Below are 53,474 nucleotides of genomic sequence, written 5' to 3' on the forward strand. Positions count from 1 at the left end.
AGCACCTTGGGCAGGAGGGGCGGTCAGTCTGCATTCCACCGGGCAGGTCGGCCCCGTGACCTACTTATTATCTTCTTCTCGCATATCTATTTGTGTGTGTGTGTGTAGTTGTAGGTACACATAAGTACCTGCAGCAGCAGCAGCAGCAGCAGAGGCTATATAATGTGTATATACCCGCGCGCGCGCATTATACGCGCTCCGGGCTTAATCGCCTCCCCTCTGTGTACTTTTTATATATTATTTCTCTGTGGCACACACACACACGCTCATAAGTCATCGTCGTAAGTGGAACCCCGTTTTATGGGAACTGGATAGAATTTTATACACACACACACACACGAGTATAACGCGCGTGTGAGTGTGAGCCGCCACTCGGAGTGGTGTCGGAAGCGAAAGGAAGCCACCGCCGACAGGGGCTAACCGAATAACTACTTCCTCCTCTTCCACCTGTATACGATCCGGTGTGTGTGTGTGGTGCGCGCGCGAGTATGTATAACAACACGCCATTTGCGTACGAAAAAATGTTATGGAAAGTAAAAGAAAAAAAAACCTAGTATTAATGATCCATTGATATTATTATACGCACACACACACACGCTGGTTCGGACCACACGTACTATATATATGTATGTGTGTTGTATATAAACAGGTAGGTACAAGTGTGTATATATGTATATATATAAGTAATACGCACTGGTTTAGTTCATCTTACGCGCGTACGTTATTAGCATGCCATTGATTATTAGCGTAGTTGTGCGTATTATACGTATAAAATATAATGTGCACAGATCAAACAAACGAGATCGCCGCTCGCACATTCGTGGTCCTAGCCTACTCCTCGGCACGAAATAATTACTATCATTATGTTATCCGTATTATATACCTAGGTACATCCGTCGTTTTTTGTCGATAAAATCGTCGACCAGATTTTTCATTATTCTATAATTTATATACAATACTGTTATTAATATCTGTGTATTTCGATCAGAAAAGTCGACAAAAGTCATTTCACCATATCATTATAATATTATCGCCTTCAAACAACGATATAATATAATATTATATCGTTAGAAGTTTATAACAACACTTATAACACGTATTATTATGTGTAATATGCGATTATAAACAATACGGTTATAAGTAAGTCAAAGTACTCTGATATGATAGAGAAAAGCGCAAGCAATTATTATTTTGTTCGTTGAGATTGTATTCGTAATAATGAAATATTATATTGTTTGTATTGCTGTGACAAGAGTCCATTGTTATTAAACGTGGATTAACAAAATGTATATATTAAATTTTAATATTCAAATAGTTTGTACTCGTGTATAATGTTTCAAACGGTCTAATTATTTTCATTACAATAAAAAGACGCGCGTCATAAATAATTCAAATTTTTGGGCTAGCGAGTGAAAACTAAAAGTAATAATGTGTTTGCATTTGAAAGAATGTATAATTGCACGTTGAGGTTAGCCTAACCTATATACCTACCTACCTCATATTATTAATGAAATATGCAACTATACTTATTATACAGCAGTATATTACTGAGGCCGTAAAAAAATATTCTCGTCGCAGAGAAACGAAGAGTTTGAAAAGTATAAGTTTTCTACCGCTGTAAATTATAATATTATTGTTATTATGCTGACGACGCGACGGTTAACTGTAAAAAAAAAACCGACAAAACGCAAGTTTTTAAGTATAATTAAATAACATGCAAATGTCTAGACATAATTTTGTGTACAACGCATCGATCACGTTTTATTCACCATTAATTTTACCAAAATATGTTGATAAGTAAATCGATAGTTTTATATAGTATCAGTAATATATTATTGGTTATTGGTATCGATTTCGGCCTGCTGCTTATTGCCCCGATCGTTGTGCAACATAGGGTGCTTGAATATGTTACTTCCGATCTTTTTGTCCACCTTTTTCGTACCGTAGTACAACGGAATGACGGCAGGACTGCAATCGTCCTGAACCATAGGGAATGTGTATTCAAGTTGGACACCGTACTTGGGCAATTTGTCGTGCACGTAACTGCGCACGTTTACCGGGACCGTCTTGTTCCTAGACAACAGGATGCTAGACAGGTACCTCGGACTGGACGGTTTCTCGGCGCAGTGCAAAAGTACGGCCCACGTGTCCTTACAGTCCAGCACGAACGTGTTGTAAACGCCTTCGTCTAGAAAATTACGAAATGGTCGTCTTTAAATTAATCTTTCTCACTACGATAACTTGATAAGTCTAAGATTGATATACATCAATAGTACTTTGATGTAGATATGTATAATAACAGTATAATAGTTTATTATTCAAGTTAATTATATCTAGCGTATTATAGGCACAAATACAGCGCGATTTGGATAACAATTCTTTCAAGAGAACTTTAGTCACCACAAAAGATGTATTATTTACTGTTGATAATTAAATACCCATACGAGATTTCACCTTTTACATTTGAAGTAACATTTTATGTTAATGTGTAATTAACAATTTATAGCGGATATGATAAAATTATACAATATTAAAAATCTAATATGAAAGAGTATAGTGAAAATATAAGTTATATAGTCTGTAGGAAGGTACCTACATATAAAATCGTATTAGAACGTGTTGAACGAAAAAAAATTTAAAATTGACGAAATATTACACGTAATGCGGGAGATTGCAGAGAATCAATTCGGTTCTAAAAAATATTATCAAGGAACTTAATTATGTTAAGTATACACCTACAGTCAGCAAGAGTTTTCAATCTGAAAGCTTCAGCTATTATGATAATAGTCATGAAGAGTTTAATATATTCTTTGACAGACCTTAAATATGTACGATGTAATTGCTCTGAGGAAAAAAACTATAGAACTTACATACAAAATAATTACAAATTTGAAATTTATATAAATTAATTATCATAATTATTGCTGCTCTTACCACATTTCTAATTAGAACCGTTTAAAATAATCAATACATTATAAATAATACCTGTTGGTCCTCAGTACCTATTATGTAACATAAGTTAAATTTTATATAACTTTAAGTTTTAACTAAATTTTACCTTTGTGAAGTTATGTAACTCAAGCTGTAGTATATATACTATTATTATGTAACACTATATATAATATGTTATAGACGGAAGCACGTATTTTAAAATAAACTATTATGATACAAAATATATTTTTATCACAATATGCCATACACGGTGTTTCCATGTGAACCCAATGACCGGGAAGTTCGAAACTTGGTATATTCCACGTGATGTTTCCGGTAAGCATCTCATTGTCCGGGTCGTCCGCATAGCTGTACGTAAAGTCCATGGAAATCTCCGGCGTGTCCGGCGATAGATTGAACGTCGACCTCATGCATCTATAGATCTCCACCTCTTCCGAACTCGCGTAGTACTCAATCACGTTCCATGTTCCTTTAATCTGAAAATCGAATTTCGTTTTACTTATATTATTATTAATTTATAGTACATATTTCGACATAATATGCGATATATCGATGTGCCGATGTATTTTTTATATTTCTTAATATAGTATGTACCGCCTATGCCCTATGACGTATAGTAGATACTCGCGGTACATTTACATTATAGACGTACAATAAAATCAATAATTGTATCACATATATCTATTGTTAGGTTAAGTTAGTTATATATCTAAGTTCTGAGATACGTCACAAAAACGTGAAACTTGGAATTTTTTCAGTACAAATATTGATGATAAAAAACATTAATAATGCATTGAGTGTCGTTATCGGCATATTCAAGTATATTACCTGTGTATATAATGTTACTGTTATTTAAGTACTCTGTATTTATGTGTTTTATTCTATTATTTAAACGTTTTTGATGTTTTTTATCAATGTAAAAAGTTTTAGATGATTAAAAAATATTAAAGAAAACAATATTACTCATGACTTTAGGGTAGAAAACTTCTAGCATTTGCATATTTGTTTTGTACAATCATGAAAAAGCCCGACCAAATACAAATTTACCTCATATTATATGACAAATCCAATTCTGTAATTGTATTTTACATATAGTTATGGTATTTATTAATTAGGCGTTTTTGCCTTTTAAGACATACTTATGTTTATTTTTGTTTTTTTTTCAGTCCTATTTCTTTATTTTCTGCTTTTTTACTCGTTTTTTTCTTATTATCAAAAAGATATAAAGATATTATACTACATTATTATATAATTTGAAGGCACTTACACATTGACCACGCGTACATGAGCATATCGCGTACAAAATTAATTAAGAAATCAATTAAATTCAACAATTCATCAATATAATTGACTATTATCTAATTGATAATAATATTAGTTATAGTTTTGTTTATAATAAAAAAATTCTTTTTCTTGGAAACACCTAATACGAAATAAATTTTAATTAGATAATTATATATAGTCTTATTTTAAATGATGTTATTTATTTTATTAATATTTTAATTAATTATTTATTTTACAGAAAAGCAAGTGCATATTTTAGGAATTTTAAGGACATGTATGCTTGCTCTACTTGTAAAGTTGTAACAAATGTATACGTAATGATAATAGTAGAATGATACATGTAGCTTGTTTTATATGCGGTAACCAAAGTGACAAAATATATAAAGTGTAGTCATTTGCGAAAAATATAAAGTCATTGATTAAGGCATAATTCTAAGCGAAATTCAAGTTTCCTGGATTGAAATACAAAGTATTACGACTATGGGCTATAAGTAGATGTTATAGAGGGGGATAATATTACAACTATATTTAGAAAACTCTTACATATCTCTACATATGGTTTTTAATCAACGTCGATTAAAAAATATTGCAGTTCTTACTTCTTATGAAAACTATAAACCAATAAATTACTCATCACATGAATATTTATTTGTAATATTGTTTAAAATAATTTTTTTTTTTTTTGAAGTGAATTGAGGAAAAAATTAGTAGAGGGTTGAAGGTAGTATACTAAAATATGTAGTGGTCAGTGGAATAATTTCCCACAATCCTATTTTGATCCGTGTGTACTATAAGTGGTATACGATGATAACATTTGACTGCACACGCCATAATCAGTAACGGCTGTATGAACATTTGAATATCGAATTACGTATTAAACTGGAACACACACGAAAAACAAACGTTTAACACAAACACAGGACATCCAATGTGTTACATATTTTGAATGCACGTACATAATATTATTATATACCTAGTACACAATTTGTGTTAAAAAATAATAGTCTAATACGATTTTATAATATAAAATATTCATACAGTTTTACTCAATATTAATATTATATTATAATGTTTGGTCTGTGACGCGTATACTTAGAATATATTATTTTAATCGATTTAATTCAAGATTTTTTTTATTTAATTATTATTATCATTTTTTTTTTTTTTTTTACAAGTACGGAATTAATATATTCAAAAAAATTCAAATTTAATTTAATATATTTTACTTCTTAATATCAAAAAGATACTTCGCGTGCAACAATAATCGAAAGTTTTTTTTTTAAATAACAGCTATCCTTATTATTAAACTGATTTAATCTCAGATGGAGCATAAATAATACCACATGTGCGGAAACATATTTAATATACATTTTTACCATATCATCATCTATTTTGTTTTGTTAATTACTCATAATAGTTTAAAAAATTAAAACTGATAAAGCGATAACTGATGACTGATAATTAAGGTTTGGATTTAAATACTTTGAAAAATTACTTTTCAACACTAGTATGATCTTAAAAAAATAATAGAAATTCTTTTCATAGGCATGCAACTACGTAAATAATATCGAAACTTATGGTTTATTTTTCGCATTTTAATTTTTATTTTAACTTAATTAACAATAAAATATTTCAAAAAAAATACCAAATTTATAGGCACTCCCAATAAATGAAAAGAATACTGGAAAAAATGCAATGGATCTTTAACAAAATAATTAGTTGTAATTTTGTTTGAATCTTAGAAAGAGCACATCTTATAATCGCTAGGGATAAATTATGACATTATATTATACACTTTGATGCATAGTACAATATTGAAATTAGTATGGACAAAAAATAATAAAACTTTTAAGGTAAATATACTATACAATATTTCTTGATATAGTATTTTGAATTTTCTATAATTTACATTAAACGTAGGTACAATATTTTAATATATGCTCTAAAAATATATAATGAAAATGCTAATTTAAAATGTTCCATTGGAAAGTCAAATGAATTTTTTATAGCTGTCTGATTTTAAAATATTTACTACAACAGATATTACTGTATAATAATTATTTCTTTCCAAAAAAATTTTATTATTATTTATTAAGTTTTATGCTGTAATTAAAAAATGAATGACTCAAAATATTTAAATATTTTATCAAATGCTTACCTATATTATTATTTTCTATAGGTACATGGTATAATTTTTAAAGTATGTTGACACTTTTTTAAGATATATAAAGAAATGAGTATTTATCGATTTTTTTAGTGTTTTTTTTTTTATAAATTTCAATAAAAAAATACTCGTTGGGTAAAAATTCTTGATACTTTTATACAATATACAATATCCTACAAAAATTATTCTTATATTTATATAAAATTATTAAAATGCACTCATATAATTTATTTTTACACATAAAAATAATATGTATTTGAAGTTTAAAATCATTAAAAATACTAATTGCAAGTATTTTGTTGTAAAGAATTTATAAAATCTTTAATTTTTATAGCTAATAGTTTTAAAAATGAAATATAATATTCTTCATTAATAAATATACTAGAACTAAAAAATCATTTTTATAGGTAATTGACGAGTTTAAATTTGAATAAAATTACATTTTATTATTTAACGATGTTCAATGATATTAATTATTTTTTAGTTATAAGCCGCCAAAAACATAATTCGGGAGGGTATACAACACTTACTTAATATTATATTATATATTATTACGAATTTTACTATACGCATAGAAATGTTCGATTTGTTTTAAAATATCATATATTTAATATTTATACTTTGAATTTATTTTTACTTTTATGGTATTTACAAAACGATTTTAATACATTTTGAGTTATATTAATTTATGTAATATCGTATAAATACAATATAAATACATATTATTGTAATATTAATATCAACAATACAATAAATGCAATATTTTCGGGAAAAATTATATCAACTTACTAAGAGCAAAATTAATAACTATAATAGTTATGTCAAAAAACATACCATAAAATATACTATAGTGATATAGGCTGACACTGAAAGACCAAATCTCCACTACTTTTCATATACAGTAATATACCATTGAATACAAATTTAATATACCCATAACAATGATCCGCTCGACACCTATTGTACAGAGCTGCACCTAATTGCTTACCTTTATTTATTTGTTTTTTATGCCGTAACAATAGTCTATAGTCTTTATTAAATAAAACATTTTAAAGTCCGTTTAATTATATCACTGATGTAATAATTTTAAATTTAATTAATACCGAATCAAAATCTCACGCATAATAACATACGATGCAAAATGAAGTGATTATTACAGTAAGAATATGAAAAAATGTTTTCATTTTTAATAAACACATACTATAAAACCCATTTACTCTATTAATCTTCAACGAATATCATTATTATTGAGTACTATTTGTTGTATACTGGAGTATATTTAGTTTAATATTATATTTATTAGTAACGAATAGATTAGTATTATCATAGATTATAAAGTTCTCACTGCGTCTAGATCACAATTGCTCCTGGCCCTGACTTCTGGACACTTCTCGTCATTTTTCGGCAGCTTATAACCCGACGTCGAGTGGCTTAAACCGATGATAATACAAAATAAAACTTTTACCAATTTAAAACACGCCATAATAATATTATACGGTATGAATAAAATGCATTTATTAAATTTTATAATTCGTGAATAAACTGGTTCAACAGCGTGGAACGTTTCGCTTTGGTGGTACATATATGTTATCAGTTATCTCCCGATATCCGGTATTCAAATGCGTACTACAATAATAGTAAATAATAACGTCGGGTCGATAAAAACAAATATTTATCACTATGTCCACATAAAAATGTCGACATTTCGTGTAGGTAAGCGATCAAAGTTTTCAGTCACACAGATTATAATATGTCATAACTTTTCGACAACAGTTCTGAAAATGTATAGGTTCGCGTTGACCTAGTTTTCGCGGTGCCTTAAAATAAGAACTGGAAACGAACAGGATGAAATTAATGGTATTTGTCTATGAATATTATTGGTGTGTATGTGTATGTTATTTTTTCGGGAGGCCTCTTTAAAAAAAAAAAAAAACTGGTTCTGCGTTGATCATTAATTGGAATACTCGTTTAGAGCACCGGCTGTGATATTTTTTTTTATTATTTAAAGTTTATTCCAGCTCATTGATATCGTATACAACGCTTAAATATTCATTAGTATTAATATCTTTTTATTATTTAGTATATTATTGATTTTTAATTAGCAGTAATGTACGCTGCATAACATAATATACATTTAGGTACCTAACACTGATTTAGGCTCAAAGAAGAATTGCAGTCAACGCATCAGCATGTGAGTGTGTGTGTGACTCGGAGAAAGCTCAGGAACGTTTTAAACGAGTATGTGTGAGTGTACATGAGAAGTTGTATTATGTGAAGGTAGTCCCCAAATAATATATATATATATATTATACATGTCATAGTATAGTGGACAAGAGGTCACCACAGAAATGTAGACAAGTATATAGTCTCATCAATTGGAGATTGTTACGGAATAATAAATGCGATAACATTATAATAATTGATGTAGGCGGTAACGACAACGAAGGTTCGATAATTTATAGAATATTACTAATTTATTAATATTATTATTTGTAAAATTCTAGTAATATTATTGCAATAATATTTTCATAATTATATTAATCATTTCATAGTTTTACGAATCATTAAAACGTTTGCTGATCTTTTTCGGAAACGTTTTTTAATAATTTCAAACTCATAATATTATGTTGATCGTCAATGTATAATTTATTTATTTTTTATCATCAAGGCAACAATAAGATAAATTAATCAATTGAAATTCAATTTTAGATATATAATTATTATCATATGATAAATTGTTTTACATTTTTAACAACTTCCAATTCCTACCTTGAAACAAAAACCAAAAAAAAAAAAAATAGTATTATTTGAAATAACGGGATTTATCGATGATTCTAAAATTCTAACTACAATAACTATGTTGATTTTTAAGAAACAAACCTAATTAAAATATGAAATATTTCTGTATACAATAACATTCTATAGCATAAAAATCCACATTAGTAGCGGTAATTATAGTATATTAGCATTGATTTTAGTTATATAGATGTAAATGTGAAATGACATCAATGAGATAAGCATAAACTATGGATTTTGTATCCTGAAGTAAGTTTCTAGTAAATAGTAAACCTACCTTCCTAATGTTATATCTAAAAAAATATGTAGGTAATTAATAATAATTAAATTAGTAGATACTAAGGTTGTCTCATGATATGTTTCAACAGTTTTTTTTAAATTTTATTAGGAAAATCAAAAGTAACAATGTTTGTATTAGCTTGTAAACCTTGTACATCATAAAATGTAATCAACATTAGCTAAATACAATAAATATGTTCCTCCTAAAAAAATTTTATTTTATGACTTACTAAATTTAAAATAATAACATATATCATACATACTATCTACTAATAATTGATATACAAGATTAAGTTTTTATATGGATATTATTAAATATTAATACGTTTTATTTATTAATATTTTTGATAGTATTTTAGCTTAAAATACTTTTCAATCTATAAACATATATAAAATATTTATTAATAGTATAAAATGTAATACTATACTAAAATTACTATTTAAAAAATCGATCAATATTTTTCTTCTATTATGACTTGTTAATATGGAAACTATATACAAGCAATCACCTAAAAATGGCTTTAATAAGACTTTATTTTTAACAATTTAGTAGCTTATTTTAGTGGATGGACTCGGTAATATCACACGTATTCGTTATTTTATTAAATATCTTAAAAAATTATTTTATTTTATTTTTTTAATTAATAAAAAAAAAGAATCCATACAAAAATACAATCATAATATAAGTTCAATATGCTTACTAAACAATTCTTGACATTTTCAATAATAATTAATACCTTGTTCTTTTATATATTCAGAAGACACTATTAAAATATCAACAAAGAAATTTTTCAAAGTATTACCCATAGAATCGTTAGGTACTAAACAATCAATAAAAATACAACATGCATTATTTCCATAAAAGATAACAATGTTCATTTTGTTTATATTAAACAAAAACATAAATAATCATAATATGTTGTAATTTATACAAAAATTAAATAAATATAAAAACTGCACAACTATTAATTTTTGTAATACACTAATAGTTATAATATATATTATTATATAAAATATACTTAATGTAAAAATATTTTTTCATTTAAGTTGCCTAGACGTATTTTAAGGGAAGTGGCCAAACTACTACAATTATGTCCCACTTTCTCAATGATTCTACTAAGGATGCAAGAATGTTTCGAGTAATTTGTCCTCTTTCTTTTTTACTAAAATTGTATTTAAACTAAATTGTATGTTAACAACAACTAGATTAAAACATTTTTTTGATAAAATCGGTTTAACTTACTATCATAGTTGTCTAATGTGTTTCACAATACTTCTTATTTTTTATTAAAATTATAGTGTTGCTTGACTTATTGCATTTTTTTAATTATTAAGTATAATAGCTTATAGTGTGTTATAATTGATCTAAAATTGCATTACCAGAAAATCATAGTTGTATTTTTACAAAAAAAAAAAAAATTATTATAGTATAAGGTTATCAAGAATATTTAGGTATTAATAAAAATGTTCTCATAATATAAATACGCATCGTAATTTATTATAATTGTATTTATATACTTAATAATGATTTAAATAATATAATAATATAGGTAGGTAATATTTAGAATAAAATAGTAAATAATATAAAATATGATATGTATAATAAAAACTGTAGAAAATATTCTTACACAGTTTTAATTTGAAATTCAAAAGAACTATTTTGATTTAGTATTTCACATGTAATTGCTAAGTGATGCTTAAAATGTACCAAATTTTTTCTAGTTCCTATAATCTTGTTTTATACACCTCATAAGAATAGAATTAGGATTATAAATAGTAAAAATATTATACATATAGTGGATTATATATGGATAGTTTAGATTTACGTGCGGTATAAAAATGTAATTAATTAATTAAAATTAATTTTCTAATAAAAATTGATCCAATATAGGTATCTACAAATAAGTCAGATATTTTATGAATTATTTATCAATATACAAGTAGTTATTATAACTAAAATAAATATTATTATAGTTGCTAGCTAAAACAGATGTAAAAATGACATAAGTCAAAGAAAAAACCTCATAACGTTAGGTTTTTCTTAATATTACTTCTTACAATAATTTCAAAATAACTTTATTTTACCTGGAGGTGTTCCACGATGATTAAAATTTGTACATAGCTAAGTCCCAACATATACTACACCTGTGATCACAAGTCAAGTTATCATATATTTTTTTATATATACCTATAATGTTATCGATATATAATTGATCAAAAAACATAATTTTACTATAAATATGTTCTAAAAGCAGCTAAAAATTAATGTATATATAATGATGTTTAAACATGTGTATCGTTTCGTTATTAGTTTACGGTTATAACTTAAGTAAGTAACTCCAAATACTCTTATTTTTATTGATTATAATATACATTATTTAGGTATTTTATTTTAGACTCATTATGTGTGTTAATGTGTACACCTACGTATAGAAACAGTGTGTAAGAATTTTCATATAAATATAGAGTGCTTTCCCTTAATTTTTCTTGTTTTTTATTATTATTATTATTATTATTCATAAAATATACGTCGATTCTAAAGTTAATGACTAATAGAAATATTAAAATATTATAACTACCTACATTTGATTTTAAAGTATTAAAATATTCTAAGAAAAAGTGAATTCTTTTTTAGTTCATCGTGATTATAGAAACATTTATAACACATATTTTTTATTCATGAATGTGGACCATAGGTAATAGTTATAATATAAACATATATAATAATATATACAGTGGCAACTGGCATGATTATCGAAGATAAACAACTTTGTTTAGTTAATATTCTCTTTCTCGATCGGTTTAAAATTGTTCATAATTTATAACTCCTCACTATATTTTTTCTAATTTAGGAGAACATATTTTACAATGAATAAATATAAAAAAACATCCACATAAAATATAACAAGATATACTATTATACTCATTATATAAATTCGAATTTGGCCATCGCGCGTACAGTTATTATTTTTTATCGTCGGTTGTAATTAAACACCATCTAAAAAGTGTATACTCTCGTCATTTAGGATTTAAATTAAACTAATAAATACATTTTTAATCCGATGCTATGCATTTCAAACACACCGGCACCGCACTGTTTTTCTAAACACAAATAAATTGATGTTATATCATGATAATTTGGCTGTTATGTATATTTTGTAAAGATTATGTAAGTTTGACGTACTCGCAAGAAAATAAAAATCACAAAAATTAACGATTTTAAAATGAAAAAAACAATAAAATTATATGAATTGTCGAGGTCAACGTACCTATCGTAACACGGTTACTTGATTTAGATAAGAGCACAAATACAATTATGTTAAATTCACACACAAATTTTAGAAGAGCCCATTAATGTATTTATGACCGTATGTCATAAAAATCACAGCCTCTAAGTAAATCTAATGCAGAGGGTCTTGTTAAGTTGTAAATTTGTCTACGGTCTAATATGTCTATTATAAACACCACATAATATATAAACTTGACATTTAAAAATATAAAATTCAAATACTCACATGCACCATGCCTAATATGTATAATTTATAAATAGGTATTCTATACTTTAAACAATTAATATACTTTTTTTATAAGCATTTGAGTTAAAACTTTGACGAAATCGGTCATTATCATGAAGATTTGAAAATTATTTAATAATTAAAAATTCATAATATCTGATTTGATTTGATTTTATCATAGAAGATTCCTCATATTCTTATTATTTTGTTATGATTAAAAATAAATTATCGTTAACTTAAAACACTACACTATTAGGTACTTATTTTTCATTTTCTAAAAAGAATGGTGTTTTAAAAATATATTAACTAATTTTAAGAAATTTAAATGTTGCTAAAATATTAGAATTTTTAGATTTTTTTCTATGTACATTTTGATAATGTTATGCCCAAAGAAAATGCCTTATAATATAATAGATAAAAATTCTTCAAATTAATTTTACTTAGTATAGTTATCTAAAAATATTGAAAATATATCAGCACAATTGTTTTTTATAAGCATTTAAAGTTAAAATGTAATAAATTGTCAAAATCATGAAAATTCGATAATTATTTTATTTATTTATTATGAGTAAACGGATAGCCTTTTGGATATAAATAAAAATGCACACGTCATTAGGAAGACATAATATAACAATAATATTAGGTAAAGTAATAGCACCTAGCATGGTACAGTGAAATTTAATTTAATACAATTTAAAAGGCGAAGGATTGACAATAAAAATATCAATACGCCAATTAGGTTATTTACTTGATATATAATTTATGGTAGACGGTAGATAATGGAGTGAAAAAATCATAACATGCCTGACTATCCACTAAGGAATTTTGAAGTTTTCGATATGTAAATGAATTGATTTTACGAGATAAGAAATTATTTAATAGTTTGAGATATTGTCATTTAAAAACTTTACGCTTTAAGGTTTGTACATTTTATATAAGGTTCTTCATAATATGCTGTTGTTTCCACTATAAAAATTATCGAAAATATATAGTTATTTTATAAAAATTTAACATTTAAACGAAGTATAACGATTAAATTTTACTTGCAACTTATATCCATCGCATATATATATATAATATATAATATATTATATATGTATTATTATTTTTATTACTTATACATAATAACTGTTTTAATATATTAGTGTAATCGCTATAACCTATTAAGTTAGTTAGAATTATAAAAAGAAAAATATATAACATATCTTTAAAAATGTATGATGACAGTTCGTTTACGATTAGAATCGTTTTTCATCTATAATAATACCTAATAATAATAATATATCATTTCATTAAAATTTAACATATCCCTTACCAAATTACGATGTATAAACCGAGTTTTTTTAATGAATAGGTACCTACGTTGTGATAATATCTACAAATTAATTACTATATTTTATTCAATACTTATAACTATCAATTTTCACGGAATATCAATGTAGGTAACTATTAGTAATAGGTAATTATCATATAAATATTACGAAAATTATAAAAAGATCAAAGTTTAACTATTATTGTAACCAATTGTATTATGTAAACAAGCGTGTAGCTTTAAGATTCAAAGATTTTTTACGGAATAAAACGAAATAATTATATGAATATTGTTTTTTACATAGTACGTCATTGCTCTCTAGCAGATAAATATCCAACTACAACATGAAACTTGTTATATTTTCACTTCTACATTACTAGGTTACAGCATGAATAGGACTTAGGAGAATATATATTTGATTTGGTACTTCGGTAGTATAATATCTGTATTGAATATGATATATTTAAATATTAAGGCAGTCAGCTATGAACTTAATAAAAGATTCCTGTTTAAGTTGTTATTTTTTTTTTTAATTTTTAGTTTACATATTTAATTTACAAATTAGAGAATAATTAATATATCGGTACTTCTACAAATATTAATTGTAGAAGTTTTATTGGAGTTTTCTAAATAATAATCGAATTAAGAAAAAAAAGTAGTGATTTGATTACGCCTTTGTCTTTGAGGACACATTTTTTACTACTAAAAAGCTCCAAAAGTTTCAAATTCAATTTCATTTCACTGGCACAATGTGGCACCTAATTAGGTACTTTCTTCTTACAATGAAATTAACACAAATACATGATCTTTGTAATTTTGTAATAAACAACAATAACTATATCACAATTAACAACTTAACTAAGGAATTATATTTTAACATTGTAAAAAAAATTACTTAGGTAGTTGTTTTAAGTTTTAATCATAATTGATGATTTATAATACACTCATACTTGTTGAAAATAAATTAAATTGTATATTTGATACATTAGGTATAGATTTTTTTTTGTGATTATTTCTAATTATGTAATCAAGTTTGATTGAATATATAAGTACACACCAGAAATACAAATTTATAACACTTGAAACATTATGATATAATTTTTTTTACAGCTAACACCTTCATAATTAATAATAAGGATGCTAAATTGCCAATAATTAGTATGTAAAATGTACGTATATCATATCATGTACCAATTTTATATTTTCCTAATCATAGCGTCGTAGGTGAAGTAAAATCTTATACTATCAAAAATTATATCTCACGTATTCCTTTAACAAAATGATCTAAAAAAAAAAAAAACAAGTTTAATCACTGTTGTAGTATAATATTTTATCATATAGATGTGATGACGATAGTATTTTAGTGTTTTGTAAAAAAAATAATATTGTGTAATGTTTCAAGGTATTTTTAAACAAATACCTATGAATCATTTTTATAATTTGTATTCAAATTTAAAATACATATTATTGCAATTGAGTAAAAATATTAACGATATTAGTAATAACTGTATATAATGTACATTATATAAAATATATTATTATATACAAGGTACACGTAAATATCTCGGTACAAAATACAAATACAATAAAGTAATTAATTAACTTATAAAAAAAAAACATAGTTGCATAATTACAAAAAATTTATTAAGTACAAAAAAAAAAAGTTAATGGAATATTGTCTTTGCAATACATTTAATCGGTAGGTATTTAGGCAATTATATATACGATCTTAGATTGTCAATATTCTCTGCTTTGTAGAACAAAATAAAATATGATTGAGTAACTTTATTATTATTTTGTGATTAGCAAAACACAAACATTGTGTCTGCCGAAAACATACATCATACATTTAAATTTTAAATAAAGAGTGGCATGCATTTAAGAATATTGTAGGTATTACATGAAATTGATTATTGACAGTCCCACGAGTTTAGTTTAGAGATAGTAGTAGGAACCTAAACGTTCATTTAAATACAAATGAATCTTAAATGTACTATTTTGAGTACTTATATACTATGTATTGATAATTTTATCAACTTTAAAATGACTATTCAATTTCAACAATTCAACATATTAAACTCATAGTTAAAAATAAAACAATAAATTAAACTGTAGGTACCTACTGTAGTAATAATAGTTACGATAGTCTTAAAAATTTTTAAATATAATGTCGTCAAAAACATTATTTATGATTATAATTTATAATATATATATATACCAGTTTTCACATGTCAAAATATTACTAATTCAATACTATTTATAATTTTCTTACTTTTCTAAAAAAGTATAAATATAGTAACATTTATATAAGTATTTCAATCTTCATAGCTTCGTTACAGTAGGTGTAAAATTCAAGGAACCCACGTATTTGGATCCATTAAATGTAGTTGAAACTATAATTAAATACTCGCATTGTGGTTTTAATGAAAATAAATCAAAGTACGGCACCTAAAACAATATTACACGAAAATTAATATTTAGAAGTATAGCTAACTAACATTTTATAATATTGTAATTGAAAAGAAAAAATAAGAATAAACATACACATGTATAAAATAAAAATATAATATATAGGTACTTCCACAAACTATTGTCTACTTTTTGTTACAGTCGAATCTCGATAACTCGAATTTAAGGGAAGTAAAAATTAATTCGGCTTCTATATTCTTAGTTACAAATATTGCCTTGAGTCTATAAGAATTCCCTAGGGACAAAAAAAAAAATGGAGTTATCGAAACTCGAATGTAGTATGATAATTTAGTTAATGGTAATAAATTAAACAATATTGTACCTACATTTATATATAAATATGTCTTATTTGCCATTATTATAAAGAAAATTAATTCTCTTTACAATACTTTAGATAATTATAATTCTACAGATTAAATAGATGTATTATATAAAAATACATATTTGATAATAGGTAGTATACTTATACTTACCTATATCTTTATAATATTTAATATCAATAGTGTCAAATATAAAAAAATAAATTACTTACCGGAGTTCTCACTCGTAATGGTTTACTCTCATCATTGCAATCTTTTGAAGACCACGACAATGTGTAGTGGAATTTTTTTAATGCCAAAGTAACTGGTCTCCAAGATAGTCTAGCATTAATTAAATTACGTTTATCAGGACTGCCAATAACCACAATTTTAAGTCCTGCGATTTGTTTAGAATTTAATATTTTTTTTCCTGAAACAATAAATCAAAAAATGTTTGTTTTATTCTTTAATTATAATACCACTTTTAAATTGTATTATATATGTATTAATGATTTAGTTTAACTGTAATCTAACTTTTTATTACGTGTATTGATAACTAAATATACATTTAAAATATTCATTTAGTTCTAAGAAATAAATAATGTAAAATCATTAGTTCTTAATTTTTAATTTGATTTCGAAAAATAATTACAAGCATTTAAAAAATTATATATTTTAAAAAATTGCATAAGAAAAATATCCTAGATCTAATAAAATGCCGTTCTGTTTTAAATAATTTATGGATATTCATAAATATTCTACCAATAGTTGCTCACTTGAACCATCACTAAAATATTGGTACACAACAAAGTTTAAGTAACTATTTTTAAAATAAACAAAATTTTTATTGTTACAATTAAATGAAAAAAAAAAATAATAGAAATTATAAAAACCATTAAAAATATTGTTTGGGAGATGACTAGTAAACTGAAAGTAATTGGTTTTAATGAAACTGGACAGTATTTCTGCTTTATAAATACGTTGTACTGTACTTAGCTTAGGAATAACGTAAGTTAAATGAATCCAACAAAAAAATACTTATATAATGTCATATTAATATTTTGAAAAATCATCACTTTAATGTTATTGCATTAAATGTAAGTACCTATTAACAAATGTGTCGGTACTCTAAAACAAAATTTAGTTACGAGTTCTAGAGAATAATAAATTATGTTTTAATAATAAAACTAACAATACATAGAATATACTATAGAAATTGATTGAAGTATTGAACAATAAAGAAATATCTATAATATATTACACCAATAAACCTTAAATATTATACAAATACGTTTTATACAAGTGTATATTATGGTTAAATAGGTACATATATTACGTTTTCATTCACCTTTGGTTTTCAGGGTTGTTGAAGCCTTTTGACCAGCGAATCTTTTTCTTCCGAATTCGCTAATGGCTTGCACTTGAAGAAAATATTCGGAATTTGAGTTCAGCTTTTTGATTGTAAACCTCAAAATATCCTAGCCAGAGGGGGAAAAAAGTATAAAATAATGTTCTTCATATACAGATAAATGACGTCATCGTGCGACAAAATAATAGTTGCGAAACACCTATCTTGTTACGTGGTCCATTAGGATAAGTCGAGGGTAGTTCTATTGTTATATATTGTTAAATGTAATACTGTTCTATTTATAGTGGAGGGATAGTTCGCAAGACCTCAGTACATCCATTTCATTCGAACGATGAATGTTGTCTTGGGCAGTATCTCGATTTGGACATTATACGTAAGTACTTAATTTTTTTTAGGTAAATTTATGTAAATTGGTTATTTAAATTTCATCAAATTCAAAACTAGATTTCAACAATAATTAAGCTCTAAGTAATAAAAATTAATCTCGAATAGAACATATATTACAATATAAAAAAGTTCCGCATGTTAGATTTTAAAGTTATCTTAAATTTTCAAAATTTAATTATTTTAAAATAATAATTTAAAACAAAATCTAAATATATAGGTACATTATTAATAGGGAACATAATATTATATGAATTTTCTGAATTGAAAAATATATTGTATATAATAGCATAGACTGAATATTGGTCCATACTCTATATAAATGATATGTTTAATATGTATTTGAATATTTTAGAAAATTTTTAATGTTTTCGTGTATATTTTCTTTTTTCTTATTCATAATTTATTATTAGGCATTGAGTTTTCAGTAACAATTAATAATATTTATACTATTATTTTTTTAAATTTTTAAATAAGAATATATACACATATAAATATATTATTTCCATTTATCTGCTATGCTATTCTCTGTAATAGATAAAAAATTAAATGATACTATAATTTAAAAAAAACGTATTTAGATCATACAAATTTCTTGATAAAGACTATTTATTTTTTTCCTCCATTAATTCTTAGCTATTCTAACGTCAATTATTACAATCAAATCTCTATGCTTTTTGGTATGGCTAGCACTCTAGCGATAAACTTATATTATGTTTAAATATTTTGAAAAAAAATCATATTACGCCTTTCTCATGCGATAAACGCAAAAAATCAGTTCTGAATTTAATTTTACATCGAAACTATCCTAACAAACAAAATGAAAATTCATACCGTACAAAAGCCGGTAATTGAAATAATTAATAATTATACTTATACATTCTAATCAATTATTATCCATAACATCAATAAATTATGTTTTGAATAAAAGTAGCTAATAAAACTAAATATAATGCAATACCAAAAGTTTCCAAAAAGCTCCTCGTTCTTTAATGAACAAACTTTATTTTTTTACAAATAAATATGCAAACTACCTTAAAAGAAATAAATATCGATAAAAGTTATAATGTGTTTTAATGATTAATGTTCTACTTTTTATTTAAGAGGAAGGTATAACTACATACTAATCTAAAATAAAATACTACACTTTCCACTCATTTGATCTTCTATTGTTTATTTCTAATCTTAACATTCTACTGAAAATGTGTTCAATTGTTTGTGTAATTCAGACAGAAAATATAAAATATAAAAGTCAACGAGATAGAGATTTTATTATTTATTTAGATAATTAAGATAAATCAGCTTAATATACTTTTGAGAGTTTCGATTTATTATTTATAGATTAATACGATTATTTTTTTATAGTTTTATTACCTACTATACCTATCACATCATTCACATCAACAATTTATCAACAAGCGAACAAAAAAATAAGTTTATTTATTTTCCATTTCTTGAATGAGATTTTTTTCAGTAACACTAAAGACTAGTAGAGCGTTATATTAATACAATGTGTAGGATTATATAAATATATAAAATAAGACGGTAGATGTCTGTGGGTGGTAACGTCCTAATAAGACCCATCACGATTTAATGATCGTATTTTCGGTAATACTACCGAATACTCGTTTGTAGTCAGGCATTAAATTCAATACGGTGAGATATCCTCTAAATCATTTATAATAGTTCCATGTATCTTATAATTTATAGTGTTGAAAACAATTTAAAAAACAGGACTTATATTTAGCCCTTTTCGCACCCGGCTAGGTTAGGTTCACACCCATTTAAGAAATTTTCTATTTAGGAACTTGGAACATAATGTGTACATTCAAATATCATCATAATATAAGAACGTTTCATATTGTGCGTTTGATGGAAATAATTGAAAACCATAATAACATTAAACACAATAAATAATTAAAAACAATAATAATGCCTATAACACAAAAATGAGAAATACTAACTATTTTCATTGATATTTTAATTTTAAAGATCAGACATTATTATAGTTTCTGCAACGCATAATGTCTGGTGATCCGATAAAATTTTTTTAATTTACCGTGTGCAGTAATTAATTCATTAAATTATCTTTTTAAAAATACGTTGTGCCTCAACTAAATTCATATTGATACCTACTAAAATCTCTAGTTACCGTTGTGGTATAAAACACTAATAGTTGTCACTATGGTTTTCCTTATTTTTCATACGCCGAAGATTACTTAATCTCTAGTTGTTTGCATTGTTATAGCTATTATTCTAATATATTATTATTATGTGAATGCGAATGTGCAAAACGTTCGCCAAAATCACCATTGCCAGTCACAAATACTTCCATCCCACATTCCCACCGTGGTCACTATCTGATTTTCTTCTTTTCTTGTCGACCTTCGGATTTATAACATTCTTTTCACTTCCCAATTTGCAAAAATTTGTTATCGCAATAACTGAATTATAGGCTGTTGTCATAAAATCTTCTTTTCTAAATTTATCTGCATTTTCTCTCTCTCGCGTTCACGTTTTCCGTCCCTTTTTATTTCCTATTTTTTTCATATTACCAGCTGTTCTTCCATTTTCGATATGAAATCGATTACGCGATTTTCATTTCAACCATATGGCAGATGATTCCCAGGTAGTGAGCTTTTTTCAGGTCCTTTCCTAGCTCTGACTTATGTAATCCTTACCCACCTCTCGCTATCACAATATTGATATACAATAATATTATGTTTTTGCCAGGCGTTGGTGTCATGCGTGTCAGTCTCATGTCTGTCGATGGCCAAAAAAGTGAGATGGGAACTGGTGTACGACCCGATGCCGAACGAAGACACGTTCGATCGGTTCACCGCCGCCGACCACTACGCGGCCGTAAACATGATACAGCAACGGGACGAACAGCAACGGCAGCGGGACGAGCAGCAGCAGCAGCAGCAGCTGTGGCGGCACAGGGACAAGCAACAGAAACGGCACCACCACCGCCAGCTACAGCAACAGAAGCGGGACGAGTGGCAACAGCGCCGCAGCAGCAGCAATAGCGAGTCACGGTTCGTCGATAGCGTGTCAGTGCCCGCGTCCGAGATTTGCAACTGTACGCAAAAGACGACGATCCACCGGCTGACCCAAAACCACTACCCCAAGGAGCTACTGTCGGTAACGTGCAGCGGAAACTGGTGCAAGACGGCCTCGTACCTAGTGCCGGTGTTGTTGAAATCGAACACGCAGTCAGTGGATAACCAAGAAGACTTGCCGGACGAGCTGCAGCAGAACATCAATCACTGGATGTTTGACCCCGTAAGCATCCCGGTTGCCTGTTATTGTTCAATTAAATAAACGATATTTTTGCCTTTGACCTATATTATACGTACATTATAATAGACCAACACGTGTAATACGATATTTTCACCGTTTCGTTTTATCCTGCATCTCTCACCTCCTCCTACTACTTCAACCTCCACCCGGTGCTCTGTCTACATAATTCTACAATAGAAAAAGGTGGACGAGTAAATGAAAATAATAAATTTTCAAGTAACATATTGTTAAGTTAGAAGAAATTAATGTTAACAAATAAAAAATTTTACTTGAGTCAGTTTAAAAAAAGTTGTTTTATTTTTTTATGTAGGTTTGTGGATTATATAAAAATAGTACCCGGCATGTTTTATTTATAATTTTTAACTATAGTAATAAACAATTTTATTGAACTTTAATCGCCATCGTCTTTTATTAGATCATAAAGTACACTATAGCCCATAATCTATAGGTATGAACTATATATCATAACATTTTACGCGTTTATATATTATATGTGTAAATTTATTTTCAAGATTTTTTTCAAATTTTTAGAATATTGTCAATGGTTGTACCAACCACTGGAATTTCGACTTCGTAAGAATCCACGTAGCCGGCTTTTGTTTTATTAAATACACAATTTTTTTTTATTATTTGTTTTGACCTTTTATACTTTTCTTGGTTATAATAGGCTAACATGTATATAATACGATATTTACATCTTTTTGTTCTATCCTGCGTTTCAGATGGAGTGAACCAAGGCGGTGGTTCCAATATGCACACTGTAGTGCAAGTGGCAACCCTCTCCAAAAAATAACCCTAGTATGGTGGAAACGCCTATTTGGTTACAAAAAAAAATTGTCTATCAAACAGGCGACCAAACAAGGCCTTTGGGTGGTCTACTACCGCTAATAAAGTGCTATAGGAAAGAAAAAAACTGGAACCGTGTCGATAGGCTTACCATATTAATGAATATCTATAAACAATCACACTTGAGTATATTTACAAAAAAAAAAAAAAAAATGGGTAAATAGGTGACTCTACTGTTTAGTTTAAGTGTTGAGTCTTGAGTGTACCTATAGTCATTGAGTAGACGTACTGTAATGTCACTATAATATGGATCGTTAAATGTGAATTGATCAATAAACCATTGTATACTAAGAACGATTTTTCCGGAGATATTATTAACTGTATTTATTATTTTGTTAAACACTTATATACCTATTTATATTGCTATAATAGCAATTTATTTTACTATAGTTTATACGATCTAAATAAGAAATCGTTTAAAATTATTTAAATATTGTTCTGCACATGTACAAGTGCGTATAGTGAAATATAATAATATACGTAAATATATATGTTAAGTCGCCCACGTTATACAGACCGGCGGGTACAAACAATAATAGGCCGTGTGCCCGGTCTCGCGTAAATCTACGGATCAACAAATATTATAGATATGAGTGTATGTGTGAAGTTTGTAGTTAATTCAGTAGTGGACGGGTCTACCAGGTTTATTGAACAATATATACGTGTGTTATGGATGTATATGACATATGTACTTAAAACTTAAATGGGATAAAACAACTTGACTAATAAATAATACACTATAGGTAATATGGAATAAATAACAGCACCACAAGGAACGTAATATCATCTTTATGTAGTAAACAAGTAGAAGTCGAAAAATCTCACTCTGCGAGCGTTTTAAGTTTACTCTTACTAAACGCACCTTGTAAATACAAGGCAATAAATAATAATATTCCATGTACGGTTTTAAAAGAATTCGGTAACATTTATATTATACATATTCCAACCCCCTCAAACCTCCACCCCACCCACTCTATACAAGGCCACGCGACTGAGTTATAATCAAAACCTTAAAAGTATACCACGACAAGTAGGTATATACCGTATGCAATATCGCAATAATATTATATTTTGTGTATGTAAACTCACTGCCGGGACCACATTCCGTTTGTGGTAAACGTGCGGTCCGTCTCGTACGCTAATGAACACTTTGTACTTTCGCACAGGTAGAACGGACTCGGCGGGCGGCTTCCACGATAGTACACACTGCTGGTACTCCTTGTTGGTCCATTTCAACGACGACACCGTCAAGTCCTGGGGCGGTCCGGGCGGATCTACGTCTGCAGCAAAACGAATATAGCGTATTATAATATGTATATAATAACATCATATAAGAAAATAAGTGTACAACAGTACATCACAACAATATATGAATAGACAACATTGATAAAAATAGCACTGGTGGTCCATTGCCCTACCTGAAAATAACCTAGCTCATCCGGTGATCTACCCTGAAATTTTATGAACATTTTAAATTTTAAAATGTACATCAAAACCTAGTTATTATTATTCTTCATTCTCTTATATTAGTATGGGTACGAGGAGAAAATATAAATGTATAATATGAAAACACAATAAGTAATATTTTCAATGATTTACGTATAGTGATGTGATTGAAAGTGTTGTATGTTATACTTATAAGTCATGCTCATAAAAATAGGAAAATAAAATTAAAATAAATTAAATATTATATACTTCAATGTATAATTTCAGTTGTTCTATTCAAGTTAACATGTTCAAATGTATAACTTATAATAAGCAATATAGAACATGATTTATAATTATTCAATATCCAACCTAATCCTAGCCTTATCTTAATCCAGTATTTGTGTTGGAGTGACGCTGGATCAGTACTTTGCGAAGGAATCATGGAACTGATATATTTATTGTTTCATACTGTGAATTAAATAGAAAAATGTTAGTAATCTTGTTTTAGTTTATTTATAACCAGCATATTTCATCCATGAGTAAATTTAATAACTATCACTGTTGAAACCTTAACAGATAATTAAAAATAATTTAATGAATCGATCGTAAAACATTATAGAATAGATTTTAAAAATTGTATGTTACGACAAATCTATAGTATAATTATTATTTGTATGTGTCATTTTAAAAAGATAATAATTATTTATATCCAATAATATAGGTACGATAACACATTATGTAGGACATGAGTAGTATATTTTTTAATCATAAAAGACATCATTTGTTAATATATCATCCCGATACAAACCAGAAAAAAACTAAAAAAAACTAAATATGTCAATTCCAATTTTGCAACTCTTTATGATAATAATTAACAACATATAAATATATTATTTCAGTACACACGCATCAATAATTTATGTCAATATAAGCATAATGTGAGTGCCGCGCGTGTAAATGAAAAAAACTGTGCATTTTTTTCTCCGGTTTTTTTTTAGAAGGCGCACGTGTTTTCAATAAAGTCATATTATATAATATTTCGTGACTACAACACATATTATACAATCATTAGGTTCATCTGATTCGATGTAATAATTATTATTGTATAAGAACCGTGATACAAAACGACGATGTTCGAATATCGTGTTAAATATTGAATGAAATTAAAAGTGGGCGTAATACAGACTATATAGAATTCAATTGGGTCTAAAACTAAATGTTGGTCGGTTAAACAGATTTTAATTTTCAGTATAATATGTTATATAACTTGTTAACTTTTATATCATAACACTACATTAGTAGGTATACCTAATATAAATATATTATAATTATCTGTACACTGTAAGTACATACTTATTATTATTAGTAGTAGAAGATTCAACTTAACCATTTGAAAGTTTCAAAATGAACAACAAAAATATCAGTTTTAACCGTTTTTATCTCGAGCACAAACGTACTAAAATAAGTATGAATTTTGGAGACCTATATTAATATACAAACACACATTCCAGCGCACACCTGTTGATGCTATTCCCTAACAACACAAATACCTTTCTAGGCAGCTAAAAACAATTCCTGCAGTAGGTATTTTTAACTCAAATTGGAAGGTCCTTTATAGGTACTAAAAAATAAATATAAAAAAAAACTGTTTGAGCTTAAAATTGCAAGGTTCATTGATCTATAATAATATATATGGTGGTTATAGCTTCAATCAAACTTACGCGGTCCGAGATTGACAAAAAACTGCTCGGAAGGCGATGAGTAACCACTGGTGCCGTTCTCGTTGACAGCAGCCACGCGGAACTGAAACCATCGTCCTGGCAAGTTCAGCTGTCTAAACTGTTCCCGTGTCTTGTCGGTCCTGGTCACCATTGTCCATGGGGTCATACGCTCTGGTACGTACGCGACACCCACGTGATGCCGTTCCTGGACCAAATACGTAACGTGACCTGCGGATGTATCGGGAAACGGCGCAGACCACTCGACCATCAGCGCTTTACCGTAGTCCGACACTGCGATGACTTTCGGCACGTCTGGTAATCCTGCGGACCATATAAATAATGTATGGTTATGAAAGAGCATCAAGCTAATACGTATAGTTGCCTCCTAAAGTTTTCGAATTACTTCCCGCTTGTTTATTGTAAATAAAAAGGTTAATATATAAACTAGCTGCCTCCGATGATCATGCAGATAGTTCATAATTATATAGATACTCTTCAAAATGTGTCACATTAGTTGCTTCCAATATAGAATTAAGCAATGATTCGCAAACTTCACGAAAATATAACGAGTAAATCGATAAATGTATGTATAAATACTTTGAAAAATATTCTGCTTTAGAATATGGAATTAAAAATGTATATAGTCATTCAAAAAAGTAAAAACTTAAAAAATATTAGGAAATACAATTTAATTATTTATATTGCATAGTATTGAAATTTTAGAAATTACTTTTTTTAAACGATCTTCTTATTTTTTATTTATCACTCATCAAAATTGTTGCTAAAATGTTATTATTTAACTAATCATGATTTTGATTTTATATTTTTATGACGTGAATATTAAAGTATTTATTTACCAATATTTTAAAATATGGTTAATAGCTCTAAAAATAATGAAAATTAAACTAAATAGTATATATAATATAGTCAATCGTGAAACAATGTAAACTATTAGATGATAATATATTATTAATTTCTTTATTATTGATAAATATATTAAATATAATCAAGTTGCAATACGAGTATATTATAGTTAAACCAAATTCAAAAAATTAGATAACATTTTTTATAATTTTTAAATAACAAAATGTTAGAATAAAAATGTTATTCACCCATAAATTTACTCTAAAATAATATGTACTTCTCCAATAAGTGGAGACCAGTGCCCGTTAGATCATATTATATGTATATAGAAACCAGTCCTTTAAAATAGGTCCTTAAACATTGTAGTAAATCATTGTTAAATTGTTCGTGCAATACGCCCAAAAGTAATTTTCGATACAAAATTCATTATATTTATCACCGTCCCAAAATACAATAAATTATTATGTACCTAATAATGTCATAGGAGTGACCGGTTTTTTTTTTTTATTTTCGATGCACATACGACACATTAACTCGAATATAGAGGTAGATTATACATGTGCAAAATGCAAATATATTAAGACTATTCAAGACCGAAATCACCGTGTCTGTAACAAGACCGTAAAAATAGAAAACGAATAACCATATTGGTGCCAAAAAGACATAATATTTTACGATAAATTTTACGGCATATTATTTTACTATATACAGGGTGGTTCATATTTTTCCACATATGGATAGCACAAAGGAAAACGTAGGTGATCGTTTTGTGTACAACGATAATAGTAAAAATGAGAATAATAATAATACAGTTGACTATTAGTGTAAATCAAAAGTTCTTGCAGAGGGACTGAGTGAGCATAATTTTTAAATTATATTAAAATGGAAAATTGTCTGTGTTTTAGCATAACATGTGATATTTTAATTTTTAAGCAAGTTATAATTATGTAAAATATTAAGTACAATTTAATGTAAATTGGTAAAAAGTTCACGATAATGTGTGTATATTTTTAAAATGGTATTTAAGTCCCGTTCCTACCTTTAATTATTATATATATTACCATTATTACCATATTATTAAGAGAAAAGTACGCAAATCTAATCTTAATTTATTTATTAAATTTTTATCTGACTATAGTAATAAAAATTTATCTTTTAATTAATAAATTATACAATTTATACAATGATTATAAAATATACACCTCTTATTGATTTGACTTTTAATAAACATTAATAGATATTAATACACAATTGGTTTTTTTAGTAGGTACTCTACTTACCTATTACTTTATTTTTTTCAGGACCCACTTAACCGAAATAATGTCATACGGTTTCCAGTTTCCCAGTTTACGAATCCCTATACTTAAAAATTCCGATGACTTGCTTACAAATTAAAATATCTTAAAAACCCCATGTAAAATAATATAGATAATAGTTATAGTTTATACTTTCAATAATTTTGATAATAATCGGTCAATTCGCTCTGTTATTAAATCTTACTTTACAAAACTGGAAGTGCTGAACACAAATTCACTACGTCGTATGTTCGTAAGATGGAAGCAACACGTAAATGTGCGGCGTCCTCTTAATACTGTCAGTTTTCTTTTTCGAACTGTTGGAACGTATTTAACACTAAAGAATGTCACGCGGCACACGGATATACTATATAATATATTAAACAGAAGACTACAAACCAGACGACAAATTACTAAAATTACAGAAATTTACTGTAAGTGGGTTTAAGTTTAACGAATCGGATAACATTTAAGTCGTTTATGTTATGCGCGACAAAGTAAAATACATAATGTACTTAACTAGGAAAGTTCAAAACATCGAAAACTCAACCGATTGATTTTCGAATAAACGAGGTTTAGCGTTACGCGAAATATTATTTTAAAGGGAATTTTATTTAATCGAGATATCGATAATTTCGAACCATCGAGGTTCGAGTTACACGAGAGTCGACTTCACACAGTATAATAGCGTGTGGTGTATCATAAACATATACCTAATAAATATATATATAGGTAGGTAACGTACCCGGACGGTGGTCAGCTAAGCCGACGGGCGGCTGGCATGTTATTCCGCAACTGTGCCGGCAGCACTTGTACTCGGCGTGACAAAAGTCGTCGGAACTGCATTGCTCCAGACACGGTCGGTCCAGCGAGGCGACGCTGTCAAGGTCGCCGACCGGACACTCGCCCGGCTTATTAATCCATCGTTCGTTCAGACAACCGCTATAACACTGCGGACAAAATCAAAACAAAACAATAAAAACAAAATATTTTAAACCGCGATTATCATTAGGTACCATGCGTACCTATTGCAACACACACCATATGTTATATGATAGGTTAATATTATTATTATTAGGAAAAGGTAAGGATGTATTTTTTTATTACCTATAGATATACGGGGCGGCACAGTGCAGTGTCAGCAATGTGTTACGCTTTAAAATCGTATATAATATATTATATACAGAGTGGTCCACGCAGTCCACCTTGCAGTATATTTACGCACCAGTATAATACTTTTTTGTCTGACTTAAAATTTTAAAATGGATTATTTCATATTTGTTTATATCGTCTAGTCTTGAAAAAAAATTGGACACTATACTTCTTATTATTCTATGATTTTAACATTTTTTATTATTATTATTATTGTATGTAAACTATCTATTTATCACAATAATATATAATATTATACGTACAAATCGATACGAATTTATGAAAATTACGCATATTGGAGATAGTTTTAAAATCCTATACTAAATAGTATAGGAAGGTAGTAATTATTAAGTCATCTAATGATTTTATTCGTCTACTTTTGTTGGTTAGGTTCATAAAAAAACAAATAACCAGAATATAATATAATATTTATCAGTTTTGCTATCAGATAATGTAAATAGCTTCACCATTGCATCGACGCACTGATAGAGCAGAGGATTGAAGCTCCCCGCGATAGGGATATTAAAGAATCTGGTACCTATATAAACTCGTATATGGTAGAGTAGGTATGAACGCGGGGTATGTCACGGTAATTTGCATTTACTGGATCCAACCTCATATTTTGTAATTTATATTTTCATTATAAATCGTTTTAGACATTTTAAAGATTCTTATTTCTCTAAAAAAAAAATATATTTTTTTTTATAGATATTGAGAGTTATGAGTTGTGACGATAGTAAAGTTATTTTTATGTAACTTTATATATATATATTAAGCTATTTAAAAAATGCAAGCAATCTTCGCAAAAGCAGTATGTGAGCGGCGAGTGGAATTTTCTATTGACAGGACGAGAAGAATCGCATCACTTGATATTACTCAAACGGGCAAAACGAAAACCACAAAAAACAGGGTAAAAGGCGCAAAATAAAAATTAATAGTTATAATGGGCGTATCTATTATAAGCCATTGTAATTTTGTTTTATCGTTGTTATTTTTTTAAATATTAAATTTCTGAGACCCCCGTAACACTGTGTTTACAAGTCCCATCTACGCCTGCCCATATGTATAGTCCACGTTGAAATCTAAAAATCAATCACCCTGTATATAACCCTGTATATAAGCGCGTCATTACGGTACATACATTAACACACACCACCTATATATATACTTACACATATAAATATATACAATATTACAATATACATATTTTAATGGACACGACGGACGATGTAAAAACGACTCAGGGGCGGCGTCAGCGGCTAATAATGCGGTTGTGGCGAAGCCCGTCCCGTTTTTTATAACCCCGTCGTTGTAATCGCGAAGACTATTAACTATATATTATATACATATATTTATCGTTATTTATTCTTATACACTTTAATACACCAATAATACCAGACGCATATTTTACATGCCACCGCGATTTTTTTTTCGTTGTTATTTCTACTTTTATCCGCGTCGATATAATAACACGCGACAACATTATATACTGTTTCGTATATAAAAAAAATACCAATACATATAATGCCGAGTGCATAGACTAAAATGTACAATCAATCGATTTTATTTACTAAAAGATAGACACAAAAAAAAAATTATGAAAAAAAAATAACCACCGTGGAAGTGTGTGCGTATAACATGACATACGTGTTGTGCTAAGCATTATTATTTATTATACATGTGTACCTATATAATATAATAATCACATATTATACAAAGTAATATACAGGGTGATTTACCAAACATGTTAACCCCCTTGTTCTTCTTCAATAACACAGTTATTCAAATTCTAATTTTTAGATTTTTTGTATTGCTTAAGGAATGTCCTTTGGGGATTTCCCTCTTCTATAGAAATAATTCAGTAGATCTTTTTTTCGGAAAATTTGGACATATTAAAATCAAAATTTTCTTTATGATATCAAATCGGAACTGTGAAAGAACTACTTAACCACGATACTTTAGGATAATAATTCTATAGTAGTAGGTTTATTATTTTATATAAGATTAATAGAAATATGAAAAGTTTAGGAATTTATAATTTATAAAAAAATGGTCCATATATAATGAATACTATAGATCTGATATTACATTTTTTTGTATTTTGTTAAACCATTTTCGTGGAAATTTATTCATAATACAAGTGTTCCAATAACTGAAAAACATAAAATATTTTAAAATCTATCCACTAAATAGTTCATAGTAAAAAAAAAAGTCCTAATTTAAAAACCAGAAGTTTATACCACTATTTAAGACACTTTTAAAGTATATATAAAAAATCCAAAAAATGTAAGAAATTTATTATTAAATGAAAAAATGAGGATGAGCCTGTTTAGTGAATATTCCTATATTATTACATATATCGACGACGTGACGAATACTATATTATATCATAACGACAAACGTATTATGCTGACACAACATGTTGTATATTATATATATTAATACACAGGATAATTTTTTTATTATTATAAGCCAGCGATTTTGCTAAAGATTTTAATAGTGAATTGGTTTTTGATTTTTTTCAGCCTACATTATTACTTCATATCTATATAATATGCACATTAAATAGTTCAAGATTTCTGGTTATTCACCAAGGTTTCTCATTTGTTGTCACTGTGATTTTTTTAAACGGTAACCTACGATTTTCTATTGACATTCTGAATTCTTATTTATAAAAGTACCTACTCGTGCTATAAATATATATAATATATATTTTAAGCATAATTCAATACTTTAATAACAAAAGGTACCATATATGTTAATTTTAATTAAAATTATATTAACAGAACGATATAAATACATAGAAACATTTATGTGATTAAATATATACTAATTATACTTACAATATAGACGCATAAAATTATTCATTAAAAATTTAAACTAGGTACCATGAAAGAAAATTTATCACCTAATTTATATTACACGATATCACTTTAACAAAAATATGTTAACTCTAATTTCTAAATGAATTGTTATTAATGACTATTAATAAAATAAATAAATTTCACTATAAAAAAAATAAAACAATTGTCAACCACGATTATCATATATTATTTATTTTTACTATATTATATTGACCATATTATTAAAGACATTGAAAAAGTAATTTTGTTATAAAAATAATAACCTAACCTAAACTTTAACTAAATCATAAACATAATATTTGTATACTTAACCAAACAATAGCTATATTATTTTGTACCTATTTGATATGTATTTTTAAATTGTTGTGACCATTATCCATCAACGTAAACTTTCACCGACCACATAAAAACAAAAATAACTAATAAAAGTTATCTTATAAAAAACAGCAACAACAACTTTGTTATTCTCTACAACTAATATAATTTTAAAATAATTTCATATTTATAATAGACAATAGTTTAGTATAAACATTGATTTATCAATGGTACAATCCAATAAAATAATTACTTCTGAATATTTTAGATAGGTAAATCATAACTGCTTTATAATAATAAACTAGTTTATAACAGTAACTAAAACAGTACAAAGTCTACGAAATATACTTTTTTTACTAACATGAATAAGTGGTTTTTTTTCAATTTTAAATACTTTAAAACTTTAATACTTTTAAAATAATTTAAATTAGTTTTAAAATAAAAATATAATACATATAATTAATAAATATATAATAAATTTTAAATTATTTACATGTTACCTATAAATTATTTTTCTTACTACTACCTTTAGAACCAGAAATAGTGCAAAGTAGTGAAAATCTTCAACGGTACAATACATTTAGTTAATCCTTATTTAGGAAATATAATAATATGTATATAAGAAACATTTACAATATAAAACAAAATATTTTTTTTAATTTATGGGATTATAATAAAAATTAATAAAAAAATTAATTAACTCATAAATTACTGTATATCACGGGAAAAATATAATTCGTTAAAAGTAACTCTAAAAAAAAGTTATTTATTATCGAATTATTTTTCCTCTTAAATGAAAAGTGAACTCTAAAATTATAGATATCAACAAACATTGGACTCAAAAACCACAAATTACAATAATAATTTAACCTGACCAGATCAATTACCTTTAAAATATAAAAATGTAATTATATTTTTTAAATCAAATTCAAAAATAAATATTTATTATCGTTTTAGTTTATTTGCTTAGCAAGCAAATACGATTTTTATGTTAAAAATGTTATTTACAATTATTAGAAGTATAATTATAATAATATAGTAGGTTAGTAGGCCATTTAAAATTTGAAAATATAAGTATATTTGCATATTGTTTTTCAACTAACAATTAAATAACAATTTATACATTTATAATACCACTATAGTATATAATATATACTAAGGTTAGGTTAAGTTAGATTTCATTCAATAACACGATACAATATAAATACCTATGTGTGTTTTTTTACGTTGTGGTTTAATGCTAATGAACTGATTTCCAAATAAATTCTTTTATTATTCGAAATCTAAGAGCTATTGTATGTTCTTTCACAAAACTGGTAGATTCTCCCGAAATTCCACGCTATTATATTATGTTCGTACATTACTTTATAATTCAATGTTTTTGCTTATTTACCATGCGATGATATAGTCGATACAGATATCGGACTTCAGAGATAGAACGTATTGTAATAGTATATTTTATCATTTTTAGAATACTACAGTAGTGCAGTCTAGTTTGCAGGTATTACTTACATAGTCGCATAAAAAATTATGCATAAAAACCAAGTCAGCAATAATATTACGTAGTTACCTACCCTAAATTTTAACACCGTTTAACATCATATGACAATATAATGGGCATAGTATAATGTACCTATTATTATTATTTATTGCAGACTTATTAAGGTACAAATAATAGCCTAGATAGGATGTAATATTTCGAATCATTATGAAAAACAAGTAAACAACAGAACTAATACGATAGCAAGATAGACAATTTATAAATTATGTAAATGTATCAAACTACATTTATTACTCATTAGAAACACTATATTAATCGTTTTTATCATGTAGTATACAGTTAGTACCAGTAGTATAATTAGCTTATTTACTACATCAAATGAATGATATTAGTTTGAATAAAACATAATTTTATACCTTTTTTAGTGCCTGTCCAATTAAGATAATGTAATATAATGTAGAGAAGTTTAGGTAGGTATTTCCAGCGATCTTTTTGTTAATTTATATAATACGTATACTGTAGCCAATGAAACATTTTTGTTATGTCCAATTTATGTTGACCGATCAGCGATTACAATATTTGAAGACAGAAAAAGATTATTTATTTATTTTTGTTTACCTTTTACAAACACTTGCATCATGATACTATAATATATAGGCAGTTACCAAATATTAAATGAACACATGATAATATTATTATTGTTTTTAATAATTTTCTACATATTATTAGGAATAGGTACCGGTTAAATTTTCATAACTAAAACAAAACCCAAGAAGAACCAACACCCACTGCACACAAATTTCTTATTAAGTAAAATACAATAAAATCTCTTTTGTGAAAAAAACTTACTAAGGACAGCCCACAGCCATATAAGTATAAATATAAGTATCTATATCTTTATATTTACACCGAATTTAGTCTTTAAACCATATATTATAAAAAATATAATAATATTATAATAAATCGACGAGAAAGACTTTGAATACGTATAAGTGCAGTTGTGTCTTTTCGAGAAATTTCGATGTCCAATGAATAATATAACTATTATTTATCAAACATCGTTATGAATATGTGTATAAGCAGGAATACTAGGAATCGACCGCATTACTCGCAAGTCATTTCGATAATTGTTATTCTATGGCAAACCATGGGTGTTGGATGAAAAAGAGGTGCAAAAAAGAAATAATACATATTATCTAAAACAGTGCAGTGTTGGCCGTTGGGTAAATTAATTTTTTTTAGTAATTAAGTAACTTACTCGTTACCCAAATAAAATTTTTATGAAATTAATTTAATTTTCAATCAAAAAAATAACTACGTTAATTTCTCTTCGAACAAAAAAATAAAATTGACAATTATTATTCGACCACCGTTAGTAAAATTAGTATGTAAGTATATGAAAAAAAGAATTAAACATTAATAAAATGAGGTATAAATTTGATATGCCATAGACTATAGAGTATAATATTATCTAATCTTTAAAATTTATGACAAATCAATAAATTCACTCTAATTTTAAAAATAACAGATTAAAATGGATTGTGAACTAGTTAAATATTTAGTGTTGTACGTTTATAAGACGGAGACAACACGTTATGTGGGTACCCATAAGAGGATGCTACACCCGCATATATTGTCTCTGTCTTACTAGTGTACCTACATGACTAGTTTTCCTTCAGTATAGAACCGATTTTGTGTTGCGAATTAGCTTTATTTGAAAATATTATTTGTTATCTTGTGTATAAGTGAATAATGAGTATGTAAGTAGGTATACCTATTACTAAAATATAAAAATGCTCATAATTTGCTTAAAAATTAAAATATCGTAAAATACCAATAACAGATAATGTTCTTATTTTCTAAGTTTGTTAATACCTAGGTCAATCCGCTTTAATAATTAAATTAACAACACAAAATTGGTTCTACTAAGAGCAAATTTGCTATGTTGTACGTTTATAAGACGGATGCAACACATGAGGGTATATCATCCTTTAAGTATAATAAGTAATACTTATAAAAACACAATAATATCATGCGACACATAAAATAATTCTTTATATTTGAAGAAAAACCAATTAAACTATTTCTTTAATACTTTTTTCGTAATTTACAGCGCAAGTAACTATTTCTGACCGTCGGAAACTAAATTATGATAATAATATGCCAAAATTAAATAATATATTATTTATTTGTAATACAAGTATAATAAATCCAATACCTATATGATATTAAAATAAGTATGGTCGAATTAAGACATCCGGACGACAACCCGGATGGTGTAATAATAATAATATATTATGATAACCGTATTCGTGTAACCAACGGTCGATATACCTGCATTTGAATATTATTTATACTCAAAATTTTAAACAATCGATATAAGAAACGAATAGCAATACGTCTTGTGAACCCGGGTCCACGGCCATGTCGTCCGACGTGTCCTGTCGCGTCCAAAAGTCGAGTTTGACCCGACTCCGAAAAATTTTCCGGGAGACGACGGTCGACGAATAGTACGTAATAATAATGCGTAAAAGACCGATCGGAACGCAACGAAAGGCACACGACGTGACATCGACGACTTCGTCGCTCTTACAAAATTACAAATCTGACTTAGGTACGTACTTTGGGCTGTTCGGCGGCGATCTGACGGTAACATTTGGCGAAACAGCGTGCGTCGCGCATCGAATCGGACACAGCTATCGCATCGGTGCAGACGGCGAAGGCCAAGATCGCGGTGGACGAGACGACGAGGTACCACCGGAACGTGACGGAACGTGACGATCGTACGCTGCGCTTCATGACGGCTCTTAAAGTTCGGGCGCTGGTTCGATGCGTTTCTGTCGCGGTCCAAATCGATGATGATGTATGCGCGCATCGGCGGTGTGCGATACACGGCGGCTGCAGCCTATTACCATTCGCGACGGCGGCGACGGATGCGTTATAGCGTATGTCGTCGGCAGGTATTCCAGACAACAACACCACCACTACTACTACCACCGCCGTCACCGCCGCCACCGCCACCGCCAACGCCGCCAACGCCGCCGCCGCCGCCGGTGCCGAAGACGGCCGACCGATCATCCAACCCACCCACCCACCCACCAATCCGCATCGTTATTATGTATTTGCGTGCGTGTGCGAGTGCACTTGCTGAATACTGCTGCAAGCGCGGGTGGCGGTGTCGACTGCAGAGATTACGGCGACCAAACGGTATACAGGGTGAACCTCCGAACACGCTCAACACCCCATTTTCGTTCGTATGTTTTCACGACGAGTCTGTTCGAGTCCTTCTGTACGGCGGCCTCTGCCGTAAGTTATTCAGCGGATAATGTTTTAAAAACGTTTATGCACAAATTTGAATCTATAGAGGTCGTCATAATATTATAATATTGTAGATTATTTTTACAAAAAATTATCAATATTGATAGATTATTATTAATATTACTAACGTTTTTAAATTGCCGTAGCTACCTTCCTACACATAATGCACCTAATATCCTTAGTACACGAGTACTCAAAAACTTCTCGTTTGAATTTTGAATGAAATAGATAGGTAAATAGGTACATCAAAAGTTTCAAAAAAAAAAAATGATCCAATAAATAATTTACAATAAAAGGGGGGTACTCATTTAAAAAACAGATTAAGTTTGTATGACCACTAGGCACTCTTTAATAAGTACAAATAATCTTAAGAATTTCAAAATATGTAGTCTTTAAGATCGTTTAAAAATTTATGAATTCATTTTTAAATAAAAAATGGGGTTGAGCGTGCTTGGTAAATCACTCTGTATATTATTTTTATAGTTTACGGTACCGACAGTATATTACAGTCTCGTGCCTGTTATTTATGCGAACAAGCATTTTTTTTCAATATACCTCTTAATAATATTGTATATTTCGTGTATTATAATATTAAACATAAATTAATGTATTGTACACATAATACTATTATTACCCATGTATAAGACACCAACATCGATGCCGCCGCCGGCCGACCACATATTATTATTATCAAAATATTATAAGAGCACCGCTGCTCCACAAAGCAATTCTTCGTTTAAACGGCGTCGTTTGGTTTGATTTTTTTTTTTTAAGTATTGGTTACCTATTTTAATAATTATTAATTTAACTTCGCAGGACATCGTCCGTATTACTTCGTAAAACGACAGGAAACACGCAACCGCGGAGACACGACAAATGCGTAATAATAATGTGTTCGTGTTTTCTGTAATAATAACGACCGTATAATACATAGCGGCCGTGTTTTGTATTCGGTGCACAATAATTATTATTTATTATTATATATTTAAGTCCTACACGTTATTATTTTACTTATATACTATAGGTTTATAGAGAGGTATAAACACGTATTTTTATCTCTGACCGAATCTCATGTGTGTTTTCAATATATGTATAGGTTCGATTGCTGATGGCGAAAAAAAATTGAAAAATAAATAGAGCTGTGTCGAAAATTATGTACACGACGCGCCTGAAGAAAAACTCAACGATGTATGTATAACATATTATAAATATAGGAGGCACGCATCCATAACACATAAGTACGTAATTTTTGTAGATCCACAAATACCCAATATCAAAATAGGTATACGATACGTATAGAGAAAGTATAGACATATTATAATATACGGCAGGTTACAATAATTATGAATCGAGTAAGAAATTGGTATATAGGTTTACCAAAAAGTAAACGATTGAACATAACAATATGTATCATCGTCATAATTCAGTACAATATTTTAAGTATATAAAATAATATATATATATATACATTTATACACCGATACACTACCTACTACAACAGCGGCGCCTCAAGGTATTGCATATATATATATAATATATATCTAGTATATATTATATACTAGATATTGAACGCAGCCACTCCCTCGCAAACTATACAAAAACAAATTCGGAATTTTTTCAAACATACCTATAATACACACACACGCACAAAAAAGATACCACATTGTGTCCCGAGCAGGATATATGAACAGTTGCTCCATATTCGTATATAATAAATAATTTCTTTGTTTGCAATAACCTTAATTCACATCTGATATATTTCCGTCTTGAATGAATTGGATAAGAATCTAGTAGAACGAGATGGGTATATTTATCTAGACTTTTTATGTATACCCACGAAATATATTAAACTGTATATCTATTCAATACACCTCCTTAATATTATATTTATTTTACTACAATTAAAAGTGATTGACTAAGCATACACAGCCTTATATATTAATTAAATTATTTATTTATTCAAAATCTTCTTTTTGAAATTGTCAAATATCGTTTCATACAAAGACCATATTTTCAAACTTCTTAATGAGTGTCTAGTGTTGATACAAACTTTATTTTTCAAATGAAAACCCCTTTTTTACTATGAAATATTTATTTATTTATTATTATTATTATTTAATTAATATACTTAATTCAAACGAGTAGTTTTAAGTTCTTAAAAATAATTTTACAAAAATATAAAATAAAGATTTACTATTGAATTTAGTGCTTATTATAATTTACCTAACCATTTTTATAAATTACTGAAATTACTACAGTTTATTATGGCTCCATATCTTCTAAATCGAATATCATTTATCATTTATTAATATCTATTATTTTTAGTACACAAAGTTAAATAACTCTAAAAGTACTAGTTTAAATTTTGATTTTAATACTTAAACGTTTTCAGAAAAATTATCCTCTAAATATTCGCTGTAAAAAAAAGAGGGCTTTCATTTGAAAACAGATGTTTGTATCCCCACGGGGAACTTCTTAAGTAATATAAAAATCTTAAGAATGCGGTATTCCGATTTAGTTGAAAATTCCAAAAATCAGTTTTTAAATAACTGCATAAATAGGAAAAAAGGGTGAGCATGATTGGTGAACTAGTCTATACATTTTTATGAAATAATATTAAAAGCTACAATACTAAAAAGATCTTGTAAGAATGTCAAACGGAACATATTATGTACCTTATTAATCTAATAATAATAATCTTAAAATAAATATGTTTAATAGTAATATCAAAAAACGATTTATAAAATAAACTGGGTGATTATGCGATAGACCGCCTTCGCTCAGAATCGATTTTTGAATACAATGATATAACATTGAACTCAAATTTAACAAAGCAATTATAATTGCTAATTTTACTATATTAGTGATTCGCACTCAACATTTACAATACTTGTACTTTACTAATTCAATCCACTAGCCCAAATTTTTTAATTTTTTTGATCAATATATGATAATTATATCATTAAATGGTATACTTCATACTTAAGTTTGGGTTTGAAATTTGATAAAAATAAAAATAATAGATATAATACATTTAATAACTAATAGGCATTTGGTACTTTTTACAGCTCTACGTAATTTGGTCTTAAAATTGTAGAGAACTTGTATCTAATTTATTTTTATTTTTTATAAGGTTTTCTAGCATTTCACATATAGCTTCTATTTAATATTATCAGTATAATACTGTATATATAAATGTGAAAATGAAAACTATCACGATTTTTTTTTTCAATGGAAGAGTATATCACGAAGCCAGTTTTAAACAGCTATTTAATTCTATAAGTTAATAAAAAATAAAATTATTAATTGGTAAATAGGCACATGAAGATATTTTTTCATCTGCGTTACCAATTATAAGTAAATACTATAAATTAGTATTTTATTGAATAGTTGATGTAGTTAAACAGTACAAAACTTTTTCGTTGTTTTTGGTCCTATTGAAACTTCATAAGTTTTTGGTATTTGGTCCAAAATGAAAAGAAAAATAATTTAAAAAAAAAAATGCTTTTGTAAAGTTCCAGCTTTGTTAAGTTTATATTTTAGAAATATTATCTATACACCAAATCAAAAAACCAAAAATATCATTTATCCACACACGTTACACTAAATGTTAGTATTAGACAATTAAATTTAACACTAATGCATTTTGTACAGACATCGAATAAATGCACGAGAATAGCTAGTTATAGATAAGTACATAATATTTTAATTGAATTACTTTGTTTGAACACATAAAAAATGTAAACATCTGTGAAACATAATAATGTCCATTTTTGTTATAAACAAAATAAATTGTTTTCACACTAATATATATAGATAAAGTTAACTAATAATAATAAAATTATATGCTATAGTCGCAATTGTTGTCCCAGTCTTACAGTGCGTAAAGTAGCAAATCTATGTTCAGCAGTTCACGTTTAGCAACGTCAGCTTTAATATTAGAGTGAATTGGGTGATTATGAAACTTAATAATAAAAACTTAAGCTATGTTTATATTTTGATTTTTTACTATTCAATCTTGCCTAAGAAAAATAGTGCAATTTAAAAATTCTCATAACTTGCTTAAAAATTCAATTACCGTAAAAATCAACAAACGAACATATTGCGCAATTTATAAAGTTCTTACCATTAAGTTTCATAATAGGCCTATTCTCTATAAAAATTTTAAAGCTAACAAAGCTAAACGTGAACTGCTGAGAGTAGATTTGCTATGTTATGCACTTGTAAGAAGGCGATAATAAATACGGGTGTAGCGTCCTCAATGAACAATTCAAACATGAACAACTTGAATTATGTATTATTTAAACATTCTTTTTCTCCTGCATATGACAAGATAAACAAATCATTAACTATCTTGATAGGTATATTTTAATGTCTTATATAACCCAGACCAATAGGAAATAACTAATAAGTTATCTAAGATAAATAATTAAATCGTCTTGATAACATTTAACGTTTAAATATTTATATTATTAATGACGTAATGTGTGAAGTAAAAAGGATCAATTGTAAAAGTACTTAAAACCGGTACCTATAGTGGTATGAAAGAATAGTGATTTTCAGAATAACGTTAAAAATCGAATTGTGTGTGGAAGAATAAAGTTGAAAAGCATAAAGTATTTTTTGTGACAATAGAGGATGCATTCGACATTAAAAAGTAAATTATACAAAAGAGTTGTAAGGCCAGGCATGTTACATGAATAGGAATTTTGTTCATTGAACAATAAAACAGGTGATTGTAGTAGAGATGAGAATGCTATATGATGGATTTATGGAGTGACACTAAGGGTGGATGTGGCACAAACTGCAGACAAAATGAAAGAGAAAGTAGATTGAGATGATTCGGTAATTTTATAAGAAACACCTCTCTTCATAATTATATACATATAAGTGAAGTGAGAGAAAAACATAATAATATATACATTTTCAAACTAGATTTTTTCAAAAAAAAAAAAATTGTATTTATTATGTTGTTTGAATTCAAAAATCACTTGTTAATTATTTATGAGATTATGGCCGTTGTTTAATATACGTTCACTTGTTTTTCATTTATGAGTTATGACACAAGTGAAAAACAAACCTTAGTACGACGTCACTGTACAATATATTTTGTTTTAAACACAACGAAATTTAAACATATAGGATTAGTATATATGATTTTTATAAATGGAGTCACTCAATATTTCAAAAACCATTAATATTTTAAAAATAATTTTTTTTTAAGGATTTTAAGATATAAAATATAATAAAATAAATTTTACTTTTTTTGAATTACAGCACACATATTTTCTTATTTCATATTCCTATGACGTTTTTAGTGTAGGTTCTTAAATATACTTATAAAAATCATAATTCGAACAAGTTATCTTCATTAGATATTGTAACTTAAAAAAAAAAAAAAACTTAAAAATATATCAATTTAAATTATAACTGATTAACTACTACTTGTTCAAAATTCAGTTCCATATATTATATTGAGGTCCTCTACAAAAAAACTCTTCTTCAGAAATATTAAAATTGTATGATATCATTCAAAGGAATAAAAAGAAAAATAGGGTTTTTCTGTATGTACAGTAAATCTCGTCAGTTGAGTAAGTGACTGTAATATACAGTGGTTCCAGAGACTCTCGATTGGTGAAGGAGGCTAAGTTAAAATCACAATAATATAATACTATAATATATATTATTGCTTATTTATATTTCATAGTATAGATAATAAATATATACCTTATATACCCCCTACTACATACTTATATACATATCTATAATAGCCACATGATCGTATATATTGTATTTTTATTGTACACAATAGAACCTCGATTATCCGTACCCCCGTTATATGTTACCTTTATTATCCGAACGTTTGTCAAAAACAAATAATGATACATATTTACAATAAAATTAAAATAATATTCTACGTAATCAGTAATGACATAATACGTAATGTGTAATAATAAGTATAATAAGTCAATAATATTATAATTTCCAATAATAATTCTATATTCATTATACAAATTGTATATATTTTTTTTTTTTATTATCCGAACTTTGGCTTATCAGAACTCTGTGTGGTCCAATTAGTTCGGATAATCGAGATTCTATTGTATATATATATTTTTTTTTTTTATTAATAATACACAATTTTTTAGAAATACGGTCTTGGGGAGATGCAAGCGTGCTAGGCACACCTTAAATTGCACCATTGTGTTAAATATGAATAACATTAAAACAATGCTACGAAAAACAATTCTAAACGAAAACGGTCCATAATAGACTAATTAATGTATTTACATTGCTATTATATAGTAATTTATTTTAATATTATAGTGATACAGTAAGTTGAATTAATTTTGTCGAAAACATTACATTTATTACATTATTAATATTTTATTATTATAACAGTTCAGAAACAATTTCAGAACGAAGTTCTTTAATAAATTACCAATGTTATATTAAATTCCTATATTTTATTATTTCTTATCAATAATAAATATTATATTAGAGTGTTCATAAAGTTTGGAAACTCTTAATTATTGTGTGTATATTTTAATAGCTCAATAACAAAAAATAACCTTATTAATTAATAATGATATCAAATTATCCGGTCATTAGTCTCAATAAAACTAATGACAGTTTCCAAACTTATTTAAATGAATAAGCATCGAACGACTGTCCTATTCAGCGATCAATACACCTGACTCTAAAAATTGAACATTTTATAAATTTTTAACTTCGAAATAATTAAAAATAATTTTATTAAATTTTAAATTTTAAATGCTTATATAGAGAAAGTCGTATAAATTGTCTTTATGTAGGTATCTTAAATATTTTTAATTATGTTTACCCAGTTTACAAGAAATTTGAATACATTTTTAAGCTATTTTACCAAGTCCAAGATTCAACTTTTTGATGGATTATATTTATATTAGAAAAAAAATAAAAAGAATTGATAATATCAAATGTTTATAAATAGCTCAAAAATGTTTTGACCGCGTATATCATACATCAAAAATACTAGTAGGTATATACTAACATTTTGTGAATATTTCGAATATTTACAGTTATATGTTTTTAAATTACATCAAAATAGAAAAACATAGTTTATTTTACATAATTATTCCAATTTTTATTATATTTAGTTATTAGGAAAAATAAGTACCTATATACAATTTTTAATTTTGACAACCTAAAAATGTCTAGTTGAATCAATTAAAAACATCGTCTTGTATAATATATAAATGTATACATACGAGTATATGGAAACATAAATATTTTAAAATGATGAATTGCATTCAAAAATTCAAAGATATTTATAAGTATCTATATTACCTATGTTACGCATATATTAAATATATAGTTGAATATTATTGTTATTATAAAAACATTTATAAATGTTTTTTTTTTATCTACAATGCATTATGCATTTATACTATTATAAAAGCTAGGTATTTAACATTTGTTTCGTTTAATTTATGTGTATAATAAACCATCATGATGTTTCATTTCCTTCAAGTGCGTATATATATTATAACACATTAAACATACATATGACTACTTATACATGTATACAAACGATTAATAACAAATACATTTATAAACATAAAACATAATATACTTGTATACTCGTAAGCATCCAAATAAAAAGTATGAATGCATAATTACTTAATATAAAACTACTAAAATACGAACTAATACAAATTATTTCAATAATTTCAATTATAAATTATAATGTAAATAATCTGTATTTATTATATGTGTTGACTACTACCTATACCTACTATAAGAACTAACATATTATTATATAATACGTATTTAATTAAAAGTAATTGTTTAAAAAAAATTAAGAATGTAATGATTATATTATTTATTTATAACATTATTTTAATATAATAGACCCTACTACTTTATTTTTAACTATATCTTATTACTTATAATATTATTTAGTCATATTCATAATTTCCAAATCTTTCATAGAGTAATTCAAAAATAGATTAAAAACTTTGGTATTATTTTTAATTTTTATTAAATATATTTGGTACTATAGTTAAGATTTGAATTTAATGTTCCTAGCCATTCTTGATGCTTTTTATATTATTATGCATATTATGTATTAACTATACGTTTTTGTATATTGTTTATTGTATGTTAACATTAAGAAAGAAGTTAATAAATAATTAACAGCTCTAATAGTTGACTTGAAAAAAAATGTTTTTAAAAAATAATTTACCTTGCCTAATAAATTGAATAAATTTTAAAAAGAAAAATTCAGAAACTCATATTATTTTAATAAGGCCGTAGGTATTTTATATTATAGTATTATATTCACTTACATTACTCCTAAAAGTAATATAGTTATGTAACTTAATTTACACACATTTATTTCACTTTTAATCAGGCGTAATATACTTTTAATGAATAAATGAATGAGTTTAAATAATAATGCTATAAAATCTAAAATTTATTTTTAAATTGTATAATATTATAAAATATTACAACTATTATTTAAGTAGATTAATAATCCAAAAAAAAAAATAACTAAAGGTAAATCTATATATAAATAACATATTATATAATATTATGTTATATTACATAATTTTAAACATATCTAAGTACTAAAATTATTCAAAATTAAAAAAATATTACCAAAGTCAGTTTTAGATAAGGTATATTTAAAAAATTAGAATAATATTTACTGTATGCACTGTGACTATATAGTTAAAAATATAGGTACAGTTTAGCATATAACTATATGAGCGTGTATATTAAACTAATTAAGTATATTAAAAATTGTTATGAGTTCATTATAATTGTATATTGAGTAATTAATTGTTCAATGTCTTATTAGTGATCATCTATTATTAATAACATTATAATATTCATTTTTGGTGTGGTATTTTAACTCAAATATTCAATCCGCCACGACTATACTATCTATAGAGAACAATGAGTAATCTATTTTTTTATGTGGTTTTACTGAAAAACAAATCACTGTAAATACTTGAAATTTTCACCAAATGTTTATATTACTGTTATTTATACACATAAATATTCAAAATATTATGGCTTTTCCGAGTTATTTATAGACAACTAAAATTTTCAATTTTTCTAAATATTTTATTTGAAATGTCGATAAAAAAATGTTGGTGTAAAAAAAAATTGAACATTTAAAACAAGGTTTCTTGTAAGTTGCTCTTATTATAGTTTTTTAAGCATTTTAAGTTCAAATTTTTACGAAATATGTCAAAATTACGAAAATTTGCAAGTAATTTAATAGCTAAAAATTCATAAAAAATTTTGATTTATATCTAAAGTTAAAAAGTTTCAACACTTAGTTTTTCATAAATTTTCATTCAAATAGCTATAAAGAATACTCGAAACTTCATCATAATTTATAGGAAAAAATGTTATAAGCGTCTGAATTCAAAATTTTTACGAAATTGAGTAATGACAACGATTTATCCTCAAACGATTTTCAATATTTGTTATTGTTCAAAAAGTATAAGTCGTTGATACTTGATAATTTCACCAGTTATTTACGAGTAAATTGGCATTTTCTTTATATGGTTTAATTTTCAAAATATTATGCTTATTTCAAGACCATTTATAGGCATTTGAAATATTCGTTTTTGTTAAGTTTTTTTTTATAAATATCGATAAAATTATTTTGGCTAATAGCCGTCTACTATATTATGTAACTGATGCAAGGAAAACCTCACAATAAATTACATTTTTACCAAGTATTTGAAATACAATGTAGCAAAAAAAATCTTTACATATCTAGTCTTACTCCAACACAGACTAACAATGATAACACAGATGTAATACACTTTTGTTTCTATAGTATACATTATTTAGGAAAAAATTGTACATAATTTTATTTATTTATTATCTATATTCTATATTTTTATTCTTTATATTAAAATCTAAAAATAGACTAATAACCACCACTGTTGAAGCTTGAACAGATAATTAAAAATAAAATAATAATAATAAAATTTAATAGAATATAAACTCATAAATTAAACAAACATGATGTATTTAATACTTTAAAGTTCTTAAGTATCAAATATCAATATGGCCCAAATTTTAAAACATAATAAGCAACAATAAAAGAACACAATTGTTTTAAAAAAGTAAAGAGAAACATATTTATAAAAAAAAAAAAACATGATCAAAAATAAATATGAACTAATTATCAAAATAAATAAAAAAATTTGAAAAATTAATTTAAATTAAGAAAAAAAATTAACTACCATGTATGTATGTATGTATGTACCTTGATTTACAGTAGTGAAACTAACTCTATTGTCCGGCAGAATAATAATTGTATACATAGAGAACGAACTCTCTACATCCACTGGAGTGATTGGTGCATAGATATAAGAGGTTTCAAATTACAACACTAAATTTTAAATTTTGAAATGGACGATATCGATGTTTAGGCGTACTGACCGTATAGGTACTGAGAGCTATAAGTAGACCGATAATCTATACGTTTAATATATCAAGCCGATAACGAAAAAAATAATAATCATTATAATAACCGTTTAGTCCGTATTCTGGGTTTTTACATTACTTATTAATACATTTTTTATAATAAACATATAAAAAATCCACAGCTGGAATTATTTAAAAAAAAACCATTTACATAAAATAAGCAAAAATAAATTGGTTTATTTGGAATCAAAATGAAGTGAAACAAATTTATGTATAACAATTAGATTTTTATCTCATAAATGAAAAAATAAGCATATATTTTAAAATCTGAGCCCTAGCCCCTAGTAATCAATAATCATACTGTTCCGATTTAGAAAATGTAGTACCTATAATTTAAATGTTTAATAGTAATGAAAATTAATAGAAAATAATGCTATCCTTGCTTTGTGTCAATATGTGTTTTTTAACAAAGACAACCTACGGTTATTTATGGTAATACTATATTATTTAAATATATAAGCAGTATTCCATTTTTTCAATCATACACAAATATATTTAGTGTTAAAACACTTGTATTCAATATTTTTCTCATTAATAATAAAGATAATTTAACATTAACACCTTTTCATTTTTAAACGAAGAGCTCATACATTTTACTAATGATTATCATTTGAAACATTAAAATAATTAGTTAAACACAAATTATAGTAATTCTCTGTACATTATCGACATTCGCAGGTATGTCATAACTATGAATGCAAATATAAAAAAATGTTAAATTGTATTAAATAGAATATGTCTACCATTTAACAAATTTAGGTATAGTATACGCCATTAGTTAAATACCTATAAATATTTATATATTGGTAAATTAAATTTAGCATAAATAACTCAAATAACAGTTGTTACGACTTTTATAGATTCAGAATATCAATATAGTCGTAATGGTAGTCGTATTATACATTTGCATGTTAATTTTTAAAATTAAAAAACTTTAAGTATTACTCACTATTATAGTACTAGTGTGTAATAACTGTGTTTTAGTAATATAAGTCAAATAAAATTGTATAAACAAAAAAAATAACACAGACGCGTCTAAATCTGAACAAAAAATTGGTTACGCAGTAATTAAAGATGACACTAACTTCCAAAAATAAACATCATATTTTTTACCAAGATATACGCGATCTATAAAAGGATAAAACTTGCAGCTAATACTCTAGAAACAAACGATTTAATATTAATCATTGACTCCATGAGTACTTCATGAGTATTGAGTACTCTATTAACACTAAAAAACTTATCTTCAAAAACTAAAATAACCCTAAACATTTAAACAAAGTTAATTCAAACAAAAAAAACATTGAATTCGTATGGGTATCATCCCATATTCGTATCGTAGGAAACGAAAAAGCAGACAAATATGCCGTAATACTTATCGTAATTTTAAATAAATAACATATTCACTAAAGACATTAAAAATTTTCTTAATAAATAAATTCTGTCATCTTGAAAAAATCACTGGAATTCAATACTATCATACTCAAAACTATTAAAATAAAAATAAAAAAAATGGCACACTCCAAACAACTTTAACCGATGACATGACACACAACCATCCGCATCAGAATCAAAGACTACTTCCTCACTCATATTTAGTTAGTAAAATACCTCGACCAATACACTACATATGCCACAATGCATTAACCATCAAACGATCAAAAATATAATGGAGGAGTGTACGCAATATGTAGGTAATCCAACACGCACCGACCTAACTGTGCTATTAAACATAGCAGAAACGTTCAATGACAGCCAAACCCATAAAGTAACTGAATTTTTAAATGCTACAAAAATTATAAAAACGTAAATTAAAGAATCTTTAAAAAAGTTAATAATAAATCTTATAATTTGATGTAACATTTAGTTTTAAAAAACGAAATGCCTATGTTTAGTTTAATGACAAGCTAAAATAATCTATAACATCGAAACCTTATTAAAATTAAAAAAAAAAATAATGAATGATTTAGCTACATAGATATTGTTGAATACTATAAAAAGCATATTTATTCGTTTACTAGTATACCTAGCAGTAGCAGAAAACTATAAAAAATAAAAGAGAAAAACAAAAACAATAATAAATTAATGAAATAATACATGTATAGTAAACTAACAAACTAGATAGGTAGTTTTGTAAATAACAATTAAATAAGACGTAATGACATACTATAGAAGTCATACAATATTATTAAATACGTATATAATTATTAAAATAATTTTGTAACATTATTCAAATATTTCAAAAGCAAATATTTTAATTGTCAGACCTTAATTCCACAACTTTTATAATCAACAATTCTAATACCCTATTATGGCTTATCGCTTATACCTAGCATTACTACCAGCTATTTTTATCACAATTACTACATTAAATAATATATCTACTAAACATATACATTATACAGCCTTGGATTACAATTACTAAATTAACTATGACTAGCAAAAAACTACAATACTTACATGTACAAGCAAATTCTGAAATTACTCCTCTTTTATTCACAACTACTGTAATTAATTTATCAACAACTGTAACTAATTGTAAAAACATACATAAAACATAATATACATTTATGATACATATACATTGAATGTATGGAATAAATTCGCATGGATAAAAAAAACAACACAATTATATTGTAACTAATTTCGAATTCAATACTTAAATAATTATTGTTTTTAATAATTAAATTAAAGTGTATTAGTACTAGTATACTATATAAATTATATTCATAAATCATAGATGTATAACCCATATTTTTATACACGTATAAAATATTAGCATCAGCTCAGTTGTAACATGATTGCGTCCGTTTTCTGAAAACACGTAATACGATTACGTTCCATGAAATAAAGGTATTGTCCTATTAACGATTCTGCAATATTTTTATTTAAAAATTTTAATACATGGAAAAATAAACATTTGTACTTTCCAAATATGAATAAAATGAATATTTACAATTTTAAAAACTAATATGCTATAATATAATATTTGAGTACCTATTTAGGCGTGTGTACATTTTTATACATATATTAATATTTTTAAATAGATTATTGAATTTACTATAACTTTCAAAAATTGTCATACAAAATATATGTAACAAAAATGTTGTTTAATTTATAATTTTATTTATACACATTGTAAGTGAATAATAAATAAACAATTATTTATATACAGATTTTAATTGTTATCAAATCAATTTAAAATAAGTTAAAACAATGACAAATCTTAAAAATAATAAATACACAAATATAAATATAAAAATTACAAAAGATCAGTAATATAATACACGTAACACTAATTGTTTTTAAAAAAAAATCTATTTAACCATTTGAAGTAATTCAAAAAAAAAATAACCGAAATACATAAAATGTTCATTTATATGTTTAATTGAATCTCATAGACATAATGTAATTTTTAAAATATTTCATCTCTTTTAAGCTATGAATATAGCTATTTAAAAGTTCAAGTTTTTTTCTGTATGTAATCAAAAAAGATTTCTTTATAGGTTGACAAAAAATATTATGCTAGATTAAAAAGTTTTAAAATGTATTGCAAAATTTTTCGTATTTTGTACTTATAGCTATTTAAAACCTATTAAAAATATATTAAACATTATTTTTATAGATTTTAAGTTTAAATTTTTACGAAATTAGAAATTCAAATAAAAATTGTAGTTAATTTCTTGAAGTATGAATATTATTTGATTATTTTAGTAAATTTTCACCACCATATTATATGCTATTTTTACAATTTCCAAAACAATTTTTAGAATATTTGGATTTATTTTAAACTATTTTTATTATTATTCCATTTTTCCATGAATTTATTTACATCGTTATATTGGTATGTCTGATACTACTTTAATAATAACAACAACAAGGTAATTAAATAATTTTTATGAAATGATATTATAATTATTACTAGATAATACATTATAAATGATTTATTTTACCAAAAATTAGTTCAATATTAACAATAAAAAAAGTAGGTCAGCGCATTTCGGTGGTGGATATTTTTCCGTCGTCCTTTCGATCCTTGGACAAGATAGTGTAATTTTACTGTACGTATTCGATTTGAATGCAATGATTGCATTCGATAAAAAAAATTATTCTGAGCGGACGAGGCGATCTTTTTTATTTAATTTTATTCGTTTCTATGGTGATAAACAAAGCGTTTTAGGAACAGCTTAAGAACGATTTATACCCATAAGTAAGTAATTAATATAATTATAATTATAATTTATAATTAGGAAATATCATAAAAATGAAAAAAAATATAAAAGAAAATAAAAATTTCAAAAGCCGCTCAAATGTTTTCAAAATTTGACAATGTCTAGGTAAAGATAATATAAGTAAACAACACAAATTTCAAGTTTTTACGAATGTTTTTAACCGAATTACAACAAAAAACTCTCAAAATTAAAATGTCTATAAATAGCTCAAAAATGGCTAAAATGTTCCGAACTTTAAATCGTAAGAAACAAAATCTAAAATACAACAAAAAAGGTCTCTTGTCAATTTTTCATTTGAAACAATATTTCTAGTAGAAAACGTCGGCCGTAATTATTTAATATTACAAAACCGTGATATCTTACGTTTTTTCTCCTTTAACCGCTTTTATCCCGAGTACTGTTTCGAAAATCCAAAAATGACTTCTTTAAAGTACCAGCTCAAGAACATTACCTTTCAGAAAATATGCTACACTTGATTTTTTGAGCAAGTTTAGGGGGAGAAAAAGTGTTTACAGAATAAAAAAAAAAAAGAAATAAACATCATTGTAAAACCAATACATTCCTCACTCCGCTAAAAATCTAATATAATTCTTAGAAATGTAGGCCGACATAGACAGCCCGTCAACGCTCAACATTGTTTCACGTATAAAATTATTGAAATTTAATTTATAGGTACCTCCATCATAATGATGAGGAACACTGGACACCTATAAACAACAAACTTGCTTCACGATTCTTTTCTGTTTTTAAATATTGCATATTTAATAGGTAGGTATCTAAAATATTTTAATATGACATAGCTAATAGTTATATTTTTTTTAATAAATTACTTATTGTCAGATTAATTTAATTGATATATTATTAATGTTTAACCATTCAATATTTTATACGATATTATAATTTTTATTACCATATTCAATATTCTTATCCATTGGTTTATGGGCAATGGGCTATATATGCACATAGTCATATAATATATGTATTGTAATATTGCGGTTATGTGGTATAATATAAAAAATAATGAAAAATTAAAAATGTATTTACCTATATTGAATAGAATAGATAGCTGTTTACAGAATTATTATTTTTAATTCTACGGGAAAAAAAAATAAATGCTTAAATACCTTGTTAATATATCTAGAGTGATAATCATCGCATTATAACTTACGATAAGCTAGAGAAATCTGAAAAATATCTGAAAATAAAACATTGTAATTTTATGATTATCTTTTCGAGAATCAATATATTTAAAAAAAAAAAAGGATTATTTATAATATGCACCAACACTGTTCCGTTCATTTTAAAAGAAACTATA

At 26.4% G+C, this 53,474-nt stretch overlaps 3 protein-coding genes across 3 annotated transcripts; 1 reads left to right on the forward strand and 2 right to left on the reverse strand.

Annotated features, from left to right (window-relative positions):
* Window positions 1-1,683: 1,683 nt before the first annotated feature.
* Window positions 1,684-7,966, reverse strand: LOC114127280 (uncharacterized). Its single transcript, XM_027991471.2, has 3 exons — window positions 7,746-7,966; window positions 3,200-3,428; window positions 1,684-2,188 (listed from the first exon to the last, which is right to left on the reverse strand). The coding sequence occupies exons 1-3, from the start codon at window positions 7,881-7,883 to the stop codon at window positions 1,833-1,835; spliced, it is 723 nt and encodes a 240-aa protein (XP_027847272.2). The 5' UTR covers window positions 7,884-7,966; the 3' UTR covers window positions 1,684-1,832.
* Window positions 7,967-15,975: 8,009 nt separating this feature from the next.
* Window positions 15,976-37,118, reverse strand: LOC114127279 (anosmin-1). Its single transcript, XM_027991470.2, has 7 exons — window positions 36,735-37,118; window positions 29,026-29,230; window positions 26,122-26,442; window positions 24,062-24,252; window positions 18,419-18,548; window positions 17,304-17,500; window positions 15,976-16,750 (listed from the first exon to the last, which is right to left on the reverse strand). Exons 1-7 carry the CDS (start codon window positions 36,909-36,911, stop codon window positions 16,625-16,627), a joined length of 1,347 nt encoding a protein of 448 aa, XP_027847271.2. The 5' UTR covers window positions 36,912-37,118; the 3' UTR covers window positions 15,976-16,624.
* On the forward strand, window positions 18,555-22,170 carry LOC114127281 (uncharacterized). Its single transcript, XM_027991472.2, has 2 exons — window positions 18,555-18,812; window positions 21,557-22,170. Exons 1-2 carry the CDS (start codon window positions 18,771-18,773, stop codon window positions 22,145-22,147), a joined length of 633 nt encoding a protein of 210 aa, XP_027847273.2. The 5' UTR covers window positions 18,555-18,770; the 3' UTR covers window positions 22,148-22,170.
* Window positions 37,119-53,474: the final 16,356 nt, after the last annotated feature.

Source organism: Aphis gossypii, chromosome 2, assembly GCF_020184175.1.
Source record: "Aphis gossypii isolate Hap1 chromosome 2, ASM2018417v2, whole genome shotgun sequence".
Classification (NCBI taxonomy): Eukaryota; Metazoa; Arthropoda; class Insecta; order Hemiptera; family Aphididae; genus Aphis; species Aphis gossypii.

Excerpts from the sequence above, each read along its gene's own strand:
- LOC114127280 (XM_027991471.2), bottom strand. The coding sequence starts at position 7,883 with ATGGCGTGTTTTAAATTGGTAAAAGTTTTATTTTGTATTATCATCGGT. Across the intron at positions 3,429-7,745 it reads GCAATTGTGATCTAGACGCA|ATTAAAGGAACATGGAACGT; the intron begins GTGAGAACTTTA and ends TTCGATTTTCAG. Across the intron at positions 2,189-3,199 it reads GGTTCACATGGAAACACCGT|ACGAAGGCGTTTACAACACG; the intron begins GTATGGCATATT and ends GTAATTTTCTAG.
- LOC114127279 (XM_027991470.2), bottom strand. The coding sequence starts at position 36,911 with ATGAAGCGCAGCGTACGATCGTCACGTTCCGTCACGTTCCGGTGGTAC. Across the intron at positions 26,443-29,025 it reads CTTAGCTGACCACCGTCCGG|GATTACCAGACGTGCCGAAA; the intron begins GTACGTTACCTA and ends TATGGTCCGCAG. Across the intron at positions 17,501-18,418 it reads AACAACCCTGAAAACCAAAG|GAAAAAAAATATTAAATTCT; the intron begins GTGAATGAAAAC and ends TTATTGTTTCAG.
- LOC114127281 (XM_027991472.2), top strand. The coding sequence starts at position 18,771 with ATGAATGTTGTCTTGGGCAGTATCTCGATTTGGACATTATAC. Across the intron at positions 18,813-21,556 it reads TCTCGATTTGGACATTATAC|GCGTTGGTGTCATGCGTGTC; the intron begins GTAAGTACTTAA and ends TGTTTTTGCCAG.